The sequence below is a fragment of the Lactuca serriola genome, chromosome 7, assembly GCF_051521515.1.
Source record: "Lactuca serriola cultivar US96UC23 chromosome 7, Lser_US96UC23_V15, whole genome shotgun sequence".
Taxonomy (NCBI): domain Eukaryota; kingdom Viridiplantae; phylum Streptophyta; class Magnoliopsida; order Asterales; family Asteraceae; genus Lactuca; species Lactuca serriola.
The window spans coordinates 23,643,762-23,715,850 of record NC_136414.1 but is presented as its reverse complement, the minus strand read 5'-3'; the positions used below and the strand labels follow the sequence as shown (position 1 = coordinate 23,715,850).

The following is a 72,089-nucleotide window of genomic DNA, read 5'->3' as shown; positions in this document are numbered from 1 at the left end:
TTTATCATGTTTTGTTTTTGGGAACAAATTCCGCAACTCTTTCAAATCAAAAGGATTTACTCTGAAAATATTTTAAAAGCATAAATGAAAATCGGTCTTTTCTGGCCGAGATTTTGGGGATGTCACACTAGCCTTGCCTGTTGATAGACTAGATAATGCTTTATTAGTCGAAGTAGCTAGTGGCAAGTTTGTACCTGTTAGCCATCGTATGAAAAACATCTTAATTGATCTTAATGGGAATAAGTTCCATGAGGAATTATGGCCTATCGAGCTAAATGGTTTCGACATCGTGTTGGGAATGGATTGGCTTAGCGCCAATGATGCCGAAATTTTATGCAAGAAGAAGATAGTTAAAGTAAACCCGCCTGGGAAAGATTCGTTTATGGTGTATGGGGACAAACGACGAGTGAATTCTGGAATCATTTCTCTAATGAAAGCCAGAAAGTGTTTGACCAAGGGATGTACATCATATTTAGCATTTGTGATTGATGCTAAGAAAGAAAAGAAGGTGATGCAGAGTATTCCAGTGGTGTGTGATTATCCGGAAGTATTTCCCGAGGATCTTCCTGGATTACCACCTGATAGACAAGTGGAATTCCGTATTGACTTGTTACCAGGAACCACGCCAATAGCAAAAGCACCTTATCGATTAGCACCGACGGAGATAAAGGAGCTAATGATGCAACTTCAGGAGTTATTGGACAAAGGTTTCATTAGACTTAGTTCATCGCCCTTGGGAGCTCCGATGTTATTTGTGAAGAAGAAAGATGGAAGTATGAGAATGTGCATCGATTACAGAGAGCTGAACAAGGCAACAATAAAGAATAGATATCTGTTGCCGAGGATTGATGACCTGTTTGATCAATTGCAAGGTTCGAGCTATTTCTCGAAGATCAATCTAAGGTCAGGATATCATCAGCTGAAAGTAAGAGAGCAAGATATCAAGAAGACTGCATTCAGAACTAGATATGGACACTACGAGTTCTTGGTTATGTCGTTTGGACTAACCAATGCTCCGGCAGCGTTCATGGATTTGATGAATAGGGTTTGTAATCCTTTCCTTGATAAATCCGTGATAGTGTTCATAGACGACATTCTGATTTACTCGAAAAGCCAGGAGGAGCATGGCAGACACTTGCGAGAAGTGTTGGAGGTTTTGAAGAAGGAGAAGCTGTATGCAAAGTTCTCCAAATGTGATTTTTGGATCGTGAAGTCCAATTCTTGGGTCACGTGGTCAACCAAGAAGGGATAATAGTTGATCCAGCGAAGATCGAAGCTGTGATGAGGTGGGAACAACCGAAAAGTCACACGGAGATTCGAAGCTTTTTAGGATTAGCCGGATATTACCGCAGGTTTATCCAAGGCTTTTCTTCGATTGCTACTCCGTTAACAGCTTTGACCCACAAAGGAGCTACTTATGCTTGGAGTGATAAGCATAAAGAAGCATTCGAGAAGTTAAAGAAGAAGCTATGCGAGGCACCGATACTTTCTCTACCCGATGAAGTTGAAGACTTTGCTGTTTATAGCGATGCGTCTGGGGTTGGATTGGGTTGTGTTTTGACCCAAAGAGAAAAGGTGATAGCATATGCGTCTTGACAGCTAAAAGAGCATGAAAAGAATTACCCGACTCATGATTTGGAGTTGGCAGCGGTAGTTTTCGCTCTGAAAATATGGAGGCATTACCTCTATGGCACGAAGTGCAAACTTTTTATTGATCATAAGAGTCTCCAATATCTCTTTAATCAGAAGGAATTGAATATGAGGCAACGACGCTGGCTAGAATTACTTAAAGACTACGACGGTGAGATACTTTACCACCCCGGTAAAGCTAATGTTGTTGCTGATGCTCTCAGTCGGAAAGTCAATCTTGAAAGGAAAAGGCCAAGAGCGTTGAGAATTGAAGTTGTCTCGACCATTGTGGAAAGTATAAAGAAAGCTCAAGAGGAAGCTTCTAAGAAAAATGACCGAAAGGAGGAACGTTTGGGTAAAACGTTGGTGTTTGGTACTAACGGTCATGGACTGAAGGTATTCCAAGATCGTATTTGGGTACCTAAGTCAGGAGGAATTAGGGATCTTCTGATGGAAGAAGCTCACAAAACCATATACTCAATTCATCCGGGTAGCACTAAAATGTATAGGGACCTGAAACCCTACTACTGGTGGCCGACGATGAAGCTTGATGTTGCAAAGTATGTGGCCGAGTGTGTGACTTGTGCGAGAGTCAAGACACAACATCAGAAACCGTACGGGAGTTTAGAACCATTGCCTGTGCCTATGGGTAAGTGGGAAGACATTGCTATGGATTTTGTCACTAAACTGCCCAGAACAAAGAATGGTCACGACATGATTTGGGTGGTCGTTGATCGATTCACTAAGAGTGCGCATTTCATAGCAGCCAAGGAGAAATGGTCTATGGAAAAGCTTGCGAATTCTTACGTGAAGGAAATTGTGAGGCTTCACGGTGTTCCGTTAACGATTGTATCAGATCGTGATAGCCGTTTCACCTCGAGGTTTTGGAAAAGTCTACAAGAGGAAATGGGTACCAAGTTATGTTTAAGAACAGCTTACCATCCGCAGACTGATGGTCAGAGTGAAAGAACAATACAAACACTTGAAGATATGCTGAGAGCGTGTACCTTGGAATTCCTAGGTAATTGGGATGAACACTTACCTTTGGTAGAATTTTCCTATAATAATAGTTTCCACTCGAGCATTAAGATGGCACCTTATCAAGCTTTGTATGGACAGAAGTGTCGTACGCCGTCTTGTTGGCTTGAGGCTGGGGAAAAGCAGTTTATGGGACCGGAGATGGTTCATCAGACTGCTGAAAAGTTGAAAGTAATTAGGGAAAGAATGTTAGCGGCTCAGGATCGTCAAAAAAGCTATGCTGACAAGAAGCGAAGACCGATGACTTTTGAGGTTGGAGATTCGGTTTTGCTTAAAGTCTCGCCGTGGAAGGGACTTATAAGATTTGGTAAAAGGGGAAAGTTGAGTCCAAGGTTTATTGGACCGTTTAAAGTTCTTCAGAGGATTGGGAACCAAGCTTACAAGCTCGAATTACCCGAAGAACTGAATGGAATTCACTACACTTTTCATGTGTGTTATTTGAGGAAGTTCACGGGAGAAGTTCCCGATATAATTCCAATTTCTGAATTGAGAATTGATGAGAACAAAAGGTTGATTGAAGAACCAGAGCCAATTGTTGACCGAAAGACTAAGAAGTAGCGACGCAAAATGGTTGGGTTAGTGCTTGTCCAATGGAAAAACACGAATGGGCCGAATCTCACCTGGGAGACGGAGAGTGACATGTTGAGTCGCTATCCGCATTTGTTTGTTGATGTGTGATTCCAGGGACGGAATCATTCTAAGGTGGAGAGAATTGTAACGCCTTTGTTTCCGAGCTTGCCATTTTTAGCAATGTAATAGTCTAGGTTAACCTTTGTAACCCGTTTTGAAATAATAAGATTGTATTATTTGAGTATTATGTGTTTTGGTGCTTAATTGCTTAATTATGTGGTTTGATTAATTAAGAATAAAAATAAGTGTCAAAATTTAAGTGTAAAATAAACTTAATATCTTTGAATAATGTTGTAGTAGTTGAAACGAGGTTTCCGAATATATATATAGAACGCCCAAATCTGACTTCGTATGAGAAAGTTATGATTTATCGAAGTTTCGGCTTAACAGTGTACAGCCCAAAATACTCGATTTGAGATCGAGCGGTTTTTAGCCGAAGCAATCTAAATGAGAATCGAAGGTCTCGTTGTTGGTATCGAAGCGATAAAAAGTTAGGCGAGAACGGACGTCAAACGAAGAAGTTATGAATTTATAACGAAGTTTTTCTGTCGCGGCCTATTAAAAATAAATAATAAAAATAAATTCAAAATTAGCCGATGGAGTCTAAACGAAAATTGTAGAGCGTCGTCTCACCTTCGCGTGGATATAAAGAACGTCGAAAATGGAGTTCGTATGAAGAAGTTATGAATTTCCGAAGTTTATTAATCATTTTGTATTTATTTTTAATTGGAAATTCGGAAGCATTATCCGAAGGCGAGTCACCGGTCAGATCCGAGGTACGCCCCGCGTACTCCGAAGGTGTCGACATCGCAGCAAGTGGCTTGGGATGACGCATGCCATGACGACTTCGGACCAGTACGCCCCGCGTACTCCGAGGCTCCAGCCTCCTATAAATAGGATCCGAAGGCAGCCGAGTCTTTTGCCAATTTCTTCTCTTCTCTCTCCCGTTTTGCATCGTTTTGTGTGCCAGAAATATCCCGAAGCCCCGGTATCATACTCTAGCCCCGAGGCAAGTCCCGAGATCCCGAAGATCCCGAGAAGTGCGGTTCCCGAGCCGAAGCTCTACCCGCGAGAAGTTCGATTTTTGTAAAGATCTTCCAGATCGGGTGAGGATTACTACTTCTGCAAGTCGTAGTGTTGTCCGATCATCTTCTGATCAAGTGAGTGTATACTATTTTCATAAACACGATAATAATACAAGTTTGGTTCGAGTGTATTAAGTATATTGTTGTTTATAGGTGTGAGTGTGTAGTTACTTTCTTCTAACGCATAATTATGAAGTATTTTATACGGAATACGTATTATGTGTATAATTTTGTGGTTATGTATGTGAATGTGTATTCACTTTCTTCTAACTCATAGATATGATTTATTCTTTATGAGATATGTGTTATGTGTGTATATGTCTCATCTATTATGTGAAATATGTGTTGAATAAAGCATGCTATACAGGTTTGTAAACTATGTATACAAATGTATATTTTTATCTACTAATATGTTGGGTAGAACATGGGTAGATAGTTGGTGTGTAATAAACAGATGAGAGGCCTCGTTGTTGTTTGATTTAGTCATCTAGCGGAGTTTAGATGACGACCACATACTTTTCTAGATAGTATTGTGGAAACATTAGCAGGTTCGCCACCTGTAGGTGTTAATGAACTTGGGTGTTCATTCGCTGTACTCCATCCCCCTCATGGTTGCCTTATTTGACTTATATTGCTGAGGTACCCCCGAAGCATATGTTGTTGCCCCGATGAAATATTCTTAGACTATGTCCCTTATGTTAGTTGTTTTAGGGACATAAAGTGAGAATAACGGGAATGGGTAATTGGGTTATTGTTGGTTGGTGAAAATTAAATATGATTATTTATTGTGGGTTGAAAACCCTATATGCTCATCAGACTCCCAAGCCTGACCCACTCAGTTTTAATTGTATTACAGGCAGTGGCGCGTGGGCATGAGATGGATGAACCATCAGTTGTTTTGATTTCAAGTCTGTATATGTATATATTTGTTGAATGACTTGTAATGTATTCGTTTATGCTTGTTGGTCTGTATCGGAACATGACACCCCGAGTTTTGATTATAATGAAAAATACATTTCTTTTATGAAATGCTTTGGTAAACATTGTTTTATCATGTTTTGTTTTTCGGAACAAATTCCGCAACTCTTTCAAATCAAAAGGATTTACTCTGAAAATATTTTAAAAGCATAAATGAAAATCGGTCTTTTCTGGCCGAGATTTTGGGGATGTCACAGTCTAATATGTCTCTCCGGTATGGGCCTGTCCATCCGTGAGTTTAGTAGGGTTTTGTATATATAGGTGCTTGCATGCATCTTAGAATGGGAGAATGATGAGTAACGTTTAGAGGTTTATTTGTTCAGCAAAGTTATCATTCTTGTTTTTGTAACCCTAAGTATCCTCTATAGCGGAAGTTCTTAGTCGAGCTCTGCTGAGGATTGAGTAATCTAATCATTCGACACATCTTGATCCATTCTTGGGTTATTTACTGTTTTTATATTCATCGCTTACCTGTTACATAGATCTAATCGATCATCAAGTTAATTAATAACTTATCAAGGTGGATGACCGCCTGAATTATATCAAGAGACCGGTGGAGATTCTGGATTGGAAGATGAAAACCTTGAGGAACAAGGTTGTTGAGTTGGTGAAGGTGCAATGCCAGCACCGCAAAGGTTCGAAGTGGACTTGGGACCCAAAACATGAGATGAGGGAGCACTATCTGGAGTTATTTGGGGCAGCGAACTTCGAGGACAAAGTCTGATTTAAGTGGGGGAGAATTATAACACTTGGATATTTGGTATGTTCCTTAATTACCCTTTATATTTTAACTGTTGCATTTGGACCTTGGAGTAGTACGCGGGGAGTATCACTTGTTACGCTTAACGTACTAGCTGAGAAGCTAGTACGCAGGGCATACCTCGTGGAACACTTAGCGTAATAAGGAGAGAAGTGATCGTGCATGCGATGCCTCGTACGCTGGGCGTATGAGGGTTACACTTAACGTACTCAGAGGATATGGAAACCCTAATTTTAGGGTGTTGTACCTTATATAAAGACCTTAAGTCCCCACGACTGGCCTCTTTACTAACCCCCATCTCTTCTAAACCCTAAAATCTACCTTAAGCCTCCATTGTTGCATTTTTTAGATCTTGAGAAGCATTTGGTGTTTGTTTTGCTCATTTTGAAGGGATTGAAGATAAGTGAAGTTGCATTGCTTGGTGTGAAGTTTATAGATCCAGAATCACCACCCATCTTGTAAGTCTTTGGATGTAACAAGTTCATAACTTGGCTTTGGTATGCTTAGATCCCTTTATGTCTTGATCTTTACTTTTTTTTGTCCCTTTTTGGGTTGATTGATGAGTTAAGACGTTTGAAGGGCTTACCCTTTTAGATCTGAGCATGTTATGAGGTTCTTAGGCATAAAGGTGCAAGCTTTATGGGGTTTATGGTTTAATACATGTATTAATTCACCTATTAAGTCCCTTTTGAGGTTTAAGAGCATCATTTTGCCATGCATGAATGTAAAGTTAGCAACTTTACGTGGTTAACCAGCTCAAGGAAGTCAAATCTATGTTTTGGAGCAATGTCTTAATGGATTAAGGGTTAAAAGTGGAAGATGGATGAATGGGGAGGTACGATGGGTGTATAAGCCTATACGTGTCGCATACAATCCCTAAAGCAGGTAAGCTTAGCGTACAACTGAGTACGCCATGCGCACTTAGTTAGTGGGCTTCGCATATTGGATCTTCGGTTGGGCCATTCATTTGGGATTAGATGCTTTAAGCTTGTTGGGCCATCTGAATTCTTGTTTTGTTAGGGATGAAAATATGGTAGACATTTGATTTAGGCCCATGGAAGGGTTTTGGGCCTAATTTGGAAAATTGGCCATGTTTGTGCCTTTTGGATTATAGGTTTGGGCCTAAGTCTTGGACCAAACTAGGTAAGGGGTAAATTGGTCATTTACCCTATTTAAGGGACCGATAGTTATGGATTGGAATCCAAATTATTAATTGGTTGTCATTTGGTATTGATAACTCGGGGATATATCGTGACAACAGCCAGAGATCTTTCAGTGTGATTCAATAGTTCGAGGCGAGTTTCCTCACTATGTTTCGTAGATCGAAGGCACCAATGTCAGCCCATGATTATGCTATGTTAGTATTCTAGTTGTTTGCGTGACTCTTGTATTTGTTATGTATTTGTATGCTTACTGGGCGGGGCTCGATGAACATCTTGTATGCTATGTATCTTTGTGATTATTGCAAGTGTATGTGTTTATTTGATATATATGTTATATGTATGTTGGGCAAGGCCCGATCTGTATACCGAGCGGGGCCCATTATGTGTTTATTATGTATGGTATGTGGTATTTTTGGGAACTCACTAAGCTTTGTGCTTACAGTTTTCAGTTTATGTTTCAGGTACTTCCAGTTCCAAAAGGAAGGGCTCAAGATAATTGTAGAGCACCCATACCATCTCGTTCCGTGTTTTGTGATTACTTTGATTTGATATGATGTTTGCTACACTTATTTTGCGTGGATTGTATTGTTGATGTTTTTGGAATATTGTTTTTATTAAATTAAAAATGAAATTTTTAGGTCTTACTTTTGGAACGTTACACTTTATGTTTATGGAATTGCATCAATGTGTACTTTTTGAATATGTTATTATTTTTATAAAATAATATAACTTTTTGCGTGCTTATTTTTGTAGTTTTTGGGAGATTCAGCTGATTTTCCCTATATATATATATATATATATATATATATATATATATATATATGTGTGTGTGTGTGTGTGTGTGTGTGTAATGTTGTATTTTCATTTAAAAATGATCAAAAATTATACGTTAGGTCATTTAGTCAATGTTAGTTATGTTTGCAATTGATGACCGTTAACTAATTTTTGATTTTTGTTACATTCTCCCCCTTTTGAAAGAATTTCATCCCGAAATTCAGCTTGTAGTCCTACTATAGAGGCACTATTGAGTAGTTGGGGGCAATCTTGTTATATCTGATCTTTGCATGTTTCTAGTGTAGTCGCCTTATGTATGCATGTCGTATATAATACGGGACTAAATAGGGAATCAAATAAAGATTCCTCCTTACTCTCATAACCAAACAAAGGACAAGTAGTAGTGTTGAGTTGGAATTTGAAGGTTACAAAATCTTGGTTATATACAACTCTTAAGCATTCGCTTTGGAAAATTTTGAAATACTAATCTGGTTTCCCCGATTAGAGTTGAATGAATTGATTCCCTACGATCCTTTTTATAATCGGCATACGTAAGTTGTATGTATTCTATGATTAGGTGGACGTTTGGATTAATGTTTCTTCTTCTAAGCTTACAATTTCATAAGGAAGCGGAAAATAAAGCAAAATCAAACATTCTAAGACTTGATTGCTCGGTTTACATTGAATCAGTTATTTTCCCAGTTTAGATTTGATTAGAAGTTTCATCGAGAGGGATGGAACGGGTGTTATCGGACAATACCTCTTGAGATTGGTGGATGGAAAGTGTTATTTACATTGTTTAATTCTAGAGGCAACTTGAGTTGGCAGGCTGTTGCACCAATTCTAACGAGAATTCCAAGTGGTTTAATATACCTAGGATTTAGCTTGCTTCACATCCTAAATCTTGTGACATCTTTCCAAGTATAACTTAGTCTATATCGGTTGGGTCGATTTCCTGAAGTTTAATGTTTGCCAAATTTTATAGTAAGAGGAAATTCAAGAGTGTCATTGGACATTCTTCTAAAATTCTGTTCGAATGACCTTTATTTCTAAAATTAACTTTTTCTTGATTTTCGAGTCTTACGATACCTTTCTCAAAGAGGAAATCTTGACAGACGTAAATTAAAAATATGGTTTAGGTTTATTTTGACTCCCCACGCTTATTCTTAAACTCGACTCTTTCTTTCCCTCATACAAAGTCGAATTTTTGCGTTCTTTGTGACACCTAGTTTCAGAATATGTTATTATTTTTTATAAAATAATACAACTTTTTATGTGCCTATTTTTGTAGTTTTTAGGAGATTCGGCCGATTTTCCCTATATATTTAAATTTATATTATTGTATTTTCATTTAAAAATGATCAAACATCATACATTAGGTTGTTTAGTCAATGTTCATTACGTTTGTGATAGACGACCGTTGACCAATTTTTGATGGTTATCACACGGGTTAACGGCTTATAGGGTTGAGTCATTAGGTGATTACAATTGAAAACTTCAGTAGCCGGTGATAATTGGTTACCGAGTCTAGTTAGTGATCATATAATTGATCATTATAGTTGCTCTAGTTAAGGAGCAAGTACTACTAAAATAAATAATAGAGTATTCTATAGTAAGAAATATATTGATGGAGGGAGAGTTGACTATATATATATATATATATATATATATATATATATATATATATATATATATATATATATAGTGGGAGACATATTGAGAGAGATATAATAGAAAGTGAGATGTATGTATGTATGTATATATATATATATATATATATATATATATATATATATATAGTTATATGGAAAATGAATGATTAGGGCAACACATATTTGAACCAATGAAAACATGACAACACATCACTTCCACAATAACATCCACAATACATTACTTGTGAAGAAAAAAATGGACACGTGTCATTTGATTATTGGTTCCGGTAGATGTTTCCCTAGTTATTTGTTTTCCATAGAACTCAATCCTATATATATATATATATATATATATATATATATATATATAGAGAGAGAGAGAGAGAGAGAGATAGATAGATAGATAGAAAGAACATAAAAAAAGAATGAAATTAAGTATAGAAGAGTAGAAAGAGAAAATGAATGAGTATAAAGAGAGTAGAGAGAAAGAAAGAGAATTAGTATATATATATATATATATATATAGAGAGAGAGAGAGAGAGAGAGAGAGAAATAGAGTGAATGTAGAAAATTAATTGACCAAACTTCATAAATTGTCCCTGTGGTTTCACAAAATCTGAAGTTAAATTTCTAAGTTAGAAAAACCTCATAAATGGTCCATATGGTTTCAAAACTTTTAACAACTGGTAATTTTAGCTGACGCCATCATCTTTTGGCTGTTTATAGAGGGCGTTTCCATCATTTCACAAAACATGACCATTTATGAAGTTTTTCTTTATATATATATATATATATATATATATATATATATATATATATATATATATATATATAAGGGCCACACACACACTCTCTCTCTCTCTCTCTCTCTCTCTCTCTGTCTCTTCCCCCCCCCCTTTTCTCTCTCTCGTTCCAAGTGCCATTTTTTTCATCTGATCCAAAACAAATTTCCATGGCGGTTTTCTATCTAAGCTATCAAGATTCCACAAGCAATCACAAAGGTGCATCTCATCTCGTATCACTCCTAGCAGAAGCAATCTCCCATCCCAACCTCTTCAAATCGCCTTCGGATCCCGACGATGACTCCTCCCCTTCCGACGATTACCCTACTCCGATTTCTCCTCTGGTGATTGCGGATCAATGGCATCAACCACAGGAAGGAACGGGGGAAGAAGCAGTTGACACCTGGAAGGCCACCAACGAAATTGACCGGTGAAGAAGATAGTGGAAATCGATTCCACTACATCCCATCGTACCCCTCATCCCTCTTTCTCTTCTTCATTCGAATTAAACGAACAAGTAATTCTCAATTGGGGCAAAATCAGCAATGTGAGATTCCATGAACCAGGACACAAGTATTCTCGTATTTAGGGGAAAAAATCCACCGACTTCACATGCCAAAATCGGTTGCCCCTAAAATCAACAAGTTGAGAATCATAGCTTGGATTTAGTATATCGATTGGTCATTGGATTATTGATGTTGTGTATTTGGTGTTTTGTTTTTGTTAATGGTTTGCTTCTCATAAAATTCTTGAACGAAGTAAAAGACATGTGTAATTCTTCAAGCTCATCATAGAAGTTGTTTTCTTCCGTCTTTGTTGCTGAAAAGCTCATGCGATTTAGATATGAGAGAGGATATTTATCAAAGAATGTATTTTGCAAGTTTAGTGTCAAGCGAGTTTCATCTTCTGTGGTTTGGATGTGTATTTTTTTCAGGTACAATTTTGATTATAAGGTTCGGTTCTGCGCTTTGATTCCATTTATTATTTTGGTATGGTTTTGAGCTTTGATTTTAGGTTTGATAGCTTTATTTCGTATATGGTTTTGACCAAGGATTTCAGGTACGATTTTTATTTGGTGCAAGTGGTAATCAATGGTGGTGGTAGTGGTAGTTGGAGATGAAGGGCAGTGTTGATGGTGGTTGACGGAAGTGAAGGACGACAGTGACTATGGTGGTTGGTGGATCTCTAACTAGGAGAGAGAGAGAGAGAGGGGGGGAGGGAGGGGCTTTTATATTAAATGATTATATTTTATTATTTTTTTTTAAGTAAAGCAAAACTTCATAAATGGTACATGTTTTGTGAAATGACGGAAATGCCCTTCTATTAATGGCCAAAAGATAACGACAACTAAAAGGACCTTTGTTAAAAGCTTTGAAACCACATGGACCATCTGAGAGGTTTTTTGAACTTAAGGACTAAACTTCATATTTTATGAAACCATAGGGATCATTTATGAAGTTTTGTCAAAATAATATGATGAGTTGAGTAATGAGTAAATGTAAATTTTAATAGGTAAACAAGTTTCGAGAAACTATACACATTGATGAGTGGTGTATTTTTATGTCATAATTATTATGTGTACTATTGTTAATGATTACTCACTAAGCTCTTTGTAGCTTGTCTTTATGTTGATACTAGACGAATTCTCGTGCGTTGCGCAGCGAAGATTAAAAATATATTGTTAAAATATCGAAAATATATGTTTAAAATGGTTATGTTATTGATATTAACTTTGAGATAATATTTTTACACTAATATATATATATATATATATATATATATATATATAATCTCTATTATTTATTTTGAATAATAGTATTCATTGACATCAACCCAGATTCCTCATTAATAAAATTAAATATAATTATCTATTTAGTATTATTTTTAACAATTATTATTATTGATTAATTATATTTTTATTTATGTGATCATTTTCTAATTTCAATAATGATGTTCTTTTAAAATACGATTTATTTATAGCTAAATGTAATTTATAATTTGATGTTATTATCATTTAAAATTGTTATTCATTAGTTTTAAACCACTTATTATTAATAATAAGTTAAAAAAGACTTTTAAGAAACACTTAATATTATTATTAAAATGTGAAACATACACTAAATAATAAAGTGATAATATATACATTTACATTTCAAAAGAGACTTGCATGGATAATATGACATATCCATGTAATTTGATTTTATTATTTATAATTATTGCTTATTAATTTTAAAACCACTTGTTATTATTAATAAGTGAAAGAAACTTTCAAAAAACACTTATTGTTATAATTAAAATGTTAAACATATACTAAAATATAAAGTGATAAGATAAACAAATTGCATTTAAAAAAAGGCTTACATGGATAATATGAAATATCAATGATTTTTAGTTAATTATTGTTTTGAAGCAACATGAACATACAAACATATATATAATAGTTAATTAAATATTATATATATCATCTTCCATAACATATGATCGATAACATGAATCTAATCTAATTTACATTAAAATCTTAACCACAACATGCAATGATATTCTTAAAAGAATACTTAAATCAAGAAAATACATAAATAATTTGTATATAACAAACTTACAAATTAAAAACTTCAACATAATAACATGGCTCAAAAATTTGTTCAAACCAACACGAAAAACTTTAAACTTGTTTTCTTTGTGAAGTTTGTATGTGATTTGTATTTGTGTGTCTACTAAAAAAGATTGACGTTTTTATAGTAGAGTATCCATTAATTGTATATTAAATATATTATATAAGTTATAAAACCTTTGAATTGTTAATCATTATTAAGAGACTTTTGAGTGATATTCATTAAAATAGGAGGTTTCAAATGCATGAGGTGTTTGCAAATTTTTATGGGGGTTTCAAATACATGAGGTTCAATGAAAAATGTTAGCTTTATAAGTATGTATGATCTGTTTTGCAAGTAACTTTATTTAAGAAGTAAGCACTGTAGAAGAGAGAGAGTGATATCCCACTTAGATCACTATATTTTATTTTCTATGAATTGGTCCTATTGATAACAATTTGTGTTTGATGGTTAATGTAAACGTACACCGATGTGTTTTATAAATAATACAGTAAATGGAATTTTTTTTTGATGTATACCTTGTTTTAAAAATCTAGGTGTTACATCATTTGATCATAACACATTTTATTTAATTAGACGGGTTTATAAAATTGTCATTTTTTGTTTAAATGGATTGAAAATTCATACCAAACATGCTAATATATATAAGGTTGGATTTGGATTGGATTGATTTCTACTATATATAGTGTAACCCTAATGAAAAGGCCATAACCGCTTTAAATTATAGTGTAACCAAGGCCATGACAGCTTTAAAGAAGCGTGGACACCCTTAACCATGTCCAACATATGATATAAATATTACTTGCAAAATAAAAAAGTCAATGACCTAGTGAAAACTTTTAAAAGTATATGATAACTTTGAAAGCTAACAACAAAAGATACATGAAGCATCGTAAATAAAGAAAACCACTATTAAGAGTTTGTTTATAAGATATGTTTATATACTTTCATTTTTAATCTATAAAGTAATTATCATGTTTCTATTAAAAACAATATCTTTATTTTTTTCCCACATAGATGAAACTAATAATGTAAAAAGAGTTATGGGTTCATAGAATAAACCTTGAAAGGCCTATTTTACGACCATATCTCTTGACATCATCTTGAACTTGTTGTCTAAATTCTCTAAAACTAAACCGTTTATAAATCAAACTTTTTTCAGAACTTTCTATCATTGTTTCAAAGGACGGACATAAAAAATATGCTGTTGAAAACCTTTCAAATTGCTTGTTGGCTATTACTCTGTGCTCCACACTCTTGAAAACACCATTACTCCATGCCTACAAAATACAAATATCATTAAAGATTATATACTTCAAATCATCAAAATGACAGGTAGCAAATGTTTAATGAGTGTCCTCAAATGTAGTTTACATGCATTTCCAAAAGAAATGTTCAGATTTCTTTAGTCGAACGTAAAATGAAACCATGAACATATCTTTCTTTTAAAAGGTGTAGATAAGCGTGAAATGTGATTTCGGTAACGCACAAAGTAATGGCGTTATATTATAATAAAATGTCAATGGAGACAGCTTGAAAAACTAACTATTTGTCCTAATAAAACCATACTTTGTAAATACTAAAAAATGCATTTGATGTGATGGGACAAATATTGTTCATCTAATAAGGGTGGATGATATCGACAATATTTGGCTCAAGAAATTCTCTTGGAAAGGATTGAAACGCCAGAAACATCACATCGGGTGTCACGATACTGAAGTGAGCCAATGATTTTCGTCACTCCGTTTGATTGTTACTTAATGGCTAGAACCCCTCTCTCAGCGACTAGTTTCTTCTTTTCACTATTTAAAAAAAACCCGTATAAATATCATGTATCCTCTCACTTTACTAGCCCAATTTTCACAACATCCATTTTATTACATCAATTTTCACAATCATAAAGAATTCAAGCCTGGGGATAAAGGATGAAATAAAAGTTGCATAGATTAGGAGTATGATAGTTTGACATTCCAAAAAAAAAAAAAAAAAAAAAAAAAAAAAAAAAAAAACCAACTCCGTCCCTCAATTCCCGAAACTTAATTCTCACAATTCCCGCAATATCAAACCTAATTTTCATGATTTTCACGACTTCTGATACAACATTTATACAACAAATTTCCACTCTAGCAAGATCACTCATTCTTGAATCCCTTCCAAACCCACAACACTCACATATCCTACCCTCAACCCCCAACCCAAGAATCCGACGAATATAGCGATGAAACTCAAGCCAACATGATTATGTGTTTGTTTCGACTTTCACTACGCTCTAACCATACAAGGATGAAATATCAAAGAAAACATGGTTGGAATGAAATGTCTTTATGTATTTTTTATATTGTATTGTATTTTTCTTACTTTTTAATTAGTCATGTAATTTTTTATTGAATCTGTTTAAATTAACAATAGTTTTATGTTTTCTTTAATTATAAATGGTTTAGGCATGAGATATTTCACTGCACAAATAACCTTAAAGTGATAGTGGGACTCAACTGAGGTATTTCAAATGTTTAATCGTCAAACTTATACTTTGTTTTTCCATAAAAATGTCGATGATATCAAATATAAAAGGATCATTTTTGAAGAACCATGAGCATATATAGCTTTAGCAGGCTACTAACTAAGATTATTTATTTGATTTTTGATTAGTGGCAGATTACCTTAATGTTGAAACATGTGAGATCTGAACTATTTTTAATATACTAACCACCACCATAGTGGCTTAGCAGTGAATTTGAAAATTAATTGAACACTATAAGAAAAGATGTAAAATGATAATATTATTCCGTACCTGAAAAAGATCCCCAACAATAACGATTAGGGTCTTTTGTTTAGGATTCACACTAATCCATTTTCCATCTTTAAGTACTTGTAAGCCTCCAATATGATCTTGGTGTAATATCGTGAGGAAGTCACTATCTGTGTGAGGCATCAATCCAAACACTTCTGGAGAAAAAGGGCACGCTGGATATCGGCTCATGCGAATATAACACATGCTAGGCACGCAATTTTCTTTGAAGAAGTCGGACTTTTGGCCTAGCATTTCGGCCAAAATCTCTGCTAGTTCATTTGCTAGCTTGGAAATTATCATTGCACATTGTTTCACTATCTTGCTAGATTAAAGCAAAAAAAAAAATAAATAAATAAAGAAAGAGTCTGTAACATGTAAAACTAAAGTAGTTTATATATATATATATATATATATATATATATATATATATAGGGAAAGGTTATATAGAAAATAAAGAATTAGGGCAACACATGTTGGAACCAATAAAAACATGACAACACATCACTTTGGAATAACTACATAAATAACTTCCATAATACATTGCTTATGAATAAAGAAATGGACACGTGTCACTTGATCATTGGTTACAGCATATGTTGCCCTAATTAATCATTTACCATTGAACCTATATATATATATATATATATATATATATATATATATATATATATATATATATATATATAGGATGAGGTTCAATAGAGAACCATAATTAACTAAGGAACCAAGGAACCGATCTTTTTTTCAACTTTTGGAACTTATTTTTTATCAAAAAAAAAAAAAACTAAAAATACAGAAATTCATAACTTTTTATCATTTTTCCAATGATATAAAATTCAATTTTTTACGTCAAATTCACAATGTGAATTTTCGAAAGTTCACAACGTGAATCCGGATTCACACGGTGAATCCGAAAAATATTTTTTACATTCACAATGTTAATATATGAATTTAGATATTTTTAGATTTTTTTTTGATAAAGAATAAGCTCTAGAAATTGAAAAAAAATATTTGATTCCTTGAAGAACCCATAATTATGGTTTTCTATTGAACTTTTCCATATATATATATATATATATATATATATATATATATATATATATATATATATATACATATATATATATATAGGAAAAGTGAATATACATTACAGCCCCACCTAAGCTTAGGCACTAAACCTCATGAAACTACGCCGTTTTATTTAAAATTGCAATTAGCACATTCATGTTTAACACTTGATATTGCAGAGTCAATATTGAAGCAATAATTTTAACATGGAAGTAAAAATGTCAATTATCTTTAACCTTTGTGATGGTGGAAAACAGTAATGTTCACTGACGTGAAGTGATAAACGATAATGGAAGAAAGAAACATTGATGGTTAAACGATGATAGAGAAAAGAAATACAATGGGGAATCATATATTTACCAAATGAAAACGGAATCGGTTAAAATTACTAAGATAAAACTGTATAATTTATATGTTTAGTATCTAAGCTTAGGTGGGACTATAATTTATATTCCTTATCCTCTCTCTCTCTCTCTCTCTCTCTCTCTCTATATATATATATATATATATATATATATATATATATATATATAAATTATTTTAAATTTTAAATTTTTAACTAATGTTAATTTTAATTGTAGTTTTTAATTTTTAATTTCATGCTAATTAATTTTTAAAAAATAACAATAATTAAAAAGAAAATGATAAATGAGACAATCTATTAAATTGTATAGAATTTAATGGAATATAGAGTTTAATTGGTAAAGCTGTATAGTGAGTTTAATTGAACTCATATGAGTTCAATGCATTGGAAATGGTCTAATCATTACCTTAATATATACAAAAACATAGTTTTTTTTTTATTTTTTTATTTTTAAAAAGTTATTTGTATCGAAAAATGATTTTAAATATATCAAAATTCATAATTTTTATTCTCTATAAACAAACATCAATATTGATATAGTTTTAAAATAATTTAATTTTTTTTATAGTTTCAGCTATCGTTATTCATAAATAAATAAAAATTAATCAGATTTTTACTACAGTACATTTGTTATTCATTTATAAAAAAAATATGATTGATTTTTTTACAGTTTAAGTATCATTTATACTACTTATTTATATATGAATAGCAAATTAACTGTAACAAAAATCTGATAAATGTTTTACTTATATATGTATATAAAATATGACGACAACTAATACACGTTTTATTCATATATAAATATAATATATGACGAAAGATGATGTAAAAAATATATTTTAAGTAAGAAAAATTTATTACGTGTTATATTCATATATGAACGATACTCAAATTATAAAAATAAAAAAAATAAAAATAAAAAAAGTTAAGCATACGTTTTATTCATGAGTGAATAACGAATGTACTGTAATAAAAATCTGATTGATTTTTTTTCACTTATGAATAACGAGAGTTGAAACTCTAAAAACGAAACAAATTTTATTTTATCTTAAGACTATATCAATATTAATGTCTATTTATAGAGAATAAAAATTATGAATTGTGATATATTTAAAATAATTTTTGGATAAAAATAGCTTTCTAAAAATTAAAAAAAAACAAAAAAATATGTTTTTGTGTATACTAAGGTAATGATTAACATAGTTTAAGAAAACATGTTTGGTTGGAAAACAGAAGTTTATCCGTTATCCATTTTCGTCGGTATGCCTAAGTGTTTTGCGGCAAAATAAATGTATGACTGATAATGATTCCTCATTTTCAACCTTTTTTTTTCTCAATTAAACCCTCTCTCTCTCTCTCTCTCTCTCTCTCTCTCTCTATATATATATATATATATATATATATATATAATATTATAAAATCCCTAAATTTTTAACGTGTATTTGGTAAAAGCCCTAATATTTTGTTTATTATTATTACTATGGCCACAACTTTCTCGCAGAATTATCACTCTAGTCCACTTAACGAGTTTCATGATTAACTTTGTTAACTTTTTTGCTAAATCAGTCATAAAAAAGTTCAAATTTGGTCATTGAGGTTTGCAAAAAATTACACCATATTTTTTTTTTAAATTTATTTTTCGTTTTTTAATACTTTATTTATTTTCGGTTTTTTTATAAATATATATACATTTTTTTATTTTATTTTTTTTATATATATACTAAATTATTTTCATTTTTTAACTTTATTTTTCAACAATTTGATTTTTTTTTTACCTTTTTAACTTTTTTTTTTCTATTTTTTAGTGTATATATAGAGTATAGAAGAGGGTTTTTTTTGGTTTTTTTTTTCATATTTCGTTTCGTATTATATTTTAATTTTTTATTAATTTTTCTTATTTGTTTTCCAATTATTTGTTATTATTATTATTTTTTAATTTTTTATTGAACTTTTTAAAAAAAAATGTTAAATGTACTAGTATATTATAATTTTGATAATTTATAGTTTTTGTAATTTTTTTTTATTTTTATCCAAGTAAATAAAATAGTTATGTTTATATTTGTAATTTCGGTCCAATTTATTTTCTTTTTGTTTTTTTAGTGTTATTATATTTACATTACGAAAAAATTAAAATTTAAAAAAAAATAACTTGTTTATTGACTTGATCATTCATGTTAAAGGACTTGATCATTAAAATGAGTTGATCATTCATGTTAAAGGACCAACTAACTAATTCACATCTTTTTATTAAAATTGGATATATAGATCATTTACATTGTGACTGTGTAACACCCATATATCCTAAGTGACTACTTGTGATAGTCACAAAACTAGTCACTTTGGATATATATGTTTTCATTGTGAATCATCTTGGGACACTTCGTGAAAACATTCCTAACATGAGGTTCAGGCTTAATTGAAAAGAATGAAGGCTATAATTTTGCTAATGTTGACGGTATTCTTATACTATTACTTATCATATTTTAGTTTAAGTAAGTGTCATAAAAAAGTTAATATGATGTACTTATATTTATGTAACATCCCGTTTATTTAATAAATTAATTAATTAATTACTTATTGTATAATAGCCCTAAAATCAATAATTATGTAGCAAGGTGTTGGTTTTCGGGAGCTAAAGGTAACAATTTTAGAAGTCGGGGGTTAAAAGTGTCAGTTCCGGATTAGTTTTGTAAATATTTATGAAGGCAGGGGCTATATGGTAACTTCTGGGACTTAATTTGAAAAGATTTTGGAAAACTAAGGGCTGAAGGGTAAATTATGGACTCTAATTGAAAATAAATTGTAGGGGGGGGGGGGGGCTATTAGGTAACTGTTGGATTGATTATGAAAAGAGTTACAAGAATAGGAGTGTATTGGGTAAATATGAGATCTGTTTTGAAAAGATTTGTATCGAGAGGTACCATTTGTGACATTATGGTGAATTAGCTTAGGGTGTCGGGTATTTGGTCGTTGCATAACCCTAACCCTAGAGGGTATCACCAGCCGCCACCCTCCTTATAGCTTCCCTTTCCCAGCCGCCACCTTCCCTTCTCCTATGTTCCGGCGTCGCCACCACCGTATCGAGGTCGCTAGCCGCTGAGTCGAGTGTTGTTGTCGCCTTTTTCGTTGCAAATGAAGATGAATACCAGCGGAGGCGTTGTGCAGTCGGTCGTGGAGAGGGTCGAGTCACAGTCGCCATGCCGCCGTGGTTGTTGCTGCTGGATTACGCACTCACCGTTGATCACTATTACCTTCCTAGCTGGGGAAACGAGCCATGGAGGAGTCGCTACCCTCGGTTGAAGCCGATGCCACCATTCCTTCTTCTTCGTTCTTTTATGTCGTCTTTCACAGCCACACCCGACTTTTTCCAGTTTGGTTTCAACCACCGCCATTAACAGCTGCCGTTGCCATGTTCGTCGACGACAACCACCGTCTGTCGACCTCCGAAATTCCGCCATCAAGCTGCCGCCAACCACTGTTGTTAGGTGACGCATGGTGTGTACAATACATGTGTGTCTTTACTTCAACCAATCGTTTGGTGCTATAGGTGTTTTGTCTAGATGGAAAAGCCACTGCCACCATCGTGAGGTGGTGGCTGCCGCCATGTGCTACCGCCGGCCACCACTAGGTGGTTGTGTGTGTGTTTATATTAGTGTGTGTGTGTGTGTTTTATCGAGTGGTATATTGTAAATAGTGCCAAATAATAGTAGAAATCTCAAACCACCACCGTAAGGTGGTAGCTGCCGCCTCCTGCTGCCAGCGTCCGTCGTGTCAGGTGGCGGTGTGCTTTGCCTTGCCATGTTTGATTCTATTAGGATGCTTGAAACCCTAATGGGCCCAATGAAGCCCTAATGGGCTTAGTGAAATCATAACGGGCCTAATGAACCCTAATTGGTCAAAGGGCCTAGCTATTAGGCCTATTAGGCTAAGATGGGTTGGAAACCCTAATTAGGGTTTGGAAAACCCTAATTTGGGCCTTATCGGGACCGCAACGGAATTATTTAATGAACTTAAAATATTAATTAATAATCATTGCAAATTAACCTGAGGTCGTGTGGGACTTAATGGATTAAGTCCTTAATGGGTTAAGAAGGAAAACTTAACCCTAATCATTATCTTATGTGAAAACCCTAATTTCACTTGGGCCTTGAGTTGGGCCTTTCCATTGGGCTTTGGTTATTGGATTATTAATGGGCCATCCAAGAATAATTATATGAATTACAATATGTTGATGGGCTTAGGGTAAGGCCCATATGAGGGTTTGGGCCTAATTTGGAAAATTAGGCCATAGATGGGCCATAGTTTGGGCCTTAATGATTATATGATATTGGGCCATTAGAATGTCAAATGTTGGACTGAAATAAATGGTTGGGCCTTAGAGTGAGACCATGTAAAGATTTGGGCCCAATTTAGAAAATTGGGCCATATAGGCTTTGGTCCATGGTTTGACTTTTAGGCCTTTGGATTTGGCCTTGGACTGAATAAAGCTAAGTTAGGGTAAAGTAGTCTTTTACCCCAAGTATGGAGTTGTGGTTATGCATTGGGACCCAAATATTAATTGGGTATTGTTTGATGTTGGCAATTCGGGAATTTGTCAATCAGCAGCTGGAGTTGCATCCGCATGACTTCATCAGTGCCAGGTGAGTCTCCTCACCATACCAATGGGTCTACGGCACCAATGTCGGCCCATTTTATAATATGTGATACACTAGTTTAAGTTGTATTATGTGGCATGTTAGCTGGTTATGTGATAGGGAGTATGCTTTGTGATTATGTGGTATGCTAATTGATTATGTGGTACGTGATATGCTAGTGGTCTTTGTGATACTTGCATGGAAGACCTCGGGGGGTTCCCGGGGCACTTAGTTGTAAGACCTTGGAGGGTTTCCTTGGCATCCTAGGTCAATACCTCGGGGGTTCCCGAGACACTTAGGTGTAAGACGTTGGAGGGTTTCCTTAGCATCATAGATCAAAAACCTCGGGGGGTTCCTAAGGCATTGGGCTAAGACCATGTAGGGGTTCCCATGGCACCCGGTGTAAGACCCTGGAGGGTTTCCAGGGATTCCCTATATGTTTATGTGCATGGCTGGTGTAGTTGATATGATTTACGTGAGTATGTGAATAAGACCTTGGAGGGTTTCCATGGCATCTTTATATGTGTATATGCATGCTTATGCGATTTTTACGGTTTATGTGTTGTTATAGCTGATATGGACTATATGGTTATGTGGATTGTGTGGGTATGCCCTGGGGAACTCAATAAGCTTCGTGCTTATAGTTTTGTTTATGGTTTCAGGTATCATCGATTTGGAAAAGAAGGGCTCGAATTGATCGCAATGCACACGCCTATGATTTCTGCAAAGAATGATTTTGGGATAAACTCTGATAAATATTTTACTTAATGATGATTTGAAATGTTTGAAATAAATGGTATCAATGCTTTAGCTACATTTAAAAATGAAATTTTTACCCTTGATTTTTTGGTCATTACAAGTTGGTATCAGAGCCTTGGTTTGAGGGATTCGGACATACTTTCGGGTGAGTCTGAACTCAAACTGAGGATCTGTAAAGTTTTCAAAAGAAAAATGTTTTTAAGTAAAGAATTTATAAGACAAGAAAGGGTGTGGTGCATGCAATCAACCGAGCTCAAGTAAGTTTCCCCATAATACCCATGTATGTTATCTATTATGAATTGATTAATGAATCCGAGAATCGCAAGCTAGTTAGGGCTAGGGGAGATGCCTTTATATGTTGCATGAGCTGGTAGACTTGCATGCTAGTGTTGAGTAGTCAACAATAGATTGGCCTGATATGTGATGCTTGTAGCCTTGGGAATATTTTATGCCGTGCTAGAATGAGAATGATTATTGGTATTCGTAACTGCTACGTGTATGCTTTTAAAATTGTACACGGTTAGGATCTCATAGCCTTAGAATAATAGATTTGGCCTTATTTCCTGTTCCTTGTTTGGTTGTGGTCCTAGGGTAGAGTCTATTATTCGACAATCTATTAGATCCTGTTATGTGTATAATTTGCATGCATAAGGCAGCCGACAGTGAGGATGGATGGATGTGGACAACGCGAGTCGCGACATGTGGACGGAATGTTCTATGATAGTTCTTTGGATCGGAGTACTACTGCATGAATGCTGTTTGCTTTGTGTTTTGTGGAACTCTTGAGTGATGAGAGTCAGCTACTAAGTGGATATGACTATATCTGGGAGGTGGATGGCTGGCATCATGGGGAGTTCTTTAGCAGCTGATGGCATGGCGAGGTCGGGAATCTAGAAAATCCTAGGATATGATTCAACAGGTTAGTAGTGAGCATTAGGACTTGGGTGCATCATTTTGAGGAAGTGACTTGGAGGATTTGAGAGGATTGTCGAGGAAAGTATGGATAGGTGTGGAAGGTAGTATTGGGCCCATACTACTGAAAGCACATGATCCATACTCGAATCGGTGAGAGTCTTGGAGAATCTGAGAAGGTTTGGGGAGAAGTTTGTGACCCGGTTTAGGGACAGAGGATGTTCCAGAATTCCAGTTGTTGAAGCTTAGCCATTGGCAAGTGAGTTAGTGAGCGTGACAGGGAGTCAGACCCTGAAGGATATGATTTCCAAGAGGTTGCAGATGCGAGATCGAGTTGAAGCACCTTGAGAAGAGAGGTTCGCGCTAGGTGCGTATAGTAGAGGGTCCCGGAAAGAGACCCATGACTTCTGATCATTGGGTGAAAGGCCAGCAGGGCCGGAGTCAGTGCAGAACATACGGGAAAGTGCACAAGGGAGTTTGTCGCTCCAAGGGTTTAGGTTGCTACAGGGTAGCGGGGTTGATCATGTCAGCAGAAGGTGATCAGGATTCCTCCAGATTGTTGGCAGTGGACTATTAGAAAGTAAGAAAAATTGGGAACCTGAATCGCCTCAGAATTATGAGTGAGCGGGGATAAGTTAGATCTCGGGTCGGTTCTCTGCTATTACTTGGGTTATCAAGGATTGTAATATGCCATTTTGCATGCCGAAAAGTCCTTGATGAATGTACAAAGGGATGTATTTTTCGAAGTGGGTTCCGTGTGTACCGTTATCATTCCGTATTTTGTCAGGATCTATATAGGAGTAGTGTTAAGATGATATCGTTAGAGTTAAAGCAATAATTCTCCAAGGAAGTTAGAGTTCAATAGTTCTGTCATTGTTAGGTATGGTCGTTAGCTGTCTACGGAAGAACTTTGGAGTTCAAGGCACTACCATTGCTAGGGAAGGACTGGTAGCATGAAGATAGTGGAGTCAGTTGCGGGTGTTAGATGTATAAGTGTTCGGACATTGGATGCTCAAGAGAAATGTACTTTTGCATAGGTTGTGTTCAGTGGTGTTGCAAGATTTGAAGTAGGAACGAGGATTCGTTAGCTAGGGTGAAGATTAAGGCCTCCAGTTATTAGCATGGTATATGGATTGAGGTGTCAGACTAGACCAGATTTCAAGAGTACTCTTCAAGATTTCAGAGGATGGGCGATTTTAGGGTTTAACTGGTGATTGATCACCAGCATTGGTAAGCACAAATTGTCATCATCAAATTACTGGAAAGCAAGAAGGACTGGTGATCCTTCAAATCTCACAAGCTGTGAAGAGCCGAAGCTAAGTGGGGGAGAATCGATCAGGTACTCAAGAGCAGAAATAGGTGTGAGACTAGGATGAGTTTCACATCCCCGTCAGGGAGGAAGGCGGTCGAGTAGTCGTTTAGATTGAGGATTGGGTGAGTTGGGAGTTTAGAAAAATGTTCCAACGTTTGGGTCACACTTTTCCTTGGCATCAGATAACATGTTTCAGAAACCAGGTTAGAGTTCCAGATAGGACTCAAGTCTAGTTGAGTGTTAGGTCGAGTGCGTGTTTGACCTATATGGAAAGTGTTGTAAGACTGTAGGGGTAGTCGTAGCATTCACTAGCGATCAGGTAGTATGGAAAGTGTTGTAAGACTGTGGGGGTAGCTGTAGCATTCACTAGCAGTAGATAATGTTGGAAGTGTTGTAAGTCTACGGGTGCAGCCGTAGCATTCATAGGGTTAGTAGATAGTGCTAAAGTGATGTAAGTTTGTGGGTGTAGCCACAACCTTCACTTGGTTGGTAGATATCATGAGTGCGTTGATAGGACGCAGAAGGAAGAGTAGTACCTACCGGTTCGGGTGTAGCAGTGAGGATATGGAAATCTACGGGTTGGATTTCGGAAATGTTGGATATAGTGTCTAAGTCCATAACTTTATTTGGTATGTACTTGACCCGACCCATCATGGTCCATTTGGGTTGCATGGCATTGCAATACTTGGATAGACTATATGAGAGAATAAGGCACTTATGATTATTAATATATTATAAGTTCTAATATATTAATAATAGTATTATTTAATTAGTATTGATCAAGTATTAATTTGGTGATCAAAGTGAGGCTAATTAAATATATAGGGTTGATTATGACAATCATCAATTCTTTTATGGTGGATTAATGATCCTTGGTTTATGGGTTTGATTATAACCATATGGAGCTCCATGGATAGTCCATGGGAGTTACAAACCCATGGGTCATGAGAAATGAAGAGTCATGACAATTAGGGTTTACATTTGTAACTCCTAATTATGACACACTATAAAAGAAACCCTATAGCATGCAAAATCGGCACTAGAGTGTTTCTAGAGAGGGCATAACCGATTTTCAGGTGTAAGAAGTATTCTCTTAAGTTATTCCAAGTTTTGTGGTGTTGTGTGAAGTATTTGAGGCACAACATTTGGGGTGCTAGGCTCACAAAGTCTTGAAGGAATCCAAGCAACAACAAGGTATGTATTTCCACTAGTTTTATGTTTTATGTAATCCCCATGCCATGCTAGTTAGGAAATAACCTTGAAAAAGAAATTTGCATGTATATAGAGAAAACATAGATTCAAGGTTATTAGGGTTGCATGTACACTCAGGAAGTGTTAGAATGCTCAAAACCCATCAGGAATTTCCCAGATGGATTAGACCTGATTGAGCCAATGATGAGGCTGTAGGAACGCCACTACGGTTATGAGGTCAGGGAATCAATGGACTGCGTAAGGCCAATGGGATATTAGACTACCATTGGTCGGGTAGCAATCACTTTTAGCCTTGGATTTGGTGACGTCAGGATTTGATGCATGGACCCGATCGGTTGGATCGGGAGGTTGTTAGAGCCACAACGGCATGATAATTGGTGGCAACTAGTTCCAGAGCAGGATTTCGCTCAGAAGTTGCATGGATCAACTATGTGTGAGCCTTTTGGCTCCATAATCGGGTTGGAACCTGGTATTTCAGATTATTGTCGAACAAATTGAGACCAGGAAGGCCTCGGTCGATTTTGGAAATCAGTCATGTAGCAGCATGTTGTTTCAGACAATTTCAAAGACTGGGCAGTATTAGTAGTGGTGTTTTAGGTTACATATACGAACGGAATAGCTAGTTGAATGCGAAGTGACAAGTCACTCATAGCGGCATTAGCTGAGCCTTAGCCAAGTATGAGGGATCTGCAAGGATGATTGGGTCTGTGACCCTGTTTTATAGTGGGGATCTTGAGTTATCAGAAGTCGAGTAGTCAGTTGAAGGATAATCGGGCTGGGTTCAACGATACTAATACAGTATGAACGGTTTGTCAGGGAGTCTGGCCACCTCGAGACTCTAGATTTCAAATAAAGTAGACATGATTCCGTTGCAAGAAATTCGTTCATATGTGGATTTTAGGGCTTTGCGAAGATTGGTTACGGCTACCCTGGGAAGACTAGGGTGTGCCCAAGATGGTGACCGCGTTACTAGAATTGTTGAGCGTGTAAGTAATGATAAGGAATGATTTCGATGATAAAATCTAATTTAAGTGGGGGAGAGTTGTAACACCCCGTTTATTTAATAAATAAATTAATTAATTACTTATTGTATAATAGCCCTAAAATCAATAATTATGTAGCAAGGTGTTGGTTTTCGGGAGCCAAAGGTAACAATTTTATAATCAATAATTATGTAGCAAGGTGTCAGTTCAGGATTAGTTTTGTAAATATTTATGAAGGCAAGGGCTATATGGTAACTTTTGGGACTTAATTTGAAAAGATTTTGGAAAACTAAGGGCTGAAGGGTAAATTATGGAATTTAATTGAAAATAAATTGTAGAGGGGGGGAGCTATTTGGTAATTGTTGGATTGATTATGAAAAGAGTTACAAGAATAGGGGTGTATTGGGTAAATATGAGATCTGTTTTGAAAAGATTTGTATGGAGAGGGACCATTTGTGACATTATCGTAAATTAGCTTAGGGTGCCGGGTATTTAGTCGTTGCATAAACCCAACCCTAGAAGGTATCACCAGCCACCACCCTCCTTATACCTTCCCTTTCCCAGTCGCCACCTTCCCTTCTCCTATGTTCCGGCGTCGCCACCACCGTATCGAGGTCGTTAGCTGCCGAGCCAAGTGTTGTCGTCGCCTTTGTCGTTACGGATGAAGATGAAGAACAACAGAGGCATTGTGCAGTCGGTCGTGAAGAGGGACGAGTCACAATCGCCATGCCGTTGTGGTTGCTGCTGCCAGATTACGCGCTCGCCGCAGATCACCGTTACCTTCCTTGCCAGGGAAACGAGCCATGGAGGAGCCGCTACCCTCGGTTGAAGCCGCTACCATCATTCCTTCTTCTTCGTTCTTTTCTATCGTCGTTCACAGCCACACCCGACCATTCCAACCACCGCCGTTAATTGTTGTTGCTGCCGTGTTCGTCGACGACAACCACCGTCCGCCGCCCTCCGGAATTCCGGCATCAAGCTGCCGCCAACCACTGTTGTTAGGTGACGCATGGTGTGTGCAATACATGTATGTCTTAGCTTCATCCAATCTTTTGGTGTTAAGATGTGTTGTAGGTGTTTTGTATAGCCGAAAAAGCCACCGCCACCACCGTGAGGTGGTGGCTGCTGCCATGTGCTACCGCCGGCCACCACTAGGTGGTTGTGTGTGTGTGTGTGTTTATATTAGTGTGTGTGTTATCGAGTTGTATATTGTAAATGGTGCCGAATAATAGTAGAAATCTCAAACCACCACCATAGGGTGGTGGCTGCCGCCTCTTGTTGCCACCGACCGTCGTGTCGGGTGGCGGTGTGTGCTTCCTTGCCATGTTTGATTTGATTAGGATGCTTGAAACCCTAATGGGCTTAGTGAAATCATAACGGGCCTAATGAACCCTAAATGGTCGAAGGATTAGCTATTGGGCCTATTAGGCTAAGATGGGTTGGAAACCCTAATTATGGTTTGGAAAACCCTAATGCCATGAAACCCTAATTTGGGACTTGTCGGGACCGCAACGGAATTATTTAATGAACTTAAAATATTAATTAATAAGCATTGCAAATTAACCCAAGGCTATGTGGGACTTAATGGATTAAGTCCTTAATGGGTTAAGAAAGAAAAATTAACCCTAATCATCATCTTATGTGAAAACCCTAATTTCACTTAGGCCTTGATTTGGGCCTTTCTGTTGGGCTTTGGTGATTGGATTATTAATGGGCTATCCAAGAATAATTATATGAACTAGAATATGTTGATGGTCTTAAGGTAAGGCCCATATGAGGGTTTGGGCCTAATTTGGAAAATTGGGCCATAGATGGGCCATAGTTTGGGACTTAATGATTATATGATATTGGGCCATTATAATGTCAAATGTTGGACTAAGATAAATGGTTGGGCCTTAAAGTGAGACCATGTAAAGGTTTGGGCCCAATTTGGAAAATTGGGCCATATGTTTGGCTTTGGTCCATGGTTTGACTTTTGGGCCTTTGGATTGGGCCCTGTGCTGAATGAAGCTAAGTTAGGGTAAAGTAGTCTTTTACCCCAAGTATAGAGTTGTGGTTATGCATTGGACCCAAATATTAGTTGGGTATTGTTTGATGTTGTCAGTTTGGGAATCTGTCAACCAGCAGCTGGAGTTGCATCCGCGGGACTTCAAGAGTGTCAGGTGAGTCTCCTCACCATACCAATGGGTCTAAGGCACCAATGTCGGCCCATTTTATAATATGTGATACACTAGTTGAAGCTGTATTATGTGGCATGTTAGTTGGTTATGTGATAGGGAGTATGCTAGTGATTATGTGGTATGCTAATTGATTATGTGGTACGTGATATGCTAGTGGTCTTTGTGATACTTGCATGGAAGATCTCGGGGGGTTCTTGGGGCACTTAGGTGTAAGACCTTGGAGGGTTTCCTTGGCATCCTAGGTCAAAGACCTCGGGGGGTTCATGAGACATTAGGCTAAGACCATGTGGGGGTTCCCATGACACCCGGTGTAAGACCCTGGAGGGTTTCCAGGGCTTCCCTATATGTTTATGTGCATGGCTGGTGTAGTTGATATGATTTATGTGAGTATGTGAATAAGACCTTGTAGGGTTTCCATGGCATCTTTATATGTGTATATGCATGCTTATGCGATTTTTACGATTTATGTGTTGTTATAGCTGATATGGACTATATGGTTATGAGGATTGTGTGGGGTATGCCATGGGGAAATCACTAAGCTGTGTGCTTATAGTTTTGTTTATAGTTTCAGGTATCATCGATTTGGAAAAAGAAGGACTCGGATTGATCGCAGTGCACACACCTATGATTTCCGCAAAGAATGATTTTGGGATAAACTCTGATATATATTTTACTTAATGATGATTCGAAATGTTTTAAATAAATGGTATCAATGCTTTAGCTACATTTAAAAATGAAATTTTTACCCTTGATTTTTGGGTCGTTACAATTTAGAAGTTATATACTTTTGAATCTTGAGGTGATTCAGAAGGAAATAACAAAATGGATAAGTATATTGTCTTAATTGGTTGAGAATGTGAAACAAATACTTTTCAACTATGCTTTGATGGTTTAGGGACATATAAGGGACCTTAGGAACAACTGGTAAAAATGTTATAAGAGTTATGATAAGAGTTCAAATTGGAGACGCATGCAAACAAATCAATACTTTTTGAACTAAATAAATTGGTGAATTTTACCTAAAGTCAGTGGCAGCACATGCACCTATTGTTAAGAGATCAGTCAATGGAACATGAAATGATTCCGACCAAGCCAACTGTTGGAGACAATTTGCTGAGGGTGTCCCCCATCGGTAACTTCCTGTAGGAAAATTTAGCTCAGGGAGGCCATTAACCTTCACCTGAAACGGTTTCTTGAATGCTTTCACCTGTTCACTCATCAACTTTTCCAGAATTTCCTGCGAAACTCCGTGATTAACTACTTGGAAAAAACCCCATTCTTGCGCAGCTTTAGCAATTTCTTGTTTGCAATCCTCACGCTTGAAGCCATATATGTTCAAGTGGCTTAGATCGATTAATGGCAGCTCAAACTTGCACTCTTTGGCATTGTGGGAAAATTCTATTTCATGGTCTCCAGGGCATGGTCCATTGAAGAAATTATCATCAAATAATTTCTTGTAAAATTCTTGGAAGGGTGGATCAAAAGGTTCCATTTGTATGGTCTGAAAAAAAAATTGGAAATTATATTGAGTTGTTAATTAAACCCTTGATTGCATAGAAGTGGAAGGACAACCACATCATGTTATAGTAAACTATGGTGAATGTATTTATTTTTTTAGTTAGATTTTGTTGAAGTGAATTTTGACTTTTTTTTTCCAAACAATACATAGAATTTGGACGACAAAACTCCTATTTGATTTCTTAGCTTTTATATATATATATATATATATATATATATATATATATATATATATATATATATATATATATATATATATATATATATATATATATATATATATATATATATATCAAATAAGAATAATTATCAAATTTAAGAACGTGAGAACAAATCTAGGTCACTTTATCTTTTAATTTAAATCATACAATAATATTTATATAAATAAAACAACAGTTAAAAAACTTCACTCCGCTTATCCTCTACCCACCCACCTATCTTATAAATATCTTTTATTTCTCTCTAATTTTTTCTCTACCACTTCTCTCATCTTATCATCGTATAAGAGACCTACCATATTGATCATTAGACTACCCTTGGAACCACCTCACCACCGCTGAACCATCAAATCATGACCATTTTTCTTTTTTCAGATATGTTCGTCTCTACCCTTCCCCTCATCCGAAACCACCTCTATTAACCTATTCTCTTCCTAAATGACCTTCCCCTGCCTCTTCTCTTCCTAAACCGCCTCGCTCACCATCACTACTTCTAATCTAAAAGAGGTAACGGTGAGATGTGAGAAATAGGGAAGAAAGTATGATCTTAGTAAAACTATATAACCATAAAATAGAAAAATAATTTAAAAATTAATATTTATTGTAATATACATTTAACGGTAATGTTGTAACACAAAAATATCAATCGTTCTTTCTAAACAATGCTAGATAGAAAAAAATATCAATCGTACATGGTGTTGAAAAGATATCGTTTCCCTTTCAATGACATTATTTCGAGCAATATTGATTAATGAAAACTTAACAACAATTTTATTTTTAAGCAATATTAACCAATGAAAACTTAACTGCTTCCTAATTTCAACAAAGTTTATATTTATCAACTTTTCTAAATGACATCTTAATTGGAGGTTTAATTTTTAATTTACGACTTAGCAATTCATTGTGATATAAGTAGCCTTCCCAAAATTTGATAATACACAATAGAATTCAATTTACCAATTCTCGCGCAACCAAACATTTTAGAAAACAAATTACAAAATCTTAATTTTTGACATCAACGAAAAGATAAACAAATTGATATTTTGTTGACAAATTTAAATTTCATAATCAATTACTCAATTCACTCTATCCAAATTTGGTAAAAATTAATGGTGATTTCAACATTCCATAAAAATATTACTTGTTTGTCTATGCTTCATTTGTTTGTATATCAAGCTTTAAATTATATACCTCTTAAATTTCAAGATTTGTGAAATATGCTTTATAATATAGTTAATATATATATATATATATATATATATATATATATATATATATATATATATATATATATATATATAGTCAAGATTAGGATCTTAAGATCCTACCAAAATAACATAATTTTAAATTTAGAACATGAGAAATACACTTTCATTAATCAGTTACCATTCAAAATTTATAAAATGTTTATAGCATTAGTTATAACACATGTTGACAACATTATACACTCAACACAATCATATTAGGTCAAATAAAGTCATGAACAATGTAATTTGAAAAACGAATGAACATGAACAAGAAAACGTATTCGTTTATCCGTTCTTGTTCATTTATTTGTTTGACTAACTTAAATGAACGAACATAAACAAATTCTTGTTTGTGTTCATTGGGTTCGTTTACAACTTAAATAAAAAGCATACCACTAAAAGTCATAAAAATTGGTAGTAAAAGTGTATTTTGTTGGTACCATCTTATTTTCTATTTCTATATGGGATTGTTTGTTTGTGCTTTGAAGACTACATATATTTAGGAACCAAATTTAATTTTCTTGATTTTTTTTTAAAATATAGGAATTTATGCCTACATGTATGTAGAGTTGTCAAAAAGTCATGTGGGACCCCGTTTCCATAGGGGCTATTTCTTGTTTGGGGGTATTTATTAAAAAAAATCATGAGTGGGGACAAGGTTAACCTCCGTTTTAATTTCGGGGCCGGTGGCGGGGGTCAGCAATCTCGTTCCGAAACCCCCATGGGGACCCCGTTAATAAATTATACATATATTTATATATATTAGTTATATAAATATAATAAACAATAACATGATTTTGAGCTTTCATAATTCAATAAAAAAAACATGTTTTTATGTTGTTAGTATAATGTTTTTAAGATGACATAACTTTTTTATTTTTAACATGTAAAATTATGCTATAAATAATTATTTGTTACCTAAATAGTAGCTTCCTTTTAGCCCAAACAACAACTTCTTTTAGCCCAAAAAATGCATCCCAAAATCAATCGGGAGCGGGGGAACGGGGGCGGGGGCAGGGGTAATAAGGGGGATTCAAGGGCGGGGGTAGGAAGGTTGGACATTTTGGGGGCGAGGGCGGGGATGGAAGAACGTGGAAATTTCGGACGCGGGGGTGGGGGATGCACTCCCCGTCCCATTTGCCCCCGTTGACATCCCTACATGTATGTCATTTTGAGTCATTGTCTTATTTTCTGCTAACATATAATCATTCGGGAGTTCTATGTATTAGATGATGATATAAATATACAATTTTAGTCACAAGAACAAGAAAAATAATATTAAGTTACAAAAATATGGAAAGGAAAAAGAAAAGGGACATACCTTTTGTTGATATTGAACCACTAAATGAAGAAATCAATAAAATTGTAAGGTAATTTCTCAAATTCTATCAACTATTTTTGAAGGTGTGATAGTTTGATTTATCACACTTGTGAAGTGTTAAACTACTGAACAAGAAAGAAATCAGAGTGTTCTTTAGTCCTTTTTGGTAAATTCCAAAGTCAATATTAAAAACCTTATAATTTAATAGGTAAAAATTCAGGACCATCGAATTTAAAATTTCTATTGTTGTAGGATCAGATCTTATTCTTATGATCCCATATTCGATCTCATATCGAGAACAATCGTATTACGATCCAACACATTTTTGAATAATGTGATCTTAGAACCCTACAATTACATTTGAATGTACACATATACAAATCCAACATATTTTAATGTGTACATAAGCATTTGAAAATGTGCACATATGAACATTACAAAAACAAAAATAGTTTTTATATCATTTTTTTAGTTTCAAATGAGCTAGACGAGGAGATTAACGTCATGCGGTGATATTTGGAGCGAAAAGATTTCGATAAAAAAAACCTTCTCAAATTCACATATAAATATTATTTCTCAAAATAGCATTTCACTATCTCTCTCTCTCTCTCTCTCTATATATATATATATATATATATATATATATATATATACACACACACACACACACCAGACGAATGCGTGCGCGTTGCACAGAAACACCTATATAATTGAAATCTTTATAAATATATGTTTTTTTTAAATATAACAATAACATTGTTAAATTTGATATAATGATTCGTATGTTAAATTGATATAATATATTGATTATTTTAAATTATATGATAATATGTACATCTATTATAACTACATAATTTTAATCGTTTGAATGACTTCTACCCGTGAATTACTCATGAATAAAACTAAATATAATATATGGTTTAATGTTATTTACAGTTGTTCTTATTGTTAATTAATTTTTTAAAATTTATTTGCTTAACGTTTTAATTATTATCATTATAATTATTTAAAACATCAAACATTGTTTTTTATTTTAAACGTAACAATATAATCATTTATATATAGTTATTTTTAACTATTGTTATTGTAAGTTATTTTAAGCTACTTACTTGAAAACTTTTAACGATTATAAAAATATCTTTAGGAAATATTTTAGTTAAATTGAGATTATAATCTACTTTTTGCATTTAGCACTACAATTTATCATTTTGAACTATTCACAAAATACTCTTTGAGGTTTTTAACTAGAATGAAATTTATATTTAAGTTGACACTATATTAATGTTATATTTAAATTAACAGTTCAAGTATTTGTCCAAACTGTTCAAAAGTTGTAGCTTTAAGCTGATAATGACTTACATACAAGATACAACAACATATTAAATATAATAAATTAAGTATCATATGCTAAAAGGTAAAGACATAACTTTATAAATAGAAGTAAAATATATTATTTTAATATTTAAATTTAGTTTATTTATGATTACATATTAGATTTGATATTTATTTAATCTTATTAACCAACTTATAATCATTATTAGAAATACTCTATAGTTTATCACTTTTAACTATTTACAAAATATTCTTTAGGTTGTTAAAGTTCAAGTAAAATTTATATTTAAGTTGACTCTGTAATGTTATATTTGAATTAATATTTAAGTATTTTATACAAATTGTTCAAAGGTTGTAGCTTTAAAATGTTAATGGTTTACATCCAACAATATATTAAAACTAATAAATTAAGTATAATATGATAAAAGTTAAAAAATATAACTTAATAAGTAGAAGTAAAAATATTCTTTTAATATTAAAATTTAGTTTATATATGATTACACTTTAGGTTTAATATTTATTTAACCTTATTAACCAATTTATAATCATTATCAGAAAGAAATTGAAAAGTCATGAGAGTTTTAAATGAATGTGGTGAAGATGTGAAAGAAAAAATGTTTTCTTTTTAAGTATATATATATATATATATATATATATATATATATATATATATATATATATATATATATATATATATATATATATATATATATGAAATAAACATATTAGCCTTTTAAAGATTTTTCCCACAAAATAGCCATAATTTTCACATACTCTATTTGTAAAAGTCATAGTGGTTGCGAATTCTTTTTATATTTCCATAGCTCAACACCTCCAAAAATCTAGGTGGGCTACAAAAATGTTTTTTTCCTGAGATTTTTACAGGTCACCATTGTGATCAAGAGAAGTTAAGTCGTAAATGATTATTATGATGTTATTTTTCATCATTTTTGTCGGAAAACCTATTTTGAAATTAAAAATGTATGACGTCCATACATCTAATTTGAGAGTCTAATATGTCTATGGATGACAATCGGTACAAATAAAGTGTTAAAAAAAAACCCAAATAAGTTTTTCCATTTTTTCCATAGACATATTACACTCCATATTTGAATGTTCGGATGTTATATACTATTTTAGCTCCAAAATAGATCACTCTTTGAAAAGTATGAAACAAAACCTAATTTTTATCATTCATAAATTTCATAGTAGAATTTGTTTGACCTGTTTTTTATTTGTTATTTTGTAACTAGTGTCATCAATAGACATATTACACTCGCAATTTAGATGTCGAAAAATCATATATTTTTATCTTTAAATTAGGCTCCTTAGTGAAAATTATATAAGAAACAAGTGCATAATATTCGTATACAAACTTCATAAAAATTATTATACCATTTGAGTTCTTCCCGTCATAAGGTGACATGTAAAAATATTAAACAAAAAATTGTAAAACACAGTCTACCTAAATTTTCGCACTTATGTACATGCAAAATTTTGAAAAAAAAAACTTTTTTGCATGCTACCTAAATTTTCACAATTGTTAACATATGGAAATGTCCACAGACAAAAAAGTGAAATTATTGTCCACAAAAAAAAAAAAAAAAAAAAAAAAAAAAACTTTAATCGTTATCTCATATACTCCCTCCGTCCCTAAATTATTCTCCACAAACAAAAAACAAACAGATTAAATAAACATTAATTACCAGTAACTTTATACAATAAAATGACAACATTAATTATCAGTAACTTAGTTGGTTAAGTAATAATGAGAGGGTATTTTGGTAAAAATATTATTTATTTTTAAAAGTGGACTATTATTTTAGGAAAAATCAAAACGGAAAGATGTACTATAATTTTGGAACGGAAGAAGTATTATATATTAAAAAAAAAACTAAAATTAAAAAGTGAAATTCCTTTTTATATATGATTTGCTTTGTCTATTCAAATATGATATCATAAAGTTATAATTAATTCAAAAAGTGATTTTGATCATTTAATGCTTATAAATCGAAGCTTCTTTAAGTGACTATTTGATCTATTGATATGTTGTTCAAAAAAAAAACCCTAAGAAAGTGACAACCCAACCACATAAGTCGAATACAAATATAAATCTACATGAGTTTTTTTTTTTTTTTTTTTTTTGTTAACCTTTGTTTCTTTAATAAATTATATTGTTTATGTTAGTGAACATTAACAATTATATTCGAAAAATTATATTGTTTATGTTAGTGAACATTAACAATTATATTCGAAAGAACATAAAAATATAATTACACATTTAAAATTAATTTTAAAATTTGATTGTAATTTACGGTGACGTTTTAATATTTTCTTCGGATCCAAAAGTTTTAAAACTTAAGCTTTTAGAAGTTTTATTTTAACTCTCGTAGGGTTTATAATACTTAATGAAATATAAATATTGAACATAAACAAACTCAAACGAACGAATATGAATAAATGTTTATAAACATGAATTAACAACCAAGAACATTTTTTGTGTTAATTCGTTTAACTAAACTGAATAATTTTTATTTTCAGCCATTTGTTTAATAAATAAACTTCCCGTCAAATTGTTAATCAACAGTTTGTTGAATTTACAGTTCTCTTACTACTTTAAAACTATTAAAGTAGTAACTTTACTTAAATAAATATATTTATAATAGTTTTTTTTTATCATAAGTTATTAATATAAGTAAATTTAACAATATGCATTTTAATTATTTAAACAAATTAGAAATCATCTAACAATATTTAAGATCCTACTTTTGGTTAGTAACTAGTAAGTTCAATAGTAAATTTTAAATATGTTTTTTAATGTAATGTACTTAATATACAAAATACTTATTGGATTTAATTATATAAAAGAAAAATTTGCTCAAAAGTCACCATGATTTCACAAAAATCCAGTTTTGACATTGCGTAAATCATTTTTATTTCAATTTAGCCTAAAAAGTCCTTTTCAACAAAAAGATTTTTTTGCCTTGTAGCTTTTTGCAAAAGAAGGTTTTAAAATGTATCTGGATTATCTTTTGAGGGAGCAAAGGCTAAAAAGCCAAAAGTCACAAAAAATCATAATTTCTAGCTTTTAAAATCACTCATTTTTCTTCATGCCAAAAAGTCATTCTCAAAAGACTTTTAGAATTATCAAACACCTTTTCAGGCTTTTACCTTTTTGGAAAAGCTAAAAGTTTAAAAATTATTTTTGAAAAATAATCCCAAACACCCTCTAAGCTTTTAATATTTTAAAATATTGGCCACTTGATCAGTTAACCTAGTTACCGGCTGATATGACATACTGACATGTCAATCTTTGATGACGTGACATCATGATATGTCACTATCTAATTATATGGTCTTGAGTTGATATGATGACACGTAAAAATTGAAAAAATGTACCACATAAGATATTACAATGTCACTATCTTCAATTTTGACATTAAGTTTTATTTTATTTTTTCAATTTTGATACTTCATTTTTTCCACTTTGAATATCATTTTTTCCAATATCGTTCAATGTTGACAGTTTCCTATTTGAAATCGTGTTATATATATATATATATATATATATATATATATATATATATATATATATATATATATATATATATATATATATATATGACATTTGAAATCGTATAAATACTTTTTTTACATAGAAAAATCATAATTATTTTTATATAAATACAAGGTTTTTTTATATTTAAACCATCATGTTATGTATAAATATGTATTAATTGTATTATAATCATATTTTTCATTAGATACACAAGTTTAATATGAGATTGGAGGTACAAAGTGCACACTCAAAATAAACTAATTTGATGCCGGAAACATGAGGTTCTGGGGGTTGTTTTAATTACTAAGAGTTCGTGATTATATATATATATATATATATATATATATATATATATATATATATATATATATATATATATTCATGGTTTTTGGTTCTTGCAAATATACTTATTCTTCACTTAATATTACTATGCAAAAATCTTCTCTTAAAGAACATCAAATAAAAGTATTATGTTGTTCTGAATTTCAAAGTTTGCATGAAATCCGAATTAATTTTTGTTGAACTATCCTAAATATGGTTACATGTTAGTTCATGAATTATGGTCGAAATAACAAATTTTTGAAAATGTTTTCACAGACGATCCTTGAAATATCTAAGTTATAATTGATATTCGCTAACCTCTTTTTCTAGCATAAAAAACAAATAAAAAAAGAGAAAACTAACAATAATAATAATAATAATAATAATAATAATAATAATAATAATAATAATACAGTCACACGACATATACTACATGAAATATGATTTTTTAGGTTAAATATTACAATTTGTCATTGAATTTGAATAATGTACAGCTACATATCATAAATAGATTAATCGACTAACAATGAAAAGTAGAAAATAACAATGAAAATGTAAGTTATATTGATAAAAACATAACTAAAAGAGTAAATTATTGAAATCGTTCTTGTGGTTTGGTCAAAATTGCATGTTTGGTCCCTAACTTTTTTTTTTGCACTCGGATCATCCCTGTGGTTTCATTTTTTTTGCGTTTTTCGTCCCTGTGCTTTGATTTTGTTGAATTTTTCGTCCCTTACATACATAAAGTTAGGGACCAAACATGCAATTTTTACCAAACCATAGAGACGAAGAATGCAACAAAATCAAACCACAGGGACGATCCTAGTGCAAAAAAAAGTTAGGGACCAAACGTGCAATTTTGACCAAACCACATGGACAATTTTAGTAATTTACTCTAACTAAAATGTATATGACCGATTTAATTACCAATCGCTCAGTTAGCAATTAACAGGTTCCATATCAACCATTAATTACCAATGATTCAATTACAAATGTCGTGCCAGTTAATATATATTTTTTATTATATTTAAAACATATTTTCATATGTTTATTTACATTTAAACTGTATTTTTACATTAAAATTACATATTCTTGTATAAAAATACATGCTTTACCTTACTTTATATATATATATATATATATATATATATATATATATATATATATATATATATATATATGGTTCAAATATTAAAAAACAAAAACTTACATTTATATTCGATTATTGGTATCAATATCAATTTGTTTCTTCTGTCACCATGGTATGCAACTTCTTTTTTTTTTCGATCTTCTTGAACAACTCAGAAAAGAAATAACAATCGTTATAAGGTTTAACATAATAATCAATTATTATTTTATATCTTATATTATATTATAAAACATATTAGTTATATGTTGAATTTTAAGAAGTATGAGTTATAAAGCTTTTTCTACAAATCAACTATGTATAAATAATTCATTAATTGTTACTAAAAGTTTGAAAACTTGAATTAAGGAAAGTAAATAAGAAATTCAATTTTAAGTAAAATGAAAATTCATTAATAATTCATTAATACTATCACCGTCGCTTTATAATATAATATATTTGTATATGCTTTTGTGATTGTTTTAGCAAGGGTATAAAATAAATTATTTATTTTGTAATTGAGTTTGGTGTTTATACAATTTAAGATATAATAATTGTTAACGAAATAAATAATTTATATGGTGTATTATATTTGAATTTGAAATATCTTGAAAATACAATGAATGATAAGATAAAAAAGTATAATTTCATAAGCTATATATATATATATATATATATATATATATATATATATATATATATATATATATATATATATATATATATATATATATATATATATATATATATATATATATATATATATATATATATAATAGTTCATTTGAGACGGACATAATTTTGTGAGATCGTAAGACCAAATTTTTTTGATTGAAATATTATGATATTCTATTGTTCGTAAAAATAGAATTTGTAATATATTCAAACATTATATGTTTTAGAATGTTTCAATGTAAAATATGTTAAAATTATTATTTTAAAATATTAGAATATTACACATATATAATTTTTATGAACACTGGAGTATTAGAATATTTCATTAGAAAAAATTGGTCTCACGGTCTCACTCTTATAAAATTAGGCCGTCTCACATGAACTAAACAATATATATATATATATATATATATATATATATATATATATATATTAGTTTATAACTCGTGAGATCCACAGTTATAAAATTAATTAAACTTTAATAGTAAAAACTTAAAATTATTAATCAATTATTTCAAATAAAACATTTTAAATAAATTATTAAATAATAGATATATTTTTTGTTATATAAAATTATAATTGTTGATTTAAATAAATACATGAAATTATATCACCTTATAATATATATATATATATATATATATATATATATATATATATATATATTCATTTTATTTTATTTATTATTCTAATGTTAAATAATTCAATGTAATTAGAGTGTGAAATTTAAAATTTGAAATTTAAAATGAAGAATAAATTGCTAATTTAATGAAATCTAATTAAAGTGGGAATCTAAAATTTTAAATTTAAAATAGATAATTAATAGGTTGACATATAACATGACGGGTGACATATAATATTAATAAAGATTTGTAATATTATGTCACTTGTCAATGGGAGAATAAACTCATTCATATATATATATATATATATATATATATATATATATATATATATATATATATATATATATATATATATATATAGGTTTAGGTTTAGGTTCTATACAAAACAAAAACCCTAAAAATCATAAAAATTCATAAAATAATAATTAGAAATCACAAAACTTTTTTTTGACTTTATAAATGAAAAAAAACGTAGTTTTTTTCTTCAAATTCGTTGAAAATTTTTTTGAAAAATAAAACAAAAAAAAATCGATTTTTTAATTTTTTTTTCAGCGATTTTTTCATGTATAAACTAAAAAAAAAGTTTTGTAATCTCTAAGTATTTTTTTTATGCATTTTTATGATTTTTAGGTTTTTTTTGTTTCCATATAACCATTTCCAAAATATATATATATATATATATATATATATATATATATATATATATATATATATATATATATATATATATATATATATATAGCTGATTTCAATCCACATTTCTTCATTGATTTCAACAATTTAATATTCTTAATCTGGGCAAGAAGCTAAATGCAGAGACAGAAAGGAATAAATATCAATTCTCATCGACATGCAACTATCGATTATTATAATGTAATATTTGTAAGCATCCATATAAGTTAAAAATCATGTTATTTTGGAATTATTTAATTTTATATGACTATTTAATTATAAATATACAATTTGAATTTATATGAATTATTAAATAAATGTTCATTTTATTTGTTATCTGATGCTAAATATTAACGAAATTAGTTATTTATCTAAATTCAAAGAGTTCTGTATAAAAGAACATTAATAAAACTCTATACATACAAATATCATTATTTGTTAGTAAACTTTATCAACATTAAATAGAAAATAAACATAGAAAAATTAATAACAATGGCCTATTTTCCTATTTTAACCCATCTCTGACGTGAAAAGTGAAAATAATTATTTATACTTGTTATTTATTTTTAATACCAAGTTAATTACTAAAATAAACAAAATGGACAATACATTATTCTGAATAACAACTTTTTGAATATTATCATAAAACATAATTAATTAGCTTTGCAAAATGTATATCAAATAATTTTTTTTTGATAAATTAAAATAGTTTTATGTATAGTATCCAATTCCTTTTTTGAATTTTATTTATTTATTTATTTATTTATTTATCCTAATCGACATTAGCATATTAGATGACTTCAATTTGTGAAAATATATGATTAGAAAAACTGACTTATTATAGGAAATTCATTTTATGAAACGAGTGTTCGTTTAATAATATTTGTTGAAGATATGATATTTTTAAAATATGGTTATAATTTTTTAAGAACAGGTAATACATATACTTTCTAAATCATACTTATAATCTATATGTTTGTCCATGTATGAGACTTGATCTCTCAACTTATTAAAAGATAAAAATACTTTTGTAAATACGATTATAGTATTATTGCATTTTGTGGATTCATTTTACATTAATTATTAGCAAATTTTATAAAACAAACAACAAAGTGACTAAGTGTTTGTATCAATTCACCATGTAATACACTCATAAAATTATTGATGCTATGGCCAATCCATTTCTAAACGTTATCAACCCACCCATTTTCCATATCCGATAGTTATCTAATCTTGACTCCAAACAAGGAATAAAACTACTCATAATTTATAATGTGATGTAGTTTAATTACTGAAGCAAGTCAATAACGATTACGACACAAATGCAAAATAAATATAATAAACATAAAAGCGAAATTGATGTTAAAAGAAAAAGAAGTGATTCGTACACAACAGTTTTTTGTCATACACAACAATTTATGTATTATAGAGTTGTATAATACAACATTTTAAAACATCAATTGTTGTAAAATGACAAACAATGGTTATTATCTCGCAACAAGCTTATTAAATTGCTTGTAGTCTAGCGATGTTGTTATTATTATTATTATTATTATTTTTAAATTGAATGTTCAAATTATGAGACATAAACATAATTAAAAATAGCTTAACGTAGACAAGATTTACCGATTTAAATTAAAATTCTGATAACAAATTCGATAATTGATGCCATTAACATAATAAAAAAACAATTTTAAACATGGAATTAGTTTAAAAACTGACATACCTTTTCCAAATCTTCAGGATATATAATAATTATGCAAAAACCGCAGTACAAAGCATTGTGAGAGAGAGAGAGAAAAAAAAAGTAATGAGATATAAAAATGCTTGGAAGGTTTTGTTAGATTTTATAGGGAAAGCTTTCCCAAGTCAAAATTAAAAGTCAATAAATGATTGGAAGTTATTGTACTCTAAAATTAAGGGCTAGGTTTAAAACGTGACCACGTTTCTTTTAGTTATATCATAATAAAGTGTTTTTTTTTATTGTTTTAGTAGCACATTTATATATTCAAAAAAAAAAAAATTATAAATTTAGCTTAATTTTTTATTGAATTTTTTTATAAAATAGTAAAAAAATTTAGGAGTTATCACGAATTAGTCATAAAAACTGTAGACGAGGGAGACTTATTTGTGGTTTCGTGTATTCAACTTTGATTTCGTCTGTGACGGAGCTTGAAGTGTTGATTTGGAGGTGTCGAAAATAAAATATGTATAAAATTGAAGAACAGAAAGGGCCAAAGTCAAATTTTTTAGTTTTAGGCCTAATATGTAAAAAATTTAATAGTTATGGGCTAGTTATAAAAAAAAACAGGGGGGGGGGGGGGTGGGCACAACCCCTCCTGACCCTATAGAAGCTCCGTCCTTGGATTTCGTCAAATCCAAACAAACACACCTTCGATTTCGTCTACAGGGTTGCAGTTTTGTGGCCTCATCTTCGATTTCATTCAACTCAATAATTTTTTTTTTCATTTCTAAGATGACAAAATCACGGTTGACATTTGGTTATCTACGGTTTCCTCTCATCTCAACTTCGGTTTTATGGCCTAGGTTTTTTCTATTTTTTAAATCCAATCTAAGTTACTATTGTATTATAACCTAAAATCTTACAAGCTACTAGTACATCTTTAGGGACAACACATAACAACAAGAAAATTGAAAAAAATCAGATAATATTAAGAACAAAATCGAATATAACATTGCCATATGTGGTGGTAAAAGTCTGTAATGTATAATCTGTGCATTACCAACTTGTCCCACTACAAATGGCAATGTCATCCTCAGTTTCATACTTTATATTAACTAATTTTTCCGATTTTCGTAATAAACGACCAAAAACTTACATATAACTAGTAAATAAGAGTATACTTGATAAAAAGCTAAATAAAACGTTACTTAAAACATTGTTTCATTCTTCAGCCATCAGAGAGAATCCGAAAGTTTAAGTGTAAAAAATGAGTTACAAAATTTGTAAGGTTTAAATATACTTGACTTTTGAGCCGCAAAATTCGAAGACGGTCTAAGGAACCGCAACTGTAACATCCGGATTTCCAGGTATAATATTTTATTCCTTTATTTTTGGAAGTTGTGAGGGGACTCGGCGAGTTGGTGTTTAAACTCACCGAGTATGGTCGCGGATTCGTATCCGGGTTCATAGCCGGACTCGGCGAGTTCATGAGTGGACTTGGCGAGTCCACGCTGTTTAATGAAACCCTAATTTCCTGGGTTTGGGACCTATTTAAAGACCCTTAGGGCCGTCATTTGCGGCTACCAAACCCCAGAGAGAAACCCTAAGAGATCTAGAGCGTTTGTGAGGAAGGAGAGGCCATTTGTGATCATTTTGTTAGTGAAATTGCAAGAAGGAGGAAACCAAGGCAAGAGGAGGCTGAAGGAGGTGTGATTCTGGTGATTTCAGAGCTCATAGACTTCATCTTGAGGTATTTTTCGGACCTTCTTCAGTTGTAGTGTTGATTTCCTAGAGTTAGGGTTCTCTAACCCCCTTTAGAGGATGGATTGTGGAGCAATTGGTCCCTTCTCGAGTTCATGCTTTGGATCTGGACTCAAAGAGGTCCAGAGACCTTAACCCTTGGGGCTTTTTGGAGTTATTTTGGGAGTCATGAACTTAGGATGTTATTTTAGGACTAATCACCAAGTAAGACCATCTAGATGCTATTTGAGTGTCAAGGTCTGAACTTTTCGTGATTATCATGCTTGGGAAGGTCAGATCTATGGATTAAAGGAACAGATGTAACCTCAGGAGGTCTATGGAGTTTGTGCATGGCATGAACTCGCCGAGTCCATAGATCAGACTCGGCGAGTAGGGTTAGTGTTTCCCGTAAAACACTCAGTGTGTAGACTTGCCGAGTTGGGGATGACTTAGTGAGTCAGGGGGGAATTAGAGGACTGGAGTTCAAGGCGGAACTCGCCGAGTTGTTCTTGAGACTCGGCGAGTTGAGTCGGGGTGGCCCCGCGATTCATGCCAGGTGTGACTCGTCGAGCAAGGGAAGGAACTCTACGTGCCAAGCGGGACTAAAGAGTTAGTGGACACGTGTAGACTCGCCGAGTCGCCCAAGTGCACTCGACGAGTCGGGTCAAAGTTTGACCGTTGACTTTTGTTGACTTTTAGGGTTTGGTCAACAGTGAGGCCTTTAAGCCAAGAGAGGGGTAAAATGGTCTTTTACCCTTCTGAGGGTGTTAAGAAAGGTTTGAGTATAGTTATATTTATGAGAGTATTTACTTTATGTGATTAGGCGGAGGCTAGATCATATTTCTACCGAGTCAGAGACTTACCGAGACACATGAGGTGAGTCTTCTCACTATACGTACCTAGAGTGGTATTATATGTTGACCAGAGGGTCCTACGTGTTATTTATGAGATTATGTGCTATATGTTATATGTATGTTGTACGATGTTATAAACCGGACCGGAGGGTCCAACGATACAGACCGGGCCGGAGGGTCCAACTAGCTATGACCGGACCAGAGGGTCCAAAGAGCTACGGGACTGGAGGGTCCCGCTGAGACACATCGACCGAAGGGTCGTATTATAGCCTCAAGTGGCGTATGTGTTGTATGCGGTATTTTGGGGAACTCACTAAGCATTTATGCTTACAGTTATTGTGTTATGTGTTTCAGGTACTAGCGAGGACCGTGGAAAGGCGCCGGCGTGATTCGTACACACTAGAGAGAGAGTTTGATTTTTATGATCTTGGGATATGTTATGTTTAAAAAAACCATTGTTGGAAATATTTGAGAATATTTTTATATGAACATGGTTGATGAAAAATGAAAATTTTGTTTTGAAATTTACGTTGTTACAAGTTGGTATCAAAGCCTTGGTTTGAGGGATTCGGATGCATCTTCGGGCGTATCTGAACTCAAACTGAGGATTTGAGGAAAAATTTTGATAATGAAGTAAAATTTTTGAAAAGAGTAAAAAGAGTTTTGAGACAAACAGAGCAGAGCCGTGTGTACGATCAGCCAGCGCCCGAACGGTGAATCCCCAAAAGTGTTGGAATAGTGTCTGAGGCTGCAACTATATTAGGCAAGTATTTGACCCGGTTGTGCATGGTCCTTTTGGGTTGCCTTCACCATAGCAACTTGATAGGATGATTTATTAAGAGAGAGTAAATATTATTTATATATTATGGGAATAATATAAAGAATAATATATTGTTATTTGATTAATATAAGTCATAGAATTAATTAGAATTAATTTGGTGACTTAAAGAGATTAATTAAATAAAGGGGTATAAACTGTCAATTGTTTGATAGTTAAGCTTTAGACTGTAAATCCTTGTAGATATACAAGGGACGAATTCTAGAAGCTAAAAGGATAGCTAATTCGTCCAAGGCTTATCTATGGAAAGGATTTGGATAGCCTTAAGAGAAGATTATCCAATTAGGGTTTAGGTTGTAACCCTTAAGGAGTCTACAAGTATAAATAGACCCCATGGCATAAGGAAATCGGCACCTCTCCTAAATCAAGAGAACCCTGGCCGATTTCCTCCCCTCTCCTCTCTCCTAAATCATCTTTCTTGCTATTGGTGTTTGTAAGCCATTAGAGGAGTGACATTTGTGACTCTAGAAGCTCCAAGACCTCAAGATCAACAAGGAACTCAAAGGTATGGTTCTAGATCTGTTTCAATGTTGTTATTTAACCTAATTAGCCATTAGAAGTCTTGGATTCAAAGCATGTTTATTAGAAAGCCTAGATCCAAGCATTAGGGTTTTTGCATGCGCACATAGGAAAGTTCTTATGGCTAAAACCCATCAGTGGTATCAGAGCCTGGTTTGGTTTTCTTTAAATTGTTGCTTGATTAACTGAAACAAACCTGCAAAATTCGATTTTTAGGTTTCTGAGTCATGGACTCGGCGAGTTCCAAAGTGGACTCGGCGAGTAGGCCTGACTCGGCGAGTCCCTTTGTGCACTCGGCGAGTCCAGGTGTCAGGAATGGCCAGATTCGGGATTTTTTTCATAATTATCTTATGGAAACTTACCTTAATCATAATAGATCAATCTAAATCCGATTTTTTTTTATAAATATGACTATTATCTTGATCTAGTTAAAGGTATTTATCATCTAATAAAATATTTAATCTCCTTATATGATAATTAATTAATTATTTTAATTATTTTGGTAATTATCTTTCAAAGAAATCTTGAATAAAATCAAATATAGATAATTAGGATATTAATTGTTAATTGGAATTATTTGTTATTTGATCCTCCATGTTTTAAATGTTTAAAACTTACTCACAAGTTTTGAAATTTATATTTGTGATTAAAAGTTTTTATTTAGACAACTTAAATTTCAAACCCTAGATTTTAAAAGTTTTAAAATACCACCCTATACTAATATGATATTACTAGAATAATATATATATATATATATATATATATATATATATATATATATATATATATGTATGTATAACTAAATGCTAGTCTTACCGTTAGTAGGCCTCATTCACGAAGCCGATCTATAAGGTGGGTATAAGGTTGCGGCCTATAAAATGGCGCTTAATGGGTGTACACTCACACCCACCGCTTGCTTGATCGGTGGAGGGTCGTTAGCCGAATGGGTAGGATAAGGCAACCTCATCCTCTCATTAAAAGTATAATAAGAAATATAAAGTAACTACATATTTTTAAAAAAATTTCCCAATCTTAGTTACTTTAGGAAAAGTGAATTGATGCAATCCCATGAAATTACACTTTGCACCCTTGCTAAGAAGTTAGTGGAGCGTGTGTGGTTTACCGGCACACTAATTGGTTCTAAGCAAAGGTGGCAAAGGGTGATTCATTGTTTATCATAGTTCGATGGAGCGTGTGTGGTTTACCGGCACATCGAATAGGTGATCGTTACAATGAAGGCACCATGTGAATTTGCATGGTAATTCACACCCGCTTTGTGATCCTCGGTATCCCAGTCACAAACAAGAGGGGCATATCGAGATTTAAACATGCCATTGAATAGTTTCAATGAATCTCATCCGAACCTAGGAATTCTCAATACACTTAGGACTTATAGTTTAAGTTTTTGTGATGGAGAATTAGTGAATCGTCATTCACCTACCTTCAATTTATTTGCATGTTAGATTACGTCACACCTTTTCTAGTATGTAAATGTTATTGTTGGATCCTAGCCCTAATTTTTCTTATTGGGTGATAATTAGGGATTCTTATTCTAATCTATCTTTGTCCTTTTCTTTTGTAGATGTCGAACGTAAACAACGTTGCTGCTAGTTCTTTCACGTTGATGAGCCTTTGCCAAAAGGTCACCTTCGATGGAACGAACTTTAGCGAATGGATAAGATACATTCGCACCATTGTTCGCTATGAGGATAAGGAGTATGTCCTCGATGAGAAGCTCGAGAAAATCAACCCCGAATTCGCTACTCCGGCCGAAATCACCGCTTTTGAGACTCATGAGCGAGATGCAACGAAGGTACATTGCATCATGATTGCCACCATGAACTCCGAATTCCAAAAGTCCTACGAGGACATGTACCCGTACGACATGCACCAAGACTTATTGGAGAGATACCACCAAAACGCGAGACAAGAGCGTTATGAGATTTTCACCAACATGATTTCCACTAAGATGGGTCATGGAGAATCTCTTACCATGCACCTGCAAAAGATGCAAAGGTATGTCGACCGCCTTCGCAAGTTAAATGTTGACTTCAGTGAAGACTTGGCGATCGACATGGTGCTTCACTCTTTGCCTCCAATGTACAACCAATTTAGGATGACCTACCACATGAACAAAGAAGAGGTCATCCTAAGCAAACTCCAAGGTCTCTTGAGGGTCGCTGAGAGCAACTTCAAAGACAAGTCTGTTGCACCTACTCCCAATCCGCCTGCTGCTCCTGTCTTGGCTATTGGTCAAGGAAAGGGAAAGAAGAGGAAGGCTTCATCGAAAAACTATCGCAAGGTCAAAGCCCGAGATGGTGCCTCTTCTAGTGGGACCAAAGTTGATCCCGCTAAGCCCTGTCCTAACCCGAAGGAGGCAGAGTGCCACCATTGCCACAAGATAGGACATTGGAAGAGAAGCTGCCCAGAGTACCTGCAAGCAATCAAAGAAGGAAAGATCAAGCCATCTTTTGCAGGTATATACACAATTAAATCTAACGATTCTAATCATGCTATTTCTTGGGTTCTTGATACCGGTTGTGGTTATCACATTTGTTCAAATGTGTAGGGACTAAGAAGAAGTAGGGATGTGGAGCAAGGAAGGATCAATCTAATCATGGGGAACAGAAGATCGTCGCCTGTGACCAAGATTGGAGTGTATTCTTTAATGCTTAGGAATAGTTTGGTTTTAGATTTGAACAATTGTTGCTATTCGCCAGAAATGGCTAGAAACATCATTTCATTTCATGGTTTATATAGACATGGATTTAGATTTTCTTTTAATAATGAGAATGGTTCTATTTTGGCTTATCTAAATGGTGTCTTTTACTTTGAAGCTATACCATGTAATGGAATATATGAAACCGTTATGATTGTTGATAACTTAGGAAATGATGTTTTGAATATAGATTCTTCCACTAGTTTGGATAAAGCATCCTTGTGGCATTGTCGTCTTGGACATGTCAAAAAGAAACGCATAGCCCAACTCCAAAAGGATGGAGTGTTGGAGTCATTCGACCTTAGGGAAGATGACACATGCGAGTCTTGTTTACTTGGAAAGATGACTAAGTCACCCTTCACGAGTACATGTGAAAGGGGTGAGGGTCTGTTGGACTTAATACATACCGATGTATGTGGACCATTTAGATCAACCACAAAGGATGGGAACCGCTTCTACGTGACTTTTACCGATGATTATAGTAGATATGGGTATATCTATTTAATCAAGCAAATGTCAGAAACCTTTGAAAAGTTCAAAGAGTTCAAGAATGAAGTGGAGAATCAATTGGGCAGGAAAATCAAGATGCTTCGATCCGATCGAGGAGGAGAGTACCTAAGTCTTGAATTCCACGATTATCTCAAGGACTGTGGAATAGTTTCGCAATTGACGCCTCCTAGGACACCGCAGTTGAATGGTGTGGCAAAAAGGCGTAATCGAACCTTATTGGATATGGTTCGCTCTATGATGAGTCGTGCTTCACTACCTATCTCTTTTTGGGGGTATGCCTTAGAGACTGCCGCCCATATCCTTAACCGAGTCCCTACTAAGAAGGTTGCCAAAACACCTCACGAGATGTGGACAGGGAAAGCTCCCTCGTTGGCACATATCAAGGTTTGGGGTTGCGAGGCTTTCGTAAGTAGAGATACTCACGACAAGCTCGAACCTCGAAGTGAGCGATGTATTTTCATCGGCTACCCGCAGACATCCTTTGGATATCTCTTCTATAGACCGAAGGACAATGTTGTCTTCGTTGCGAGGAGAGGAGTTTTCCGAGAGCGAGAACTCATAAGCCAAGGAGACAGTGGGAGGCAAATCGAACTTGAAGAGATTCAGGAATCGATATATGAAGGAACCTCTACCGCTGGCACTCAACCCGAGGAGGAAACTCCGGTTGAACCGATTGACGAATCCTTACCTCTTAGACGTTCCGATAGAGTTAGAGTTCATCCCCAGTTTTATGGTTTTCATATTACTACCGAAGGGGACACATATATTAGTGATGGTACACTAGTAAATCTTGATGAACCTAATAGCTATAAGGAAGCCATGGCAGGCTTGGAGTCTGCAAAATGGAAAGAGGCAATGGATAGCGAGATCCAATCCATGTATGACAACCAAGTTTGGAATTTGGTTGACTATGTGCCCGGATGTAAAACCGTTGGGTGCAAATGGATCTTCAAGAAGAAGACCGACATGGATGGAAACGTGCACACATATAAAGCGCGATTGGTTGCGAAGGGCTTTACTCAAACTCCCGGAGTTGACTATGATGAGACCTTCTCACCAGTTGCGAAGATTAAATCTATTAGAGTGATGCTAGTTGTTGCCACATTTCATGATTATGAGATTTGGCAAATGGATGTCAAGACCGCTTTCCTTAACGGAAAGTTGGCTGAGGATGTTTACATGGCTCAGCCAGAGGGGTTTGTGGATCCGAAGCATCCGAATAGAGTGTGTAAGCTTGAGAATTCCATTTATGGACTTAAGTAAGCGTCTCGCAGATGGAATCTTTGCTTCGATGAGAAAGTCAAAGAGTTTGGTTTTGTACGAAGTGAAGACGAATCTTGTGTATATGTCAAAGCCAGTGGGAGTATAGTAAGCTTCCTTGTTCTATATTTCGATGACATATTACTTATAGGAAACGACATCCCGACTCTACAGGAGGTTAAGTCCTGGCTCGGGAAGTGCTTCGCTATGAAGGACCTCGGAGAGGCTTCTTACATTTTGGGAATAAGGATAGTAAGAGAAAGAAGTAAGAGACTAATTGGACTTAGTCAGAATACTTACTTAGAGAAGGTACTAAAACGTTTTAGTATGGAAAACTCAAAGAAGGGAGAACTACCGATACAAAGTAATGCCAAGTTGAGTAAGACTCAAAGTCCGAGTACCGAAGTTGAGATAGCAAAAATGAGTCGAGTACCATACGCTTCCGCAGTTGGCTCAATCATGTACGCTATGACTTGTACTCGCCCTGATGTAGCCTTCGCTTTGAGCATGGTTAGCAGATATCAAGGGAATCCTGGCAAAGCACATTGGATTGCGGTGAAGAACATCCTTAAGTACCTTCGGAGGACGAAGGAATGGTTCTTAGTCCTCGGAGGGAGTGATGACTTGAAGGTGCGAGGGTATAGTGACGCCAGTTTTCAGACCGACAGGGACAACTACCGTTCGCAGTCGGGCTGGGTCTTTACCCTAAATGGAGGAGCAGTGACATGGAAGAGTTCCAAACAGGAGACCGTAGCTGATTCAACGTGCGAATCAGAGTACATTGCAGCGAGCGAAGCGTCGAAGGAGGCAATATGGCTAAAGAACTTCATCGGTGATCTTGGAGTTGTACCTGCCATAAAGGAGCCCATGGAGATTTTCTGTGATAACGAAGGAACGGTTGCCTTGACCAAGGAACCGAGGGATCATGGTAGATCAAGACATATCGACAGAAAATATCACTTCATCAGACATCGTGTAGAAGAAGGACAACTCGTAGTGAAGAGGATATCATCAGTAGATAACCCAACAGATCCGCTTACGAAGGGACTGAGTAGGGTTAAACACTTGCAGCATGCTAGGAGTATTGGGCTGATGGATGATATTAGCATAAATTAGATAGTATTAGAAACATGAAATAGGTAAATGTAATTAACATTTGATGATTAAATAAAGGAGTTTTATTTATAATTAATGTTACTGTCTTATGTTAATTGTTTAACTATTGTTTCACTTTGCATGTTTTGACTTCCAGAATAACTGAGTTTATTAGGAATAATCGAATTGTTCAAATTGACCACAGTCGTTCATATGTTGGAAGTAGATATGAATGAAGATTGTCATGAATTGGTGTGTAGAATGTCTAAATGGTGATAGACATAGCAAAGGGTTGCTGCAACGTTCATGAGTGCTTATGAACTAGTTTTGAGCATTGGAACAAACCCGCGCTTGCTGGAATCACCTTATGGAATATGAAATAAAAGGTGCTCGCAAGACGATAATATCATATAGTCTTAAAACCTAGATATATGGTTTGTTATTTGTTAATTGATTGTACATTGATAATGCGAAAACGCATCAGTAACTTGGTGTTATAAAACGCATTGTTGTGTATAGTTGGTTAATGAATAAGTAAATGCATATAAGTCGAAGTTTATCTGTAACTTTTTTCCAAGAAGGTAAAAGTGATATCTCGGCCGCTCGATGATTTGATTTGACTTATGTGTCGGGCCCGGTCAGAACTAAATTGATGTGTTCGATTAAGTTCTATGTCAAATAAATCAGAGATCGAGAAACCTAAATGCTTGACTAACCATTCCATAGGATTGTCAGCATGATATATAACAGAGGACTGTACGTTCCCTTATCTAAAGGACAAGATTCATTAGATCAGAGTTTGACAGCGCCTTTGGGAGCTACGATTGCAAACCGAATTGTACTTGTGTATATAGTTACTAGACTTATCCAAGTGGGAGACTGTTGGAATAGTGTCTAAGGCTGCAACTATATTAGGCAAATATTTGACCCAGTTGTGCATGGTCCTTTTGGGTTGCCTTCACCATAGCAACTTGATAGGATGATTTATTAAGAGAGAGTAAATATTATTTATATATTATGGGAATAATATAAAGAATAATATATTGTTATTTGATTAATATAAGTCATAGAATTAATTAGAATTAATTTGGTGACATAAAGAGATTAATTAAATAAAGGGGTATAAACTGTTAATTGTTTGATAGTTAAGCTTTAGACTGTAAATCCTTGTAGATATACAAGGGACGAATTCTAGAAGCTAAAAGGATAGCTAATTCGTCCAAGGCTTATCTATGGAAAGGATTTGGATAGCCTTAAGAGAAGATTATCCAATTAGGGTTTAGGTTGTAACCCTTAAGGAGTCTACAAGTATAAATAGACCCCATGGCATAAGGAAATCGGCACCTCTCCTAAATCAAGAGAACCCTGGCCGATTTCCTCCCCTCTCCTCTCTCCTCTCTCCTAAATCATCTTTCTTGCTATTGGTGTTTGTAAGCCATTAGAGGAGTGACATTTGTGACTCTAGAAGCTCCAAGACCTCAAGATCAACAAGGAACTCAAAGGTATGGTTCTAGATCTGTTTCAATGTTGTTATTTAACTTAATTAGCCATTAGAAGTCTTGGATTCAAAGCATGTTTATTAGAAAGCCTAGATCCAAGCATTAGGGTTTTTGCATGCGCACATAGGAAAGTTCTTATGGCTAAAACCCATCAAAAAGTACCCTTACATTATTTGTTATGAGATATGCTATGTTACATTATGCATGCTAGAGTAGGCTAGGTATTCATATTAGGACTAGAGTGGCCTGATTTGTGATGCCTTAGCCTAGGAGATTTCTTCTGGTGAGTTGCTTTGAGAGCGAATAGATAGCAGGTAGGAGTTCATGAGAGGTCTATCGGAGGGTAGCCAATGCATAATGAGAGTAGAGTACCTGTGATTCAGGATCCAAGGAGGAGGACTTGGGGTGAATGCTGATGCGGTGTGGTCAGTAGTATAGGGCCCGTACTATTGAAGACACCGGATCAGTGGGCATTCCAAGTAAGAATCCTTTGGACAACGGAGGACGAGTAGGGTTGCATCATCGAGTATGAGTATGCTCGATCGAGTCTCTGATATTTATTGTTGTATTTCAAAAGCATCATGGTTGGGACTCGACATACACCTGAGAGCAGTGGTGTCAGCGACGAGGAGATCCGTCGATTGATTCATGAGGAGGTGGCTGCTGCCATCTGGGCTGAGATTCATGAGATGTTTGGGGACATCAAGACCACATTGATTGAGACCTTTGATGAGCGGTACACAACACTAACTGAGGCTGCGGCAGATGCAGCTACGGCTGCTGTTGCTGCTGCCAGACCTCAGGGAGGTGACTCGCTGTTGTTTCGGGAGTTCAGCAACACGAAGCCACCAGAGTTCAATGGGACGCAGGACCCGACTACTGCGATGAGATGGATCTATGACATCGAGGGATGTTTCTATACGTGTTCTTGTCCAGAGCACTTGAGGGTACGGTTCGCCCTGAACCAGCTCCACTTGGGAGCGAAGGATTGGTGGAAGTTCGTGATGGCGAACTTCACTTTGGCAGAGATTTCTGAGGTGACCTAGGAGAGGTTCACCGCTATGTTCAGAGACGAGTATGTTCCCCCGGTGGAGAGGGAACGGTTGATTCAGGAGTTCTTGACCCTCAAGCAGGGTACTGATTCTGTGGCAGTGATCATCAGGAAGTTTCATGAGAGGGCGATGTTTTGCCCTGAGCAGGTGTCTTCTGAGCAGGCTCGTATGAGCCGTTATCTGAGTGTTTTGAGGAGAGATATTCAGGAGTTCGTGGCGAACTCGACTTACCAGACATTTGCTGAGCTCCAGGCAAATGCCCGGAAGAGGGAGATTGAGTTGGAGACTCAGGCCAGGGAGGAGGCTGAGTCACAGAGGGTGGATCGGTGACCGGCTCAGTCTCAGCCGACATCAAAGCGGGCTAGACACACTGATTTGAAATCTGGAGGCGCGAAGGGTCGCACTTGTGGGAAGTGCGGCAAGAGTCACGAGGGGTCGTGCAGGGCCGGAGTATGCTACAAGTGCGGGAAGGAGGGGCATATTGCGAGGGATTGCCCCAAGGGATTTTTAGTTTGCTTTCATTGCAACCAGACCGGCCATCGAAAGGCCGAGTGCCCTCAGCTACTTCAGGGATCAGCTCAGGGATCTGCGCCTGCTGCTAGGGCTACCGAGGTTCGGCCAGTGAAGGCCTAGGCACCGAAGGCTCGTGGGAGAGCTTTCCAGTTGACTGCAGAGGAGGTACGCGCGGCGCCCGATGTTGTAGCTGGTATGTATTCTATATTCATCTTTTATTTGAGTTGAGTTATTATGCTTATATGATGATGTGCGTTGGTACTTTTCTTGTGAGTGATGTGCCTGCTTTGGTATTATTTGACTCGGGTGCGAGTCGGTCGTTTGTTTCCGTAGCATTTAGTCAACACATTAGTATCCGTCGAGAGGCGTTGGATCGACCTCTGCGAGTTTCCATAGTTGATGAGCGAGCAGTGTATGCTTCATATGTGATTCGAGGATGTGTCCTTGAGATCTTCGGTGTGGAGTTTCCGATAGATCTGGTTCCGATTGCGATGGGGGATGTGTGTGTTATTAGTGGGTATGGATTGGTTCAGCCGATATGGAGCTGTGATGGACTGCGAGTGTTAGTTGGTGACGATTCGAGACCCTAGTGGGGGAGTATTGTTAGTCCCAAAACTAAGGATCCAATTTAGTAATCAATGAAGTTAATTGCAATTAAATTCATTGATTACTAAATTGGATCCTCAGTTTTGGGACTAACAATTGGTATCAGAGCCAATTTGGTATCAATTGAAGTTATTTTTGAGTGTGAGAGTGCAAAAATTTCACTGTTTTTAAGAATTTTGATCGAAGAACTGTTGAAGGTTTGTTGCCAACTGTTGAAGGTTTGCTGCCAATAGTGTGTGCGGTGGAGCGTATCCTTTGAAGAAGTGTGCGGTTACCTTGTGTGCGGTTGATATTTGTTGTGTGCGGTTGATATTTGTTGTGTGCGGTTGGTGTTTGCTGTTGAAGTTTGTGATGTTGATATTTGTTGTTAAAGCTTGTGCGGTTGGTGTTAGCTGCTGAAGTGTGTACGGTTACAAGTGTAGTGTTTGCTATTAAATTGTGTGTGGTTACACGTGTACGGTTGGAAAGTGTGTGCAGTTAAGATTCGTTTGCAGTTGAGTGTTAGTGTGCAGTTGAGTGTTAGTGTGCGGTTGAAGATTGCTCAAATGGAATCTCAAAGCATGATTGCTCATCAAGATTTGGATGCAATTATGGGAGCCACTACTCGTATTCCTAGATTGCTATCAGCTGAAGGATTTCCTGAATGGAAATACCGAATTGAAAAATACATCAAAATGAAGGATTTCAAAATTTGGAGAAGTATTTTAAAAGGACCAATTAGGATTACTTCTACTCTAGAAGATGGCACGGTAATTGACAAACAGATTGAAAATTACACTGATGATGACTTTGAAAGAGTTGAAGAACAAGAAAAGGCACTTGCCACACTCACTATGGCGTTGTCTCCTGAGATTGCAATATACATCAGCAAAAGCATTGTGGAAAGCGCTCATAGAAATCTATGAAGGAAATGAAGACATGAAGCAAAGTCGACAAGACATGCTCCGACAGAAATTCAACATGTTCAATTATGTATTGGGAGAAACATTGGAAAATCAATTGCAAAGATTTATCACACTAACCACTAAAATGAGCTTCGCAGGTGTGATGGTTACTAGGTCTAAAATCAACAAGAAGTTACTAAATTCTCTTCCAAAATCATGGGACATGAATGTCTCGGTGATTAAAAATACAAAAGACCTGAACCGTTTAAGCTTGTCTGAAACAATGGCAATCATCAAAGCTTGTGATCTTGATGATAAACAAAGAGAAATCAACCATGTCAATTCGTACTCTACAGCCAATCTTGGAATTCAAAACAACAACACTGCTTTCTCAAGTTTCACCACCCATCAAAATACTCTAATCCAGGTTCCCCAAGTTCAATCTTATGCAGCCCATCAAAACATACCATACAACATACCTAAAATGCAACAAACTCAAATCCCTCAAAACATATCTCAAGTTGGTTCTTGTGTTAGTTCTTCCACAAGTGTTTCAGTTCAATCTCATGAAATTGGTTCCCAAAGTTCGTTTACAAAGGAAAAGGAGGAAAATATGGCTCTAGCTATTGGGTTGGTGAACTGCTATAATGCCTTTGTGGCTGGAGAGCTCTCTCCACAACTCTCATTCACTGATCTTGATCAAATCCATCCTGAAGATGTGGAAGAGATGGATATTACTTGGCAAATGGCAATGGCAGTATTCAGGGCTAAACAATTCTCAAAAAAGACTGGAAAGAACAACTGTGGTGTAAATTCAGATAAAAAGATGGGTTTTAGCAAAGGAAAGTTACGTTGTTATAATTGTGACGAACCAGGACACTTTGCAAGGGAATGTCCAAAACCTGATCAGCAAGCAAACTCTGAAAGAACCATGGTGCCAGTAACTTATGTTCACAACAACAGAGGATCATCTTCAAACAATCAATCTGCAAACATGGCAATGGTAGCTCAATCGTTCAACTGGGAAGATCAAGTTCAGGCCCTAAACATTTCGGGACCTAAACAGGCAAATCTTGCTCAAGTCAAGGATGCTAGTGAAGAAATGGAAGCAGATCCAGAGGAGGAGATGATGAATTTGCAATTTGCATTCATGGTACAGACCACTCCTGAACCAGTCAAATCTGAGGTCAGTAATTTCGGATGTTCTCAATCTTGTATTAAAACTGTTAAATTTTTGAGAGATCAAATTGAGATAATCAAAGGAGAGAATGAGGACTTGAAATATGAAGGATATCAACTCAGGAAAGGACAGAAACCCCTGAAAGCTCAATTAGAGGCCAAAATCAAGGATTTCCGAAAACTGCAAGAAGATTACAGCAATAAGTGTGAGAATTATGATCACATCAAAAGAAAACTTACTGCTGTAACCGAAGAACTTGACGCTTTGAAAATTAAGTGTGGAAAAACAAATATTAGTTTTAAAAATTACACTACATCAAGTAAGACAGTCGAGTCATTATTTGAAAACCAATTAAAATTCAAAGATAATCAAAACAAGGGTTTAGGGTATGATAGTATTCCTCCACCTTTCAATCACAACTATAACCCACCCCTTGAGACCAATGAGGAAGAAATGCCTGCTCAGTATGGCCAAACCCCTGCTTCAGCTTCAGTTAAGACTAAACAATCAGGGCCATCTGAGGATGTTGAGATGAATGATACTAATGCTTCTACTTCATGTGCAGGTAAAGTAGCAGAGGATGACAACAAGGATAACACCATTGAACAAACCAACATCTCCTTGAACTCTGAATCTGTTGCTTTGAACTCAGCTGCTTCTGATCAACCTGCTGTTGGTAAATACAGGCCACCATTTCAAGCTAAACAGAGTTCCTGTTGCAACTGTGCATGTGGGAAAAGCAAGAGACAAGGAAAAGATAGGCCACCAGGGGCAGGAAGAAACAACTTCTCAGTGAAGAAAAAGACATGCTTTCACTGTGGAACACCTGGACATATTGCCAGAAATTGTCCTAATCGAGCATACGTTCCCTACTATGCACAAGGCTGGCAAAAAATGCAAAGAGGGAGGTTTTCTAAAAGAAACCCCTCTAGGTCACGTTCAGAAAATGGTGACTGGAATACGCAAAAGGCCAAAAATCAACCCCACAAGGCCAAGAAATCAACTCCCAAGGTCAAGAAGGGAATGTCGGCCAAGAAGCCAAATCCAAGAGATGCTCCCATGAAGCCAAAATCAAAGTCATCTCAACGGCCGACATCAAGATCAAAAGCAAGTACTGAGCCACCCATCAGAACGTAAAAGAAATGGGTTAAACCCAACTACAAATGGGTTCCAAAGGCTCACTCTCCCAAATCTACTAACGATTCTAATATTTCGACATCTTCTGTTTGTGATAAGCAGGACATGTCATGGGAGAGAGTACCATGAAAGGATGACATAGGTCGACCCATTTTCAAAATGGACTGGGTTCCAAAGACCAACTGATCCCGCTCTGTGTCGGAGCAGCTATGGAGGAATATCATCAGACTTCGGTTTGTTGGTGGTGGCTGTTCCTGACACTTGATAGGGGACATCTCTCAACTGTACAACACTCGGAATTTTGTTTGAGAGTATGTGTCCTTTGCGGGAAGGGAAGAAAGGAAGGGATCACAAGGGGTCTGTGCTTAACGACATGAAGAATTTTCGGATCTATTCTGAGATTATGCGTGCTGTTCTCAGACCTTCTGGATGCAAATTCAATCGGTGACTTACGGTTTGAGTTTTCTTCTCTATACTCCTGAGTTTTTCTTAAGCCGATTCGCTTTAAAGACAAATTTTTGTTTTAGGATAGTTTAAATTTGCGCATTTTATTTTATTTTATTTTTATGCACAAATTTAGGGGGAGAAAAATAGAAAATCCAAAAACATTAAAAAAATAGAAAATCCAAAACATTAAAAATAGAAAATCCAAAAACATTAAAAATAGAAAATCCAAAAACATTAAAAATTAGAAATTATGCTTGAGGGAGATGTTTTGGGAAGTGATATGATTATGTGATAACAGGCAACCTGAGTCTGCGTAACGTAACCAAAGTTGAAGGATCTATGCTCTGGGTTGATGTGTCGGTAGGCACGAAAGATTCTAAATGGACATGACTAGGCATAATTGAACTTAGGAAATCAAATGACTTGACAAATATTGACCTAGATAGTTCCGTTTAGCCTGACAATACGACGCTTGGATAGGTTGAACAGGGAGATATATATGGGAATCTATTCGTCACATTAATTGAACCCATACTTGGAACCGTGGCTTAACTTTTCCTCGATGTGCGGATTTTGTCCTTAATTCCGGTTGGATGGGGCGAATGGTAAATTCTGATAAATTAGGTCTGTAGAATATCATTTTCTTTCTTTCCGTCTGTTAGTCATATGTTGTCTCCTTTGCGTGACTTCCAATCCGACCTGGTACACAACATATGCAACTCTATTTAAAGCAACTGAGTTGTGTTAATTTGTACTTTTGGCTTTGTGTCAGAAATCTGCAGTAGTTGTACTTTATCAAGATGTACTTGACATTTAATGGCAATAGATGTGTGCATGCTTGATTCTACTTTTTCTTCTTCTTCATCTCAATTTAATTGCAATTAGCTTCATTGATTACTAAATTGGATCCTCAGTTTTGCGACTAACAAGTACTTACAATGTTTGGTGAGGGAAACCGATGTGGGTCGGCGTTTTGTTCGGCCGCCAGGGCGAGGCAGAGTTTACAGCAAGGCTGTAGTGGATTCGTAGCCTATGTGACGGACACACGAGTGGCCGTTAGGAGGCCAAGTTCGATTGATGAGGTTCCGATAGTGTGCGAGTTTCCATATGTTTTTCCCGAGGAACTACCGGGTGTGCCTCCCGAGAGGCAAGTGGAGTTCCGTCTTGATCTGGTTCCGGGAGCAGCTCCTATCGCCAAGGAGCCTTATCGCCTCGCGCCGCCAGAGATGCAGGAGTTATCCTCGCAGCTTCAGGAGCTGTTGGGGAAGGGGTTTATTTGGCCGAGTAGCTCACCTTGGGGAGTGTCGATCCTTTTTGTCAAGAAGAAGGATGGTTCACATCGGATGTGCATTGACTATCGGGAGGTGAACAAACTAACGGTCAAGAACCGTTATCCGTTGCCGAGGATCGATGATATGTTCGATCAGTTGCAGGGAACGTCTTGGTTCTCCAAGATAGACTTGAGGTCGGGTTATCATCATATGAGGGTTCGGGATGAAGATATCCAGAAGACAACGTTCAGATCTCGTTATGGGCATTACGAGTTCGTGGTGATGCCTTTTCGGCTCACCAATGCACCAGCTACGTTCATGGATCTCATGAACAGGGTGTGCAGGCCGATGCTGGATCGGTCGGTGATCGTATTCATTGATGATATTTTGGTGTATTTGAGGTCTAGAGAAGAACTCGAGGAGCATTTGAGGGAGATCCTTGGAGTTCTGAGATCGGAGAGGCTTTATGCCAAGTTCTCCAAATGTGAATTCTGGTTACGAGAGGTTCAGTTTTTGGGGCATCTCGTCAACCAGAATGGGATATTGGTCGATCCAGCCAAGATTGAGACGGTCATGAGGTGGGAGGTGCCGAGATCACCCACCGAGATCAGGAGCTTTCTGGGTTTGGCCGGCTATTATCGAAGATTTATTAAGGATTTCTCCAAGATCGCCATGCCACTCACCAAACTGACCCGGAAGGGTGCTGCATTTTCTTGGGGTCTGGATCAGCAAACCTCGTTCGAGACACTTCGCCAGAAATTATGCGAAGCCCCAGTGTTAGCCCTTCCAGAAGGGATGGAGGATTTCATGGTATATTGTGATGCATCGATATCTGGATTGGGAGCGGTGCTTATGTAGAGGGGGCATGTGATAGCATATGCATCGAGGTAGCTTAATCCTCATGAGTCGAGGTATCCCACTCATGATCTGGAATTGGGAGCGTTAGTGTTTGCCCTTAAGATCTGGCGACATTATCTGTATGGGGTTTGGTGTATGATATACACGGACCACAAGAGCTTGAAGTATTTGATGGATCAGCCCAACCTGGATATGCGCCAGAGGAGGTGGTTGGATGTGGTCAAGGATTATGATTGTGAGATCCTGTACCACCCGGGCAAGGCTAATGTTGTAGTCGATGCACTGAGCCGTAGGGCGGAGGGCGCTCCGATGTGAGATGTTTGCTTGAGATTGACAGTGATGACCCCGGTGTCGGACGCTATTCGTGGGGCCCGGGCTGATGTTGTAGTCGATGCACTGAGCCGTAGGGCGGAGGGCGCTCCGATGTGAGATGTTTGCTTGAGATTGACAGTGATGACCCCGGTGTCGGACGCTATTCGTGAGGCCAGAAAGCCAGAAGAGAGAGTGAGTTGTCGGCCTGGTATCGGAATTCGTTACCGATAGCCAGAAGCTTATGACATTTCAGGGTCAGATATGGGTACCGTCTGTGGGCGGAACGCGTACCATTTTGATGGAAAAGACTCATCGATCGAAGTTCTCGATCCATCCCGGGGCCACTAAGATGTATTTGGACCTGAAAAGGGAGTATTTGTGGCCTTGTGTGAAGAGGGATGTCGCATGGTTTGTAGAAAGATGCTTGATCTGTCGCAGGGTTAATGCCGAGCACCAGCATCCACATAGTAAGCTGCAGCCGTTAGAGATTCCCGAGTGGAAATGGGAACATATTACCATGGATTTCATCACCAAATTGCCAAGGACTGCGAGAGGTGTCGATGCAATTTGGGTGATTGTGGACAGGTTAATGAAGAGCGCTCATTTCCTTGCTATTAGTGAGAGCTCTTCCGCAGAGAGGTTGGCAGAGATGTACGTGAGAGAGGTGGTATCGCAGCATGGAGTGCCGATCTCGATTGTCTCAGATCGATATGTACGTTTCACATCCAGATTCTGGAAGAATTTTCATGAGGAATTGGGTACGAGACTGCATTTTAGTACCGCATACCACCCACAGACTGACGGGCAGAGTGAGTGAACGATTCAGACGCTCGAGGACATGCTCCGGGCATGTGTGTTGGATTTCGGTGGGAGTTGGGACACGTATTTTCCCTTGGCAGAGTTTTCCTACAACAACAACCATCATTCGAGCATTGGTATGCCACCCTTTGAGCTGTTGTATGGGAGGAGGCGTCGGACCCCCATTTATTGGGGAGAAGTAGGGCAGCGTGTGATGGGTAGTACCGGGATCATGCTTCAGACGACAGAGTAGATTCAACAGGTCAGAAAGAGGTTGTTGACCGCTCAGAGTCGTCAGAAGAGTTATGCGGACAGACGCCGGTCCGAGCTCGAGTTTCAGGTCGGCGACTTCGTGCTCCTGAAGGTCTCTCCTTGGAAAGGAGTGATTCGATTCAGGAAGAGGGGCAAGTTGGGGCCCCGATATATTGGTCCTTTCAGGGTGATCGCGAGGGTAGGCAGGGTAGCCTACCGTTTGGAGTTACCTGCAGAGTTGGGTCAGATTCATGACACTTTCCACATGTCGCAGCTGCGAAAGTGTATAGCCGACGAGTCGGCAGTGGTGCCATTAGAAGATATTCAGGTGGATGCGATCCTGAATTATGTTGAGAGACCGGTGGCGATTAAGGATCAAAAGATCAAGGTTTTGAGGAACAAGGAGGTGCCTCTGGTGCAGGTCCAGTGGCAGCATCGGAAAGGGTCAGAGTTGACTTGGGAGCCGGAGCATGAGATGCGGGAGCAACATCCAGAGTTGTTTGCAGAGTAAGACTTCGATGGCGAAGTCTAATTCTAGTGGGGGAGAATTGTAACATCCAGATTTCCAGGTATAATATTTTATTCCTTTATTTTTAGAAGTTGTGAGGGGACTCGGCGAGTTGGTGTTTAAACTCACCGAGTATGGTCGCGGATTCGTATCCGGGTTCACAGCCGGACTCGGTGAGTTCATGAGTGGACTCAGCGAGTCCACGCTGTGTAATGAAACCCTAATTTCCTGGGTTTGGGACCTATTTAAAGACCCTTAGGGCCGTCATTTGCGGCTACCAAACCCCAGAGAGAAACCCTAAGAGATCTAGAGCGTTTGTGACGAAGGAGAGGCCATTTGTGATCATTTTGTTGGTGAAATTGCAAGAAGGAGGAAACCAAGGCAAGAGGAGGCTGAAGGAGGTGTGATTCTGGTGATTTCAGAGCTCATAGACTTCATCTTGAGGTATTTTTCGGACCTTCTTCAATTGTGGTGTTGATTTCCTAGAGTTAGGGTTTTCTAAGCCCCTTCAGAGGATGGATTGTGGAGCAATTGGTCCCTTCTCAAGTTCATGCTTTGGATCTGGACTCAATGAGGTCCAGAGACCTTAACCCTTGGGGCTTTTTGGAGTTATTTTGGGAGTCATGAACTTAGGATGTTATTTTGGGACTAAATCACCAAGTAAGACCATCTAGATGCTATTTGAGTGTCAAGGTCTAAACGTTTCGTGATTATCATGCTTGGGATGGTCAGATCTATGGATTAAAGGAACAGATCTGACCTCAGGAGGTCTATGGAGTTTGTGCATGGCATGAACTCGCCGAGTCCATAGATCAGACTCGGCGAGTAGGGTTAGGGTTTCCCGTAAAACACTCAGTGTGTAGACTTGCCGAGTTGGGGATGACTCAGTAAGTTAGGGGGGAATTAGAGGACTGGAGTTCAAGGCGGAACTCGCCAAGTTGTTCTTGAGACTCAGCGAGTTCAGTCGAGGTGGCCCCGCGATTCATGCCAGGTGTGACTCGTCGAACAAGGGAAGGAACTCGACGTGCCAAGCAGGACTAAAGAGTTAGTGGACACGTGTAGACTCGCCGAGTCGCCCAAGTGCACTCGACGAGTCGGGTCAAAGTTTGACCGTTGACTTTTAGGGTTTGGTCAACAGTGACGCCTTTAAGCCAAGAGAGGGGTAAAATGGTCTTTTACCCTTCTGAGGGTGTTAAGAAAGGTTTGAGTATAGTTATATTTATGAGAGTATTTACTTTATGTGATTAGGCGGAGGCTAGATCATATTTCTACCGAGTCAGAGACTTACCGAGACACATGAGGTGAGTCTTCTCACTATACGTACCTAGAGTGGTATTATATGTTGACCAGAGGGTCCTACGTGTTATATATGAGATTATGTGCTATATGTTATATGTATGTTGTATGATGTTATAAACCGGACCGGAGGGTCCAACGATACAGACCGGGCCGGAGGGTCCAACGAGCTATGACCGGACTAGAGGGTCCAAAGAGCTACGGGACTAGAGGGTCCCACTGAGACACATCGACTGGAGGGTCGTATTATAGCCTCGAGTGACGTATGTGTTGTATGCGGTATTTTGGGGAACTCACTAAACATTTATGCTTACAGTTATTGTGTTATGTGTTTCAGGTACTAGCGAGGACCGTGGAAAGGCGCTGGCATGATTCGTACACACTAGAGAGAGTGAGTTTGTTTTTTATGATCTTGGGATATGTTATGTTTAAAAAAACTAATGTTGGAAATATTTGAATATTTTTATATGAACTTGGTTGATGAAAAATGAAAAATTTGTTTTGAAATTTACGTTGTTACAACAACCAATATGATGAACCCGAAGGCGTGTTCTCCCTTAAAAGCGTGAATCCAAAGCCGACTTGACGAAACTGCAGATGAGGTAGCCTCATCTTTAGTTTTAGTGACTACTTTTTTTAAAACCTAAATGTTCTACTATTTTTTGCAAAATAATTAAAAAAAAATGGCTATTTGTGTATTTCTCTCTATTTTTTTTTGTTGGATAGAATACATTCATTATTTTTTGTAGGTCAATCATCTAACATGTATTAAAAAGTAGACTTTTGACTTTTAGTTAAGTCATTTAACTAAGTCAACATCATACTTATTTTTGTTGGAAGTAGATGTCTAATGTTATAATTAATTGGTATAACTTTTACAACAATAACAAAATCATTTTTAGGTTGCCCTCGAGAGCTAAAATAGTTAGAATTAATTAGAGAGATTAAGATAAGTAGTTTATTAATTTATTAAAGGTTAATAAATTAATTATTAATTAGTTAAAATTAATTAGAATTAATTTAGAATTAATTTGGAATTAATTAGATTTAATCTAAAGGTACATTGGTTGAATGGTAATTGTTCAATAGTTGAGCAACAAGAATATTTTGGATGGTCCATAGAGTGGAAGGTTTTATGGAGGTTCCAGAAACCTTCAAGAAGCTATCCATGTAATAGATAAGGAAGGGATTTGAATTAGGATTAAAATCTGATTATTTAACTGATTCAAATCATGATTATCTAATAAATACCACAACTATATAAAGACACCTTTAGTCTTTTAGGTATGAGCCATTAGAGACATTATGCTTTGGGTGCTAGACCTTCTAAGAGAACCAAAGAGATCAAATTCATCAAGGAATCAAGTGACAAATTCGAGTTTTACAAAAGGTTAGTAAACCACTCCCATCTTTAGTTTATAATACTTGTTTCGAAAGTATGATGTCAAAATAGTAAAACCGAGATCTTAGAGACCGTGTACACTTAGGGTTTGTTATGAATGCCTCCATTGCCTAAAATCCGTTTATAGATGCCTAGTAATACCATCGGTGGTATCAAAGAGAATAGGTTTTGATTATAGACAATACTATTAAAAACTGAGTATAACTAAAGAAACATGCTAGTCATAGGGCGCGACGCGCCCAGACTTGGACGTGACACACTTTCTAACAATTTGCAGGTTTTGGGATTTTTTGCTATAAATTCGAATTTAGGGTTTATCTTTAGCTTTAAATATTATTTTAAACTGTTTAAATTGGATAATTAATCATAAAAGATAACTATGCCAAAACACTAGGAGTTATAGATAATGATTTGAAATTAATTTTCCTACATTGTATAACATTCTAAAAGGTTGTGAAGATGATGTTAAAGATATTGCTGATAAAAAAAGAGAAGGATAAAGTTGCATTTGAAGGTCCTTTGGCTCTTTTATCGAAGTCGAATATCAAATATGGTGTTTCTAACAAAGAGGAAGGTAATAGTAAAGGTGTATTATTAAACTCCGATGGAGAAGTTGTGGCTTATTACTTGAACAACAATGCAAAGAAGTTTTATAAGAAGCCAATGAAAGGAAATTTCAAGAGTAGCAAATATCAAAAAATTGATTTGACAATGAATTTTGGTGGTCAAAGCAAGAATGGTGATAGTGTTGTGAAGAATAAAGTTTCGATTGAAAATATATCAAAAAAGAACCTTGTAGGAGATTCAGGTTTTGACTGCAATTATTGCAATGGAAAGAATCATCTGGCCAGAGATTTCATTTTGAAGAAGAGGGTTGAGAAACAAGAAAAGGTTAAGGATGAAGCTTATTACTCTACGAAGCTTGAATAGGTGAAATCAAATACGAAAAATATTTCTATTATGGTGATGGGTGAAGTTGTTGATGAAGGCACTTACTAAGTATAGTCTTATGGTTATGATGATGAAGAGACACACTATCCCACTCATGGTTCCATGTTTGCAAAACATGAAAGTGTTAGTGATATAAAAGACAGTGTTGAAGGCGAGGAGATTGTCGAAGGTGATGTTGAATATGAAGGGAAGTGTTTCATGGAAACAACATCAAAATCTTCAATAACAGATAAGGCACGTACTCTTCTAATATCTTTTAATATTCCTTCTAATTCTTATGATTATGTTTTGTCTGGTATTTATGATAGTTATGGTTACTTGAATAATATTTTGATTTCCTTGAGTAGTGATGTAGAAAAAGCTCATACATAATTATATGATTTTAAAATAAAGTGGAAGAAAAGAAAACTAGAATAGAAAACTTATCTACTAAGCTATCGAATGCCAATAATGATAGAGATGTTGTTCGAATAGATAATATTTTGCTTGATAAACAAAGAGACATATATTGTAATACAACAAAGAGGCTCTATAGAAAACTGATTGCATTGTATCATTTGTATGATATTTGTAAAGAACAACATATACAACTTTTTCCCTTTATAACTTTTAAGGAACTTGTCGATATATTGTCATATGAATGTGAAATTTGAGTGTCTTCGTATGATCAGGTGCCAAGTGATTCTTATGCATATGGAATAGTTAATGTGGATGAATATCTTGATTCTAACGATATGGTACAAATTGTGAATGACACCTTGAGTTCAGAGGAACAAATGCATATCTTGAATAAGGTGAATCTTTGACACAAAATAATCAAGTAGATTTTGCTGAAATAGAAGATAATTTTGATACTCTTAGTGAAATAGAATAAGAATTTAGTGTTGATTGATCTGATTTGTTGGTCATAAATATTAATTCATTAACACGAAATGATGAAAATGTAAATTTGACATCGAAAGTTGATGATAATTCTTCTTCTACAACTCGTAAAATTGTCACAAGTAATTCAATCAAAATTCATGACATAACTGAAAATGAAAATGATTATGATAATGATTCTGATGACGAATGTGAAATTCCTCGTATTGTCAAAACTCATGTTTTTGAATATGAACATGAACACACATAGGTTTTGAAAGACAAAGGAACGCAATATCTTGAACAACATGTTGTTTTGCACCCAAAATTTAATGATTACCTAAATCAAGTTTTCATAACAAAAGGAAATGGTGAAGAGGTTGATCCAAGGTTAATGACTTTATTGAAGAAGGATAATTAGAAAGCGACTAATGAAGGATTTTATTCACAAGAAAATCTCGAAGAAAATTCCTTAAATACAAAACCATACACTCTTATGAATAATAGGAAGAAAGTTGATAATTCAAATTACAAACTCAACAAGAAAGAGAAAATGAGTGTTTGGATTATGAAGGTACTGAACCTCCTGTTAAAGACATATCGAAGTCAATTGATGTGTCTATACCAGTGGTTCCAAACATTCGAAACGTGAAACCAAAATATCAAAAACCATTTCTAAAAAAGGTTCAATCCAATGGAGATTTTCGATATAATTCTTACTGGAAGAATATGTTGGATTAGGTGTCTATGCTCATAACTATAATTGGTATGTACTTCATTTGATGGTAGCGTGGTCCTTTTGGGTTGCCTTCACACTGACAACTAGACATGATGACTATTGGAGATAGAGGCTAAATTTATTATTTAAAATAATAAATTAGGGCATAAATATGATTTATTAATATATTATAAGAATAATATATTAATTATAAATCATATTGTTAATAAGTATTTAATCAGAAATTAATTTAGAATTAATTTTGGGATTAAAGGAACGGACTGAAAGTGCAGGGGCTGTTTTGTAATTATTTGATAGTTGGGGCTTTGGGCCATTAGATCACCCTTATTAGGGAGGGCCGAAAATCCCTAGAATGTTCTAGGTATTTTTGTCCAAGCCATAAGGAAGGGGTCCATGGACTTGCTTAGGCCCTAAGCTAAGGAATTAAGGTTTCCACCTTAAAACCTAGCTAGCCTCAAGTATAAATAGAGCCCTTAGCTCTTGAATCTGCTACGCCTTTTGAAACCATAAAAGATCCGATTTTGGAGCAAGTTACTCTCTCTCCTCTCTCTCATATTCATCCTCTTGCCCTAGTGTGTTTGTGAGCCATTAGAGGTGCTACAATTGTGAAACTTGTTCTCAAAAGCAAGGATCTTCAAGTTTGAGTTGTTATTACTATATAGCAACAAAGATATGTAATCTAATCTTTCATATGTGATGTTTGAAAATATTAGATGCATATCACGGTTTTCTATTTTTGTTCATTTGTTGTATGTCTAATAGAGAAAACATAGATCCAAACTAGGGTTGCATGCACACATATGATTGTTTGTATATAACCCGTCGGTGGTATCAGAGCATTTGGTTGTTGTTTTCAATTAGATTTGATACAATAGTGTGAACTTGATAAATTAGGGTTTATGGAAGCTAAACCCTAGGGCTTGGATTTTTCAAAATTATGGTTTCAAAACCCTAGGTTTGAAATTTGATTAGGATTTTTGAACCTGTTCCTTTGGCCTCCATACTTTCGAATTTTAGGGTTTCCTAACCCTAGATTTTTTGAAATATGCTTTCCTCAAGATTAGATTTAAAAAATCTAGGGTTTTTGGTAAGTATTATATTTTAATTGTTTAAATGGATAATTGATATCCCTTCCCAAAATTTCGAAATCTAGGGGATAATGGGATTAAGTTAAATTATTTATTTAATTTAATGGATAATCCTATGAGATTTAATAATTTAAATTTATTGTTTAATTTTGTATAATTATTAAAGCAAGGTTTTTAATATTTAAGATTTTAAATTAAATGGTATTAATTTTGAAGATTTTAAATTACATTAAAAACCCAAGTATTTTGAAATGTTTAAAATACACCCTTATACTACATATATAATTAAAAGATTAATATTATTTATGTATAAGAATAGTCAGTCTTACCGTTAGTAGACCTCATTAATGAAGCTGGTCTATAAGGTGTGTTTAAGGAAGCGGCCTATAAAATGACCGCAATTGGGTATCCATTCTTACCCACCACACTCTTGACTAGTGGAGGGTCATTAGCCGAACGGGTAGGATAAGACATTAATTCTCTCATTAATAAGTATAATGATAAATACAAAGTAACTAAATGTTTTATAAAAATTCTCAATCTTAGTTTCTTTAGGAAAATGTGAATTTGATGCCAATCCATGAAATTGCACATTGCACCTTTTCAAGTCATTAGTGGAGCGTGTGTGGTTAACCGACACACTAACTTGGAATAACAAAGGTGGCAATGGGTAGCTCGTAAATTATCATAGATCAATGGGGCGTGTGTGGTTAACCAACACATTGACTAGGTGGTAAATGACTTCGAGAGTACCAAGCTAATTTGCATGGTTATTCACACCGTGTTTGTGATCCTCGGTATCCCAGTCACAAACTTAAAGGGCATAAGCGAGATTAAACATGCCATTGAAAAGTTCAATGAATCTCAAAAGAATCTAGGAATTTCATTTCATTTAAAACATAATTCTTGATTTCATCTTTCGTGGTGGAATTGGTAAATCGTCATTTACCTACCTTCAAATAATTTATAATTGGATTACGGCATCCCTCTTCCGAATTGTGAATTATTGTGTTGGGTCCTAGCCTTAATATTTCATTTGGGTGTTATATTAAGGACTCCTTATCTAATCAAAACTTTTTCTTTCTTCTTTTTCAGATGTCTGACCCAAACAACGCTCCCGACTCAACGTCCAACAACAACTCCTCGAACCCACTCTCGCTCCTAAACATTTGTGGGAGAGTAACTTTTGATGGATCCAATTTCAATGATTAGACCAGAAGCACCAGAATGGCCCCGCGATACGAGAATAATGAACACATTCTCGACAAAGAACTCACTGACAT

General features: G+C 35.3%; 1 protein-coding gene across 2 annotated transcripts; it reads right to left on the bottom strand.

The window, feature by feature from the left end:
- Positions 1-14,019: 14,019 nt before the first annotated feature.
- LOC145063320 (gibberellin 2-beta-dioxygenase 8-like) lies at positions 14,020-43,729 on the bottom strand. Of its 2 annotated transcripts, none has more exons than XM_079010910.1 (4): positions 43,660-43,729; positions 30,338-30,819; positions 15,895-16,216; positions 14,020-14,383 (listed from the first exon to the last, which is right to left on the bottom strand). In XM_079010910.1, the coding sequence occupies exons 2-4, from the start codon at positions 30,808-30,810 to the stop codon at positions 14,153-14,155; spliced, it is 1,026 nt and encodes a 341-aa protein (XP_078867036.1). In that variant the 5' UTR covers positions 30,811-30,819; positions 43,660-43,729; the 3' UTR covers positions 14,020-14,152. The 2 variants fall into 2 exon arrangements, with proteins under 2 accessions (XP_078867036.1, XP_078867037.1); XM_079010911.1 differs by lacking the exon at positions 43,660-43,729 and adding an exon at positions 40,045-40,125.
- Between the last annotated feature and the right edge of the window lie 28,360 nt (positions 43,730-72,089).

Excerpts from the sequence above, each read along its gene's own strand:
- LOC145063320 (XM_079010910.1), bottom strand. The coding sequence starts at position 30,810 with ATGGAACCTTTTGATCCACCCTTCCAAGAATTTTACAAGAAATTATTT. Across the intron at positions 16,217-30,337 it reads TGTGCTGCCACTGACTTTAG|CAAGATAGTGAAACAATGTG; the intron begins GTAAAATTCACC and ends GCTTTAATCTAG. Across the intron at positions 14,384-15,894 it reads TTGTTGGGGATCTTTTTCAG|GCATGGAGTAATGGTGTTTT; the intron begins GTACGGAATAAT and ends TGTATTTTGTAG.